This window comes from Triticum urartu, chromosome 6A, assembly GCF_056163025.1.
Source record: "Triticum urartu cultivar PI428250 chromosome 6A, HENAU_Tu73, whole genome shotgun sequence".
In the NCBI taxonomy this organism is placed as follows: domain Eukaryota; kingdom Viridiplantae; phylum Streptophyta; class Magnoliopsida; order Poales; family Poaceae; genus Triticum; species Triticum urartu.
This window is the reverse complement of record NC_141878.1, coordinates 86371691-86442821: the sequence shown is the minus strand read 5'-3', so window position 1 is coordinate 86442821 and position 71131 is coordinate 86371691. Positions and strand designations below refer to the sequence as shown.

The 71131-nt window shown below is 48.4% G+C and overlaps 4 protein-coding genes and 1 long non-coding RNA gene across 5 annotated transcripts; 3 read left to right on the top strand and 2 right to left on the bottom strand.

The window, feature by feature from the left end:
* Window positions 1-16507: 16507 nt before the first annotated feature.
* LOC125513622 (uncharacterized) lies at window positions 16508-18691 on the top strand. Its single transcript, XR_007286056.2, has 2 exons — window positions 16508-17560; window positions 18141-18691. It is a non-coding gene; the product is annotated as an uncharacterized LOC125513622 (long non-coding RNA).
* Window positions 18692-35072: 16381 nt separating this feature from the next.
* Window positions 35073-42328, bottom strand: LOC125515815 (uncharacterized). Its single transcript, XM_048681321.2, has 3 exons — window positions 40910-42328; window positions 40158-40260; window positions 35073-35898 (listed from the first exon to the last, which is right to left on the bottom strand). Exons 1-3 carry the CDS (start codon window positions 41037-41039, stop codon window positions 35808-35810), a joined length of 324 nt encoding a protein of 107 aa, XP_048537278.1. The 5' UTR covers window positions 41040-42328; the 3' UTR covers window positions 35073-35807.
* LOC147964124 (uncharacterized) lies at window positions 37047-40151 on the top strand. The gene has a single exon (XM_087526741.1). The coding sequence runs from the start codon at window positions 37305-37307 to the stop codon at window positions 38976-38978; it is 1674 nt and encodes a 557-aa protein (XP_087382867.1). The 5' UTR covers window positions 37047-37304; the 3' UTR covers window positions 38979-40151.
* A 317-nt stretch (window positions 42329-42645) lies between the features above and the next one.
* LOC125515084 (E3 ubiquitin-protein ligase RSL1-like) lies at window positions 42646-44068 on the bottom strand. The gene is made up of 2 exons (XM_048680505.2): window positions 42961-44068; window positions 42646-42858 (listed from the first exon to the last, which is right to left on the bottom strand). The coding sequence occupies exons 1-2, from the start codon at window positions 43521-43523 to the stop codon at window positions 42789-42791; spliced, it is 633 nt and encodes a 210-aa protein (XP_048536462.1). The 5' UTR covers window positions 43524-44068; the 3' UTR covers window positions 42646-42788.
* On the top strand, window positions 44066-65907 carry LOC125515083 (uncharacterized). The gene is made up of 10 exons (XM_048680504.2): window positions 44066-44240; window positions 44352-44497; window positions 44569-44748; window positions 45037-45198; window positions 45423-45691; window positions 64780-64859; window positions 64965-65154; window positions 65286-65368; window positions 65480-65685; window positions 65761-65907. Exons 1-10 carry the CDS (start codon window positions 44066-44068, stop codon window positions 65899-65901), a joined length of 1632 nt encoding a protein of 543 aa, XP_048536461.2. The 3' UTR covers window positions 65902-65907.
* Window positions 65908-71131: the final 5224 nt, after the last annotated feature.

Genomic DNA, 71131 nt, shown 5'->3' with positions numbered 1-71131 from the left:
GCCAATCCATGCTTTCGCCTCCGCTTTCTTCTCCTTCCTGGTACTGCTCTTGCTCCCCGTTCGGCATTGAGTATGTCTCCATATAAACCTGCGAAGCAAAAGAAGTGACCAAAGGATGATCGACTCAGTAAACAGCTGCAAGTCAAAATGAAAAACACTCGGAGATAAGGACAGACCTTGTCTGGTTGGTTGTTAGTATCGAATGGCAAAACTCTTCGGGGGCCCCTGGGGTTATACCTTGTTCCCAGTCATGCTTTGCACCCACTGTGCCACCGTCTTATCATCAACATCCTCCGGGTGGATCCGAGTGGAATCTTCAATCCCCGAGTACATCCACATGGAGTGACCACGAGCCTGGAGGGGTTGAATACGTCGACTGAGGAATACCTCGAGCAGATCCATACAAATCACACCCTCATGGATCAACTGAACTACTTGCTCCATCAACATGGACACCTCTACCTGCTCTACTGGAGTCACTCTCAAGGAAGTAGGCTTCTGGACTCGCGCTAAGGAAAAGGGGGGAGACCAGTCGAATGACCAGGGGTCGACTTGTCTTTGCAATAAAACCAAGTCGACTGCCACCCTCTAACCGAGTCAGGGAGAGTCATCGCAGGAAAAGCACTCTTCCCCCTCATCTGGATACCTAAGCCCCCGCACATCTGGATCACCTGTGTTTTCTCGTCACTCGAGTTAGCCTTTTTCATAGTCTGCGAGCGGCATGTGAAGATGTGCTTAAACAGACCCAGTGCGGTCGGCAGCCCAGGAAATTCTCACACGAGGAGACATACGCCACAAGGTACATGATTGTGTTGGGAGAGAAATGGTGGAGTTGAGCTCCGAAGAAGTTCAGGAATGCACGGAAAAGGGGATGTGGGGGCAAAGAAAAACCGCGGTCGACGTGAGTGGCGAGCAAGACACACTCACCCTCTTGAGGCTGCGGCTCAGTTTCATCCCCCGGGAGCCTCCAGGAATTATGCTCAATCAGCCCGCTCTCGGCCAGGTGCAAGTCTTCCAGCGTGATTGTGGATCGGATCCAGTCGCCCTAGACCCAACCGCGTGGCAAGCCAGATCTTGACGACGACCCACTCCTATCGGTCTTCTTGCCCTTCCCCTTCGCCGCTCCCTTCTTTGCACGCTCCAGCGCCGCCGTCTTGTCCTTCGCCATCACAGCAAGGGGCGCACGGGCAGGAGGCAGTATCGAGGGCAGAAGCGGTAATGGTGGAGAAGCAAAGGAGGAAGAAGGAGAAATTGAGGCGCACTATGCAAAGTTCCCCAACCCAACGTCTTATATGGAGTCATTTCTGAGTGATTGACGACTGGGCCCGAGCAATCACGTCAAATCCCGTAACTGACGCTCGCTCGGTACGTGGCAAAAAAGGTGGCGCGGTGATCGAGGTGCCCCTGCCTAATCCATCCTGATTACTGTGGCCTCCTCCGTCCCGCGCACTTCCCAAAATTTCGAATCCCGCAAGATCCGGGAATTGCAGAGCAACCTGTCAGGCTGAAGATTGCTTTCATACCAACACTCGAAGCTTATCAGCAAAAGTTCACTCGACTACTTAGAATGGATCAAGGCGACTGAAAATGAAGTCAAAGTTGTCACATAACTCATCGGTCTAAGGAAAATACTTCCGCAGTATGTAACAGAGTCGGGGCCAATTTCCACTCCACTTTCCACTCGAACCCTGAACCATTAGGGGCTAATGATGACGACATGTACCTAGGGTAGGGTCATAGGCCTGACCTAGACACCCTCCCCAAGGACATTGGCCTAAAGTCATAAGCATTCGAGGGATACCATCATTCATTTGACCATAAACACTCCACTCGGAAGATTCAAGTTCACTCGGACAAGGAGTACTCACTCGACTGCGACAAGAATCACTCGACATCTAGAAGATCTAAGGCCACTCTGTACGGCAACGGTCCGGCGTTACCTCATAGACTTAATAGTCATTCATGTATCTTTATTGTTGGCGTTATCAGTAACGCCCATCTTTATGTACCTTAAACGATGTGTAATTGAGGACGGGAGGGGTCCGACGCACTCTATATAAGCCACCTCCCTCCTCTAGCACAAGGGTTCGCACCACCTGTAACTTCACGCATATTACAATCGACCAAGCCTCCGGGCACCGAGACGTAGGGCTGTTATTTCCTCCGCGAAGGGCCTGAACTCGTACATCCTGCGTGCACAATCTCACAGTAGCTAGGATCTTGCCTCTACATTCTTACCTCCCTACTTTACTGTCAGACTTAGAACCATGACAACTTTCTCGATGATCGGCAAGCCATTGAGAATAATTGGATCTTCAAGAGGAAGATAGATGTTGATGATAGTGTTACTATCTACAAAGCTCGACTTGTCACAAAAAATGTTTTTGACAAGTTCATGGTGTTGACTACAATGAGACTTTCTCACTCATAGTGATGCTTAAGTCTGTCTGAATCATGTTAGCAATTGCCGCATTTTATGAACTCTGGCAAATGGATGTCAAAACTGCATTCCTTAATGGATATCTTAAAGAAGAGTTATATATGATGCAACCAGAAGGTTTTGTCGATCCTAAAGGTGCTAACAAAGTGTGCAAGCTCCAGCGATCCATTTATGGACTGGTGCAAGCATCTCGGAGTTGGAATATATGCTTTGATGAGGTGATCAAAGCATATGGTTTTATACAGACTTTCAAGGAAGCCTGTATTTACAAGAAAGTAAGTGGGAGCTTTGTAGCATTTCTAATATTATATGTGGATGACATATTGTTGATCAGCAATGATATATAATTTCTAGGTAGCATAAAAGGATACTTGAATAAGATTTTTTCAATAAAAACCTCAGTGAAGCTCCTTATATATTGAGCATCAAGATCTATAGAGATAGATCAATACGCTTGATAAGACATTCATAAACCACATACCTTGACAAGATTTTGAAGGAGTTCAAAATGGATCAGTCAAAGAAAGGGTTCTTACCTGTGTTACAAGGTGTGAAGTTGAGTAAGACTCAAAACCCGACCATGACAAAATATATAGAGAGAATGAAAGTTATTACCTATGCCTCAGCCATAGGTTCTATAAATTATGCTATGCTATGTACCAGACCTATTGTGTACCTTACAATGAGTTTGGCAAGGGGGTACAATAGTGATCCAGGAGTAGATCACTAGACAGCGGTCAAAATTATCTTTAGGTACCTAAATAGGACTAAGGAAATGTTTCTCGGTTATGGAGGTGACAAAGAGTTCATCGTAAAGGGTTACATCGATGCAAGCTTTGACACTGATTCGGATGACTCTGAGTCTCAATATGGATACATATTGAAAGTGAGAGCAATTAGCTAGAGTAGCTCCATGCAGAGCATTGTAGACATAGAAATTTGCAAAATACATATGGATCTAAATGTGGCAGACCCATATTGACTAAACTTCTCTCACAAGCAAAACATGATCACACTTTAGTACTCTTTGGGTGTTAATCACATAGCGATGTGAACTAGATTATTGACTCTAGTAAACCTTTTTGGGTGTTGGTCACATGGTGATGTGAACTATGGGTGTTAATCACATAAATATGTGAACTATTGGTGTTAAATCACATGGCGATGTGAACTAGATTATTGACTCTAGTGCAAGTGGGAGACTGAAGGAAATATGCCCTAGAGGCAATAATAAAGTTGTTATTTTATATCTATGCCTTATATCATGATAAATGTTTATTATTCATGCTAGAATTGTATTCACTGGAAACCTGATACATGTGTGGATACATAGACAAAACACTGTGTCCCTAGTAAGCCTCTACTAGACTAGATCTTTAATCAAAGATGGTTAAGTTTGCTAACCATATACATGTGTTGTCATTGGATGAACCGGGTCACGTCATTAGGAGAATGATGTGATGGACAAGACCCATCCGTTAGCTTATCATAATGATCGTTAAGTTTTATTGCTATTGCTTTCTTCATCTGATATACATATTCCTTTGACTATGAGATTATGCAACTCCCGGATACCGGAGGAATACCATGTGTGCTATCAAATGTCACAAACATAACTGGATGATTGTAAAGATGCTCTACGGGTATCTCCGAAGGTCTTTGTTGGGTTGGCATAGATCGAGATTAGGATTTGTCACTCCGAGTATCGGAGGGGTATCTCTGGGCCCTCTCGGTAATGCACATCAAAATAAGCCTTGCAAGAAATGTGACTAATGAGTTAGTTGTGGGATGATGCATTATGGAACGAGTAAAGAGACTTGCAAGTAACGAGATTGAACTAGGTATGGAGATACCGACGATCGAATCTCGAGCAAGTAACATACCGATGACAAAGGGAATAACGTATGTTGTCATTACAGTATGACCGATAAAAATCGTCGTAGAATATATGGGAACCAATATGAGCATCCAGGTTCCACTGTTGGTTATTGACTGGAGAGGTGTCTTGGTCATGTCTACATAGTTCTCGAACACGTAGGGTCTGTACGCTTAACGTTCGATGACGATTTTGTATTATATGAGTTATGTGATTTGGTGATCGAATGTTGTTTGGAGTCCCGGATGAGATCACGGACATGAAGAGGAGTCTCGAAATGGTCGAGAGGTAAATATTCATACATTGGACGATGATATTCGGACACCGGAAGTGTTCCGGGGGTACCGGGTGCATATCGAGTCACCGGAAGGGGTTCCGGGCATCCTCCCGGCAACTACATGGGCCTTAATGGGCTAAGAGAGGGACAGACCAGCCCCTAAGGGGCTCGTGCGCCCCTCCCTTATGGTCTAGCCAAATTGGAGTAGAAAAGGGGAAGGAGGAAAGGAAAAAGGGAATAGGATCCCCCTTCCCCCTCTTCCCTTCCTACTCCGAATAGGAATAGGAAAGGGGGGCGAATTGGGAGGACCCCAAGTAGGATTCCTCCTACTTGGGGAGCCCCCTTGGCTGCCTCCCCTCCCCTCCAACCTATATATATGAAGGGGGCACACCGCTAGAACACACACCAACAATTATTTGCCGTGTGGGGCGCCCCCCCTCCACAGTTTACACCTCCAGTCATATCTTCGTAGTGCTTAGGCGAAGTCCTGGGCGGATCACTTTACCATCACCATCACCATGCCATCATGCTGACGGAACTCTCCCTCGACACTTTGCTGGATCAAGAGTTCGATGGACGTCATCGAGTTGAACGTGTGCAGACCTCGGAGGTGCCGTATGTTCGGTGCTTGATCGGTCAGAACGAGAAGAAGTTCGACTACATCAACCGCGTTGTCAAACGCTTCCGCTTTTGGTCTATGAGGGTACGTGGACACACTCTCCCCCTCTCGTTGCTATGCATCTCCAAGATAGATCTTGCGTGAGCGTAGGATTTTTTTTTGAAATTGCACGCTATGTTCCCCAACATGATCATGTCCACGTCTTCGTCCGAATTCGACGAATCGAAGAACTCATCTAGAATCATTTGGTCAAGCTCCGTCGGTCCATATTCCTATTGGGGAACACAGTAATTTCAAAAAAAATCCTACGCACACACAAGATCTATCATGGTGATGCATAGCAACGAGAGGGGAAGAGTGTTGTCCACGTACCCTCGTAGACTGTAAGCGGAAGCGTTATGACAACGCGGTTGATGTAGTCGAACGTATTCACGATCCGACCGATCCTAGCACCAAAGGTACGGCACCTCCGCGATCTGCACACGTTCAGCTCGGAGACGTCCCGCGAACTCTAGATCCAGCTGAGTGTCGAGGGAGAGTTTCGTCAGCACGGCGGCGTGATGACGGTGATGATGAAGCTACCGGAACAGGGCTTCACCTAGGCACTGCAACGATATGACCGAGGTGGATTATGGTGGAGGGGTGCACCGCACACTGCTAAGACAATTGTCAACTTGTGTGTCTATGGGGTGCCCCCTTCCCCCATATATAAAGGAGTGGAGAAGGGGGAGGGGGCGGCCCTCTATGGCGGGCCTAAGGGAGTCCTACTCCCACTGGGAGTAGGATCCCCCCCCCCTAGTTAGAATAGGAGAGGAACGAAGGGAGAGAGGGGGGAAGAAAGGGGGGCCGGCCCCCCACCCAATTCGGATTGGGCTTGGGGGGGCACGCCCCCTCCTAGGCTCCCTTCTCCTCTCTCCCACTAAGGCCCAATAAGGCCCATATACTTCCCAGGGGGTTCCGGTAACCTCCCGGTACTCTGGTATATTGTCGAACTCACCCGGAACCATTCCGGTGTCCAAACATAGGCTTCCAATATATCGATCTTTATGTCTCGACCATTTCGAGACTCCTCATCATGCCCGTGATCACATTCGGGACTCTGAACAACCTTTCGGTACATCTAAACACATAAACTCATAATATTGATCGTCACCGAACGTTAAGCGCGCGGACCCTACGGGTTCGATAACTATGTAGACATGCCCGAGACTCATCTCCGGTCAATAACCAATAGCGGAACCTGGATGCTCATATTGGTTCCTACATATTCTACGAAGATCTTTATCGGTCAAACCGCATAACAACATATGTTGTTCCCTTTGTCATCACTATGTTACTTGCCCGAGATTCGATCGTCGGTATCTCAATACCTAGTTCAATCTCATTACCGGCAAGTCTCTTTACTCCTTCGTAATGCAACATCCCATAACTAACCCATTAGTCACATTGCTTGCAAGGCTTATAGTGATGTGCGTTACCGAGAGGGCCCAAAGATACCTCTCTGATACACGGAGTGGCAAATCCTAATCTCGATCTATGCCAACTCAACAAACACCATCGGAGACACCTGTAGAGCATCTTTATAGTCACCCAGTTACGTTGTGACGTTTGATAGCACACTAAGTGTTCCTCCGGTATTCGGGAGTTGCATAATCTCATAGTCATAGGAACATGTATAAGTTATGGAGAAAGCAATAGCAGTAAACTAAACGATCATCGTGCTAAGCTAACGGATGGGTCAAGTCAATCACATCATTCTCTAATGATGTGACCCCGTTTATCAAATGAAAACTTTTTGTCCATGGCTAGGAAACTTAACCATCTTTGATTAATGAGCTAGTCAAGTAGAGGCATACTAGTGACACTCTGTTTGTCTATGTATTCACACATGTACTAAGTTTCCGGTTAGTACAATTCTAGCATGAATAATAAACATTTATCATGATATAAGGAAATATAAATAACAACTTTATTATGGCCTCTAGGGCATATTTCCTTCAGTCTCCCACTTGCACTAGAGTCAATAATCTAGATTACATTGTGATGATTCTAATACCCATGGAGTCTTGGTGCTGATCATGTTTTGCTCATGAGAGAGGCTTAGTCAATGGGTCCGCAACATTCAGATCCGTATGTATCTTGCAAATCTCTATGTCTCCCTCCTTGACTTGATCGCGGATGGAATTGAAGTGTCTCTCGATGTTCTTGGTTCTCTTGTGAAATCTGGATTCCTTTGCCAAGGCAATTGCACCAGTATTATCAGAAAATATTTTCATTGGACCCAATGCACTAGGTATGACACCTAGATCGGATATGAACTCCTTCATCTAGACTCCTTCATTTTCTGTTTCAGAAACAGTTATGTACTCCGCTTCACATGTAGATCCCGCCACAACGCTCTGCTTCGAACTGCACCAACTAACAACTCCGCCATTTAATAAAAATACGTATCTGGTTTGTGACTTAGAGTCATCCGGATCAGTGTCAAAGCTTGCATCGACGTAACCGTTTACGACGAGCTCTTTGTCACCTCCATAAATGAGAAACATATCCTTAGTCCTTTTCAGGTATTTCAGGATGTTCCTTAACACTGTCCAGTGATTCATTCCTCGATTACTTTGGTACCTCCCTGCCAAACTAACAGCGAGGCACACATCAAGTCTGGTACACAGCATTGCATACATGATAGAACCTATGGTTGAAGCATAGGGAATGACTTTCATTTTCTCTCTATCTTCTGTAGTGGTCGGGCATTGAGTCTGACTCAACTTCACACCTTGTAACACAGGCAAGAACCCTTTCTTTGCTAGATCCATTTTGAACTTCTTCAAAACTTTATCAAGGTATGTGCTTTGTGAAAGTCCAATTAAGCATCTTGATCTATCTCTATAGATCTTGATGCCCAATATATAAGCAGCTTCATCGAGGTCTTTCATTGATAAATTCTTATTCAAGTATCCTTTTATGCTATTTAGAAATTCAGTGTCATTTCCGATTAGCAATATGTCATCCACATATAATATCATAAATGCTACAGAGCTCCCACGTTCTTGTAAATATAGGCTTCTCCAAAAGTCTGTCTAAAACCATATGCTTTGATCACACTATCAAAGCATATATTCCAACTCCGAGAGGCTTGCACCAGTCCATAAATGGATCGCTGGAGCTTGCACACTTTGTTAGCACCTTTTGGATCGACAAAATCTTCTGGTTGCATCATATACAACTCTTCTTTAAGATATCCATTAAGGAATATAGTTTTGACATCCATTTGCCAAATTTCATAATCATAAAATGCGGCAATTGCTAACATGATTCGGACGGACTTAAGCATCGCTACGGGTGAGAAAGTCTCATCATAGTCAACTCCTTGAACTTGTCGAAAACCTTTTGCAACAAGTCGAGCTTTGTAGACAGTAACATTACCGTCAGCGTCAGTCTTCTTCTTGAAGATCCATTTATTCTCTTATCGCTTGCCGATCATCGGTCAAGTCAACCAAAGTCCATACTTTGTTCTCATACATAGATCCCATCTCAGATTTCATGGACTCAAGCCATTTTGCAGAATCTGGGCTCATCATCGCTTCCTCATAGTTTGTAGGTTCGTCATGGTAAAGTAATATGACTTCCAGAATAGGATAACCATGCATACCACTCTGGTGCGGATCTTACTCTGGTTGACCTACGAGGTTCGGTGGTAACTTGATCAGAAGTTTCATGAACATCATCATTAGCTTCCTCACTTACTGGTGTAGGAATCACTAGAACTGATTTTAGTGATGAATTACTTTCCAATAAGGGAGCAGGTACTATTACCTCATCAAGTTCTACTTTCCTCCCACTCACTTCTTTCGAGAGAAACTCCTTCTCTAGAAAGGATCCATTCTTAGCAACGAATATCTTTCCTTCGGATCTGTGATAGAAGGTGTACCCAACAGTTTCCTTTGGGTATCCTATGAAGACACATTTCTCCGATTTGGGTTCGAGCTTATCAGGTTGAAACTTTTTCACATAAGCATCGCATCTCCAAATTTTAAGAAACGACAACTTTGGGTTTCTTGCTAAACCACAGTTCATAAGGTGTCGTCTCAACGGATTTTGATGGTGCCCTATTTAACGTGAATGCAGCTGTCTCTAAAGCATAACCCCAAAATGATAGAGGTAAATTAGTGAGAGACATCATAGGTCGCACCATATCTAGTAAAGTACGATTACGATGTTCGGACACACCATTACGCTGTGGTGTTCCAGGTGGCGTGAGTTGCGAAACTATTCTGCATTGTTTAAAATGAAAACCAAACTCGTAACTCAAATATTCTCCGACACGATCAGATCATAGAAATTTTATTTTCTTGTTACGCTGATTTTCCACTTCACTCTGAAATTCCTTAAACTTTTCAAATGTTTTAGACTTATGTTTCATCAAGTAGATATACCCATATCTGCTCAAATCATCTGTGAAGGTAAGAAAATAATGATACCCGCCGCGAGCATCAATACTCGTTGGACCGCATACATCAGTATGTATTATTTCCAACAAGTCTGTTGCTTGCTCCATTGTTCCAGAGAATGGAGTCTTAGTCATCTTGCCCATGAGGCATGGTTCGCAAGCATCAAGTGATTCCAAAAGCCCATCAGCATGGAGTTTCTTCATGCGCTTTACACCAATATGACCTAAACGGCAGTGTCACAAATAAGTTGCACTATCATTATTAAACTTATATCTTTTGGCTTCAATACTATGAATATGTGTATCACTACTATCAAGATTTAGTAAAAACAGACCACTCGTCAAGGGTGCATGACCATAAAAGATATTATTCATATAAATAGAACAACCATTATTCTCTGATTTAAATGAATAACCGTCTTGCATCAAACAAGATCCAGATATAATGTTCATGCTCAACGCTGGCACCAAATAACAATTCTTTAGGTCTAAAACTAATCCCGAATGTAGATGTAGAGGTAGCGTGCCGGCGGCGATCACATCGACTTTGGAACCATTTCCCACACGCATCGTCACCTCGTCCTTAGCCAATCTTCGCTTAATCTATAGCCCCTGTTTCAAGTTGCAAATATTAGCAATAGAACCAGTATCAAATACCCAGGCGCTACTGCGAGCATTAGTAAGGTACACATCAATAACATGTATATCAAATATACCTTTCACTTTGCCATCCTTCTTCTCCGCCAAATACTTGGGGAAGTTCCGCTTCCAGTGACCAGTCCCTTTGCAGTAGAACACTCAGTCTCAGGCTTAGGTCCAGACTTGGGCTTCTTCACTTGAGTAGCAACTTGCTTGCTATTCTTCTTGAAGTTCCCCTTCTTCCCTTTACCCTTTTTCTTGAAACTGACGGTCTTGTTGACCATCAACACTTGATGCTCCTTCTTGATTTCTACCTCCGCGACCTTTAGCATTGCGAAGAGCTCGGGAATCGTCTTATCCATCCCTTGCATATTATAGTTCATCACGAACCTCTTGTAGCTTGGTGGAAGTGATTGAAGAACTCTGTCAATGACACTATCAGGAAGATTAACTCCCAGTTGAGTCAAGTGGTTGTGGTACCCAGACATTCTGAGTATATGTTCACTGACAGAACTATTCTCCTCCATTTTGTAGTTGTAGAAATTATTGGAGACTTCATATCTCTCAATCTGGGCATTTGCCTGAAATATTAACTTCAACTCCTGGAACATCTCATATGCTCCATGACGTTCAAAACGTCATTGAAGTCCCGGTTCTAAGTCGTAAAGCATGGCACACTGAACTATCGAGTAGTCATCATCTTTGCTCTGCCAGGTGTTCACGAAATCTGGCATTGCTCCTGCAGCGGGTTTGTCACCTAGCGGTACTTCCAGGACGTAATTCTTCTATGTAGCAATGAGGATAATCCTAAAGTTATGGACCCAGTCCGTGTAATTGCAACCATCATCTTTCAACTTAGCTTTCTCCAGGAACGCATTAAAAATTCAACGGAACAACAGCACGGGCCATCTATCTACAATGACATAGACATGCAAAATACTATCAGGTACTAAGTTCATGATAACACTACTAGGAAAAGGGCTACTAATGGCGCACCAGTTTTTCCTACTAATGGCACATCACTGGTGCGCCATTAGTATCACGCCATTAGTATCTGGTATACTAATGGCGCACCACTAGTGCGCCATTAGTATAGGCCACGGTGCGCCATTAGTATAGGCCACGGTGCGCCATTAGTATAGGCCACTGGTGCGCCATTAGTATTTTTGAATTTTGAAGGCGGGAAAATAGTAGTGGCGCACCGTCTAACCCCCACCGTGCGCTATTGCTATTTTTGAATTTTGAATTTGGATCTGGATCGTGATTTTTTTGCCCATTTTTTGCTCGTTTTTTGGCACGATATTATTTCAAATTTTGTTCCTGTTTTTGGATCTTGTATGTTCTTTTGCCGTGTTCTTTTGCCGGAGAGGAGTTCGCCGGAGAGGAGGAGGAGGAGGTCACCAGAGAGGCGCTCGCCTACATCGCCAGAGAGGAGGGGGAGGAGTTCGCCGGAGAGGAGGAGGAGGAGGTCGCCGAAGAGGAGGAGGAGGAGGAGGAGGAGGTCGCCGGAGAGGAGTTCACCGGAGCATCGGAGAGGAGGAAGGAGAAACCATGAGGGGATGGGAGGAGAGGAGGGAGGAGGAGCTCACCGGAGAGGAGGGAGGAGGAGCTCACCGGAGAGGAGGGAGGAGAAACCGTGAGGGGAGGGGAGGGGAGGAGAGGAGGGAGGAGGAGGTGACCGGAGAGGAGGAGGAGGAAGTCGCCGGAGAGGAGGAGGAGGAGGTCGCCGGAGAGGAGGAGGGTAGTATGGTGGAGGAGAGAAGGGAAGATGGAGTCGAGGAGAGGAGGAGATGGAGTGGAGGAGAGGTGGAGTGAAGGAGAAAAATGAAGGAGGAGAGGACCACGCACAGCCATATATATGGCATAGTAATGGCGCACCGCGGGCAGGTGCGCCATTACTAACTTTTTTTTATTTTTTTGATTTATTTTGAATTTTGAAGGCGGGAAGATACTAATGGCGCACCATGGGCAGGTGCGCCATTAGTAACTTTTTTTATTTTTTTGACTTATTTTGTATTTTGAAGGCGGGAAGATAGTAATGGCGCATCATGGGTAGGTGCACCATTAGTAAGTTTGATTTTTTTTTTGAATTTTTTTGCCTCTCCAGATCTTAAAAGCCCTGTATCTTTTTTTCTTTTAGGTTTTTGAGGATTTTGAAAATGTTTAACGGGGTTGCCCCATTAAATTCGGATGTAACTTTTCGAGTAGATGATTTTTCATATAAAAAACTTTTTCATCCGAGTTTGTACGCAAAAGTTATGCCCATTTTACAAATTCTCGAGAGATTTCGCAAATAAAGTCAAAATTCATATTTGTAAATTTTCACAACAACTAGACCACATATCACATGGGAAACTTATTTTCTTTTATTTTTTTGACATTTTCATCATTTTTGTTTATTTTTTTAAAACTGAAAAGGCGGTCCAGGGGGAATGCATTCGGTGGAAGTGGTGGCCAAGTTACTAATGGCGCACCGTGGGGGTGGTGCGCCATTACTAGTTCAACTAGTAATGGCACACCACTCCCGCGGTGCGCCATTAGTAGTTTTGAAAAAAAAATTAAAAAACCTTTTTTACTAATGGCGCACCGTGGGAGTTGTGCGCCATTACTAGCTCAACTAGTAATGGCGTACCACTCCCACGGTGCACCATTAGTAGTTTTGATGAAATTTTTTTAAAAAAAATTACTAATGGCGCACCGTGAATGTGGTGCGCCATTAGTATTTACACACTAATGGCGCACCAACACATGGTGCGCCATTAGTATATAGTAATGGCGCAGACATGTCTGGTACGCCATTAGTGTCAATTCCATCTATAGCCCTTTTCCTAGTAGTGTAAATTAAAGTTTAATTAATCAAATTAATTAAGAACTCCCACTTAGATGGACATCTCTCTAATCATCTAAGTAATCACTTGATCTATATCTATTAAACAATGTCCGATCATCACGTGAGATGGAGTAGTTTTCAATGGTGAACATCACTATGTTGATCATATCTACTATATGATTCATGCACGATCTTTCGGTCTAAGTGTTCCCAGGCCATATCTGCATATACTAGGCTTGTCAAGTTTAACCCGAGTACTCCGCGTGTGCCAAACTGGCTTCCACCCGTTGTATGTGAACATAGAACTTATCACACCCGATCATCACGTGGTGTCTCGGCACGACGAACTGTAGCAACGGCGCATACTCAGGGAGAACACTTATACCTTGAAATTTAGTGAGAGATCATCTTATAATGCTACCGCCGAACTAAGCAAAATAAGATGCATAAAGGATAAACATCACATGCAATCAATATAAGTGATATGATATGGCCATCATCATCTTGTGCCTTTGATCTCCATCTCCAAAGCACCGTCATGATCACCATCGTCACCGGCTTGACACCCTGATATCCATCGAAGCATCGTTGTCGTCTCGCCAACTATTGCTTTTACGACTATCGCTACCGCTTAGTGATAAAGTAAAGCAATTACACGGTGATTGCATTTCATACAATAAAGCGACAACCATATGGCTCCTGCCAGTTGCCGACAACTCTATTACAAAACATGATCATCTCATACAATAAAATTTAGCATCATGTCTTTACCATATCACATAAAATATGCCCTGCAAAAACAAGTTAGACGTCCTCTACTTTGTTGTTGTAAGTTTTACGTGGCTGCTACGGGCAGAGCAAGAACCGTTCTTACCTACGCATCAAAAACCACAATGCGGTATAGTGATTGCTTTTTGATCTTCAGAAAGAACCCTGTTCATTGAATCCGATTCAACTAAAGTTGGAGAAACTGACACCCACCAGCCACCTGTGTGTGAAGCACGTCGGTAGAACCAGTCTCGCGTAAGCGTACGCGTAATATTGGTCTGAGCCGCTTCATCCAACAATATCGCTGAATCAAGAATCAACTAGTGACAGCAAGCAATATGTATATACCCACGCCCACAACTCCTTTGTGTTCTACTCATGCATATAACATCTATGCATAGACCTGGCTCGGATGCCACTGTTGGGGAACGCAGTAATTTCAAAAAAATCTTACGCAAACACAAGATCTATCATGGTGATGTATAGCAACGAGAGGGGAAGAGTGTTGTCCACGTACCCTCATAGAACGTAAGTGGAAGCGTTATGACAACACGGTACACTACTAGGAAAAGGCCTGCTAGTGGCGCACCTGTTTTGGCTACTAATGGCGCACTACAGGTGCGCCACTAGCATCATGCCATTAGAATTTTTTACTAATGGCGCACCGCAGGTGCGCCATTAGTATCTGGTATACTAATGGCGCACTACACAGGGCGCCATTAGTATATCCCACGATGTGCCATTAGTATGCCTCCCAGGGGCCATATTTACCCATGTGCTCTGACTTACTAATGGTGCACTAGTTGATGATGCGCCACTAGTGTGCTTTTTGCAGTGCGCCACTAAAGTGCTGAGTGGTGCGCCACTAGTATGAATATTAGGGATTATTTTTTTCTTTTCTAATATTTGCACAGGTTACAAAATATATTACTGGACATAATATAGACAGCACCACACAGCAACAGTAGATTCATCGAATACAATAGAAGATTAGTCTCCGAATACAATTCATCATATTAGTCTCCGAATTTAAAAGACCGAATAAAGATAGAATATTACAAGTCTCGAGACCGCGAGTAGCAAGTTTGTCTTCACATTACAAGTTGATATCGATCATCTGAACTACCATCACATAGAGAGAGCTGCGGTCATCACGATGAGCATCATCGCGATGAAATTGGTCTTCATCTAGTTCCTCCTCCGCTCCCTCCTCTCTCCCGCTAGATAGCGCGCGTATCTAGATTCCGCCTCCGCCCTAGTGGTGTACCCTTTGTAACTATTACCGCTGAAACGAGGAACCTGTCTCCGACACTCCTCCCAGTCGTCGTAGACTCCAAGAACCTTACCCTTGTACACGACATATGACGGCATCTCTATGCACTAGCCAAACAAAACGTTAGTAGCAATTCACGGACAATACATAAGCAATATATAAGTATGCAACAAAAGGATCGGAAGAGAAAAGCAAGAAATTAGAAGCACGATTCATGGTCCTACTAATAAATAGCATCGATTACATCTAAGTTGAACGGCTGTCCAAACCAAAGAGACATACATGTTCATTAAAATTTACTTACAACATTGTGACGCCTCGTTACGTCCAGAGTCAGGCGTAACGGAAGCCGTCACTTCAGAGTTGCGCCAGGATCAGTTAAGAAGAACAGTGTCATGTACGAGACAGAGCAGCTGCCATGAGTAGGCAAGCTTTTATTACATAGACACCTCAAGTGTCGACTAAGCCTATGCAGCCATGATGATAGATCATCACCCGCTTCTAGTACGAGCCTTTTAGACCAACTATGGAGGGCATCTACTCTTCATAGCCTTGATTGTCGACTTCCTCATAGTCATACTCCACTTCAGAATAACCAAAGTCGTTAAGATGACCAGACTCATCATAAGTACCATTCTCTATCGCCTCGGAGTTCTCATAACTCTCTTGCTCTGAAAAACAACATAAGTGCAGCTGAGTACGTATAAAATACATACTCCGCAAGTCACCGGGAAAAGTGGATGTATGAGTTTTTAAAGAGGAAAAATTTCATCGGCCACGGCTACCACCACCGAGCCATTATCTCAAAATACTATGTAGGTAAAAATATTTTCCCTTACTCCATTTTGTTGAAAACCAAATTTTTTTATTCATAAAAACTACTGGCAACAGAGCAACGTGGGATCTTACATCCTGTGTTAGAGGAAAACCCACACGACGCACTTCCAATCCCGGAAGCTGGGAGTGATATGACATTTACTCTGATCAGAGGTGTACTGCTTTGCCCATAGCATCACTTGGTACAAGTCGTCCATGCGCTACCCGTGCGCACGACTAGACCAAGGAACCAGAACCTTTAACCAGCCCGTACACTACCTCTGCTTTTCCACCTTGCCTTACTAAAGGCCCGCGGGTCGAGACCCCTGACCGGCGGTCCCGCCCTAGGGTGACTGTACCTACCCGGCTACAGCCACCTTCTCACCCATGCAGAGGCAGTTACTTGGCAAGGGTAGTCGGTTCAGCCCGTCCCATTCCAGGTCTATGGTCAGTACGGTTTGCGCCACTTTTGAAGTAAGCGCGAGTTGGTTATGTCCTAATGTGATACCCTATGTTGAGGAGCCCGCCATCCAAGCCGACCCTACCTGGGTAGCTTTCACCAACATGAGCTCCCCTACCCAATAAATATTTATTTATCTAATAACCCTGCCTGGGTCACAACTACTTAATACAAATATTTCACCTGATCTGGTCCAATTGCAAAATCAGTGGATCCACCTGATCCAAATCTCATTTCATTTATGAAAAATATTTATTTTTAATTCTTATGCAAAATTTTAGAAATGACCCATAGCTCGGAAAACATTTATCAAGACATGGTCAAGGAGATGACGACTTGCCGGATAGTGCTTCGATCAACTCGGAACCACCAGACGTGGCTCCTACGGGTCCGAGATCGACTCCTGATAATTATTTCAGGAACATGTTTATATTATTATTTATTTTCCTAATTAAAAATCTAACATCCAGCAACACAGCCATGTTGAGCAGGCCACATGTAATTAACTAAGTGGTGATACGTCCTAGTGTTCTATTGGGAGATAAAATGCATTAAGCCATCCAAAACAGAGTAGCATGCACGTATGTCATCCAGTCCAGAGAGTGGTAAATGAAATGATAAGTAAAAAAGAACAGTAGCCCAGTACTGTACTATTAGTACTTCGCTGGTTAAGGCCCGTGTCTATCCAGAGAGACTACTTAACTTCTCGTTGTCCCACGAACAGAACCAGCCCACTCACCTCTCTCTCCCCCCCAAGAACAGAGCACGGCCGTCGTCGCCTCGATCTGCCCCGTCCGAGCATCTCCGGCGACACGGCAGATACCTACAGATTTTCCTCGTCTCCCTCTACCATATCCCCCTATTTATTTGATCCGCCGCCGCCAAAAGCGTCGCCACCACTCAATCCTAGCGCCGCCTGATCCAGGTCCGGTGGGCTTGCCACCGGCTGCAGCGGCAACGACGTCTCCATGCCTACATCCTCCCCCAGCGCAGCCACACGCACGAGGCGTGCAGCCACGGGTGTCGGGCGCGTGCGGCTTCACCGGCGCAGCTCGGTCGCCATGGCTCTGCTGCTAACGGTGTGGACTAGCCACATCCTACTGCTACTACTGGTAAGTACTAATCCTGATTCCTTCTCCATGAAGTGCTCCAAATTTCACAACAAGTGCCTGCTATCAGTGAACGTGGGTGTGCATATATTGTTCATTTTATCCCAGGCCCTACTATTCCCCACTCAGCCATATTGCCTTCTTTCTCTTTGTTTATCTCAAGGCCAAGAAATTAATCAAGATTTAATCTATGGTGTGGTCATGGTATTGCTACTGATTAGATCTAAATGTTGTTCCTAACTAGTGCTACTCATCCTTGAACACCATATAGAAGTAAACAGTGGCAGTGAAACTCCAAAAATAATTACTTGTGAGTAGATTATAAACATCAATCTCTCAGTGTTTGCTACAGATTGGCAGGGATTAATAATTGGGACAGGTAGTATACACAGGAAGGTTGATCTTTTGGATACATACATGCATGTCTTAGCAAGTTACTAGTACCTAGGATTTGATTCTTGGCATGTTATATCTAGCACAAGCCACAGATGTCATTCACATAAACTTTTACAAGCTTTTGCAATTGATCTAATTAGTTTTGACTAACTTGGGTGTTTACGCAAACATTTTGTTCTTTTTACAGTAAGGTAAAGAGATCAAGGTGAATAGATGCTCATGGACTGATTCAAACCGAGGTGGAGATAGATAAGAAATCAAGCAAGAAGGGCTAACACAACAAGGTACTTGATTAGTACCTGGTGGCGCATGTAACCCAAAGATCTTCACCGCAGTGAAGGACAGCAGTGTGGCAGAAGGTGAAAAGGCAAATGGTGGGGGTACTCCAGCGTATGTGTGTGTGAGGTAGAATGGTCCAGTGAAAGGGATGGCTCCTATTTATAGTGGGGTGAATAGCTATGTCGGTTTGAAGACACGTTACATCTGGCATAATGCTTGGTTAGTCTTGCATGCATGCCTCCACTTGTGTCTCTTGTGGGCTGTACTATGGACAGGTGTAATTTGCTTGGTTGGTCATTAGTTGGCATTTACTTTATATGAAAGAAATGAGACAAGGGTCTATAAAATATATGGAGGTTTGGAGAAGAATTAGTTTTGCATGACTAAATGCTATTTGTTGTAATAATAAATGTAGTTGTTTCTATTATTTTAATTAACGTTTTGGCAACGCCGTTGAAATTATCGTTATCTAATATATATATATATATATATATATATATATTTACGGTTTTTACAAACATGAGCAAATCGATATTTCAGAACTACACATAGTATCACTACTTTTGACTCGACTCAGGGACCGGGGCATGGATGAAGCCGCCGTCTCTCGTCATGGTCATGAAATCGCGGGCGTTGTCAGCCTGCATTTGTAGCGTTGTGTCTATATCACTGTTGGACGGTTGATATCTGAGGTAGAACTGCCCTGAGGTACGAAGGACATTTTGATGGATGATTTCCGCAAACTCCGACTGGATGCGAAAGAATTCTTGTCTAATGTCCACGTCATGGATTACCGACAAGCTTGAGGCCTAATCTTTGAGATTATTTGGTAGCAGAAGGTGATTATGGTCCCGTACGATCGCCCGCGTGTGATGGAGGGCGTAGTACGCATCCTTCTGACCGCCAGGCGGCTGCTTGACGCAGGGGAACGTCGTATTGTGGGCGAACACGTGCTTGTCGTACCTACGAACTGGCCTGGTGAAGGTGCCTCCAGATCTGGCGTAGCCGGGGAGAACATCATCAAGAACTTTCTTAATATTTGTGTAGTGTTTCTTCGACTGACGGTCCGAGTCGAAATACGTGGCCATGGAATATTTTAGGCTCAAGAGGATGAGTGTGCAATGTGTGTCACTGCACAAAACACGGAATGTTAGAAAAAAAAGAATGATCGGAATCTAAGAAATCATATGTTACGGGGCGGTGAGGGGATGACTTACTCGGGAAAGTAAGGCACGAGGAAGTTATCCTTATCTGGGTTTGCCAGAATGACGCCTTCGAGGTATGAACTCGCGACTTGCCGGTCCCCAGCGCTGCCCAAGATCTTGGCACGCATGTAGAAGGGGTCAACTATCATGATGTCCGGGGTCTTGTCTCTAATGATCCGCATCTCCATACTCAGCGAAAATAGCCGAACAAAGGTGTAGTGCAGCGGATGAAGGTTAAACATAGCGAAGATGTCATCAAACCACAGGACGATCGTACCCCCGATGGCGTTATCCACAAAGCCCTTGACCTCTGGCACCTTGGCCACGAAAATCGGGTATGCCACATCATTCTCGGAGAGACGCCTCTTCTCCAAAGAAAGAACACTGTCATGCAGACTCCGCATAGCACCGGTTGCAGCATCGAGCAGATTAGTCGGTAGCATCGGCCTACCCGCCACATGCACCCTCCTCGAGATATCCTTAGGTGAAGGTGGACCGTCCTGAGCACAGATCGTACTCGGTGCCGGCTAGCTCGCACCCTTGTTACTCTTTCTTTTCCGTCCCTTCTTCTTCTGCTGTAATGGGATCGAGTTCTGCTCATAGACCGCCTTCTTGCATGTGTTGGGGCTGATAATATTTCGCACCTCGGCTATCTGAGGCTCGGTGAAGGCGGCAGCTAGATTGCAACTGGAAGTATCTATGTCATCAGCATGCGACAGTCGTGAGACTTCATCCCGCTGAACTTCTGCTTCGCTGAGTCTAGGTATCTGCTTATTTTCCCCGCGTAACCGTAAGGAAGTTTTACTCCTATGAGGCAGGTGAAAAACTGATCGGTCTCCTCCTGACTTAGAGTGAAGCACGCGGGAGGGAAGTCATTTCCGGTCATCTTGGCCTTTTTGCCTTTCCGACGACTTTCTGTGTCCTGCTTCGCCTCATCATCATCATCATTAGCGTGAAGCTCCTCCCTGATGCCCATTGATTTCAAGTATGCCCTTGCTTTCGTCCCATCTTTGGTCCTCTCTGGCATGTTGAGCAGGGTACCAAGCAAACTCTCGGACACATTCTTCGTGATATGCATGACATCAAGGCTGTGAGGCACACGGTGGATCTTCCAGTACGGCAAGTCCCAGAAAGCAGACCTCGTTTTCCATACCTTTAGCAGCGGCTCTGGCGCCCTTCGCTTCTTTCCCGGCTCTGGCGCCTTTTGCTTCTTTCCCGGCAGTGGGCAATCTTTCCAATTTTTCAACAACTCATATATTTCCTCGCCGCTCCTCGTACGCGGGCGTCTTCGGGGTTCGGTTTCACCATCGAACAGATCCTTGCATTTTCTCCACAGGTCATCGTCGCGAAGCCACCTTCGATGTCCCATGAACACGGTTTTCGAAGACTCGGGATCTCTATCTAGCTGGCGATACGTTGTGTCATTCATGCACCTGACGCATCCAGAAAATCCGAGGACCACCTGCCCCGCAACATATCCATAACCGAGATAGTCCTGCACCGTCGTGAGCAGTGCGGCTCTCACAGGGAAATATTATTTCTCTGCGGCGTCCCACGTATTGGCTGGCGTTTTCCACAGCGTGTCTAGCTCCTCTTTCAGCAGCCCCAGATACAAATTGATGTCGTTCCCTGGTTGTTTCGGCCCTTCAATTAGCATACTCATGTGAATGTACTTCCTCTTCATGCACAACCAGGGGGAAGGTTGTACATCCACACAAACACATCCCAGGTGCTATGTGTGCTTCTCTGGCTGCCAAACGGATTGACTCCATCGGTGCTCGCGCCCAGCACGATGTTCCTTGGATCGTTCCCAAATTCTGGATGTTCGAAGTTCAATGCTTGCCACTGGCTCCCATCCTTAGGGTGACTCAGCATCTTGTCTTTTTTATTTATCTCTGGATCATTTGCGTCATCTTCTCACTTCTTCTCCTCCCTATCCGCGTGCCAACGCAGGAGCTTTCCTACCTTAGGGTCCGCGAAATACTGCTGCAGACGAGGAGTGATCGGAAAGTACCACACCACTTTTCGAGGAGTTGTCTTCCTCTTCTTGTATCGGGTGACGCCGCACACTGGACATATGGTAGACTTCGCGTGCTCGTCCCGAAAAATGATGCAATTGTTCATGCACACATGGTATTTCACGTGCGGTAAATCTAGAGGACACACGATTTTCTTCGCCTCCTCGAAACTGGTCGGGCACTTGTTCCCCTTGGGAAGACGTTCGTGCCAGAATGACATGTTCTCATCAAAGCATGCGTCGGTCATTTTGTGTTTCACCTTCATCTCTAGAGCCATGAGCGTTACTTTCAGGCGAGTATCCTCGGGCCTGCATCCTTCATACAATGTAGTAACCGTGTCTATCTCCAGTTGATCCAGCTTGGCTTTCTCTCGGGCGACAGCTCTTGCGTTATCCGTCTGCTTGAGAAGCAACTCTTGAATATGAGGGTCCTGCACCCAGCCCATCGATGTTCCATCGTCGTATGCTCCGGCATCTTCATCTTCATGACCATTCCCTTCATCTTGATCTTCTTCATCATCGTGTCCAGCATCTTCTACATGATGACTGTGTACAGCATCACCATTGTGATCATGTCCTGGAGATTCTTCGTCTTCTCGCCCGCCCTCGCCGCGGTGATTGTCTTGCTGCCCTTCCTCATTTCTTGCCCGGCCCCCATGGATGACTTCATAGTCATCTTCATCACCTTGCCATCGATAGCCATCCATGAAACCACGCAAGAGCAGGTGGTCCCGCACCTGCCCGGAATCCGAGTCCGCAATAAGGCTCTTCAGCTTGCATCTTCGACATGCACATCTTATCTCCGTCTCGTTCTTTTGAAGCACCTCGGCCTTCGCGGAGCTCAAAAACCTATTCACGATGCCTTCGGTCATCGTGCGGACCATGGTCGCCTGCGGGGTAGAGCAAAACGATATTTTAGAACCAAGAAAAAATTTGGCATGACTTTCCCTAAAAATAGGACCAAAAAGAATGCATAGTACCAAAATTCTCGCCGAAACGGAAATGAATCAACATTCCGGCAAAATATTGGCAACTATCGCATTTCAAATACCGGTACCTGCAAACACAAACATATATGCAACACCACAAACATACATAGATCTAGCTAGGCCATAAAAAGTGCATGTGCACGTTGTTGGAGGTGAGGAGGAGGAGGCAGCCGAGACAAGTTTGGAGGAGGAGGTGGAGAAAATGAAGTGAGGAAAGTGAGTGTGTAGGTGGCTGTCCAAAATATCTAGCTGATCCCAGGTTACTAATGGCGCACCACCTACAAATGCGCCATTAGTAACCCTGGTTACTAATGGCGCACCAGCTGGTGGTGCGCCATTAGTATTTTTGGAAAAAAATTGATACTAGTGGCGCATGGATGAGTGGTGCGCCATTACTAGTTAAAACTAGTAATGGCGCATTGTGCCCTGGTGCGCCATTAGTATTTTTGGAAAAAAAAATTATGTTAGTAGTGGTGCACCATGGGTGTGGTGCACCACTGCTATATAGTAGTGGCGGACCACATGTCTGGTGCGCCATTAGTGTCCATATTATCTATAGCCCTTTTCCTAGTAGTGGTTGATGTAGTCAAACATCTTCACGATCCGACCGATCCTAGCACCGAAGGTACGGCACCTCCGTGATCTGCACACGTTCAGCTCGGAGACGTCCCGCGAACTCTAGATCCAGCTGAGTGTCGAGGGAGAGTTTCATCAGCACGACGGCGTGATGATGATGATGATGATGAAGCTACCGAAACAGGGCTTCGCCTAAGCATTGCAACGATATGACCAAGGTGGATTATGGTGGAGGGGGGCACCGCACACGGCTAAGACAATTGTCAACTTGCATGTCTATGGGGTGCCCCCTTCCCCTGTATATAAAGGAGTGGAGGAAGGGGAGGGGCCGGCCCTCTATGGTGCGCCCAAGGGAGTCCTACTCCCACTGGGAGTAGGATTCGCCCCCCCCCCTTCCCTAGTTGGATTAGGGGAGGAAGGAAGTGGGGAGAGGAGGAAAGGAAAGGGGGGGCCGGCCCCCACCCAATTCGGATTGGGCTTGGGGGCGCACCCCCTCCTAGGATCCCTTCTTCTCTCTCCCACTATGGCCCAATAAGGCCCATATACTTCCCAGGGGTAGCGATAACCTCTCGGTACTCCGGTATATTCTCGAACTACTCCGGAACCATTCTAATGTCCAAACATAGGCTTCCAATATATCGATCTTTATGTCTCGACCATTTTGAGACTCCTCGTCATGCCCGTGATCACATCCGGGACTCCGAACAACCTTTGGTACATCAAAACACATAAACTCATACTGCCGATCGTCACCGAACGTTAAGCGTGCGGACCATACGGGTTCGAGAACTATGTAGACATGACCGAGACTCATCTCCGGTCAATAACCAATAGCGGAACCTGGATGCTCATATTGGTTCCTACATATTCTACGAAGATCTTTATCGGTCAAACCGCATAATAACATACGTTGTTCCCTTTGTCATCGGTATGTTACTTGCCCGATATTTGATCGTCGGTATCTCAATACCTAGTTCGATCTCGTTACCGACAAGTCTCTTTACTCGTTCCGTAATGCAACATCCCATAACTAACCCATCAGTCACATTGCTTGCAAGGCTTATAGTGATGTGCATTACCAAGAGGGCCCAGAGGTACCTCTCCGATACACGGAGTGACAAATCCTAATCTCAATCTATGCCAACTCAACAAACACCATCAGAGACACCTGTAGAGCATCTTTATAGTCATCCAGTTACGTTGTGACATTTGATAGCACACTAAGTGTTCCTCCGGTATTCAGGAGTTGCATAATCTCATAGTCATAGGAACATGCATAAGTTGTGGAGAAAGCAATAGCAGTAAACTAAACGATCATCGTGCTAAGCTAACGGATGGGTCAAGTCAATCACATCATTCTCTAATGATGTGATCCCGTTTATCAAATGACAACTTTTTTTCCATGGCTAGGAAACTTAACCATCTTTGATTAACGAGCTAGTCAAGTAGAGGCATAGTAGTGACACTCTGTTTGTCTATGTATTCACACATGTACTAAGTTTCCGCTTAGTACAATTCTAGCATGAATAATAAACATTTATCATGATATAAGGAAATATAAATAAAAACTTTATTATTGCCTCTAGGTCATATTTCCTTCAATTCCTCGTCCGATGAAGGATATGAATCCACCATTTACCTAAGAAAATCATAAAAGTCCCGGTCGGACAATGTGTCGAACACATCAAGCGGAAGGCGGGGCCGGAGAGTTGCCGGACGCGTACCACGGTAGCGTCCGGGCCGGCGATGACATCCTCCACGGCGAGGACGGGGGCGCTCTTCGGAGTTGGCGGTGAAGAGCCTAGGAAAGGCTGCGGAGCGGGCGCGGCGAAGGAGCGCGAGACGGACGGCGCGGAGATGGAAGAAGAGAGGAGATAGCAAATGGACCCAGCTGGTCTTCAGGCTGGATTTGGTGCAATTTAGGGTGGGGTCGGGCTGTTGGGTCCGACATGGCAGGCATGCCCGGGCGCCCCCATATCTGGCCCAAAATATGGGGGGTGCCGGTCAGCTGGGCATTTGAGGGTCATTCGAGGGGCCCGTCTGGGTCAAAAAATTGTGACCAGAGAGTGACCGGGTGGCCCGTCCGGGCGTATAAGGCGGGTTTGAGAGGTCTGGCTGTAGATGCTTTTACTGGAGGAAGTAGAGGAACCGTTAAAAGCTTTTTAGAGTGATGCTCCACTATTTATTTCATATTTTTGATACATTTTGAAGCGTTAAAAAGTTTTTTAGGGTAAAGCATTAAAAGCTTAGGGCATCTCCAACAACGACCCACAAATTTCCTCCTGCATTCGTCTACGGACAGGGGGTATCAGTCCGCGCACACGGATGCGGGAGGAGGCCATCCACCGCTGCTCTCATACATTCCAATAACGTTTTGAATCAAGAGGACAAAATTCGTGCAAACACGGCGGATTTCATACAAACTGGATGAAAATGTTTACATTTTAGACATTTTAACTAAAAAGGCAATACTATGTGCATGTACTGTCACACGGAGCTCCACTCCCGCGACATGGTTACACTACACTAGTCTACGCCCGGCCATGACGAATCCCTTTGTCATCCCCATGTTCGGCAGCCCGCTCATCGGATTGTTGGGAGCCCTGTAGTTATATTCTTCCCGTGTATCTTCCCTATGTCCGGCTGCGCCCCTATCGGAGTGGCAGAGGGGGTGCTTCAGCCGAAGGGGATGGGTGCCTACTCCGCTTCTGTGAATTCGAGGCGAGGATCGATGATGGTCTGCGCTGAACCGGGCAGGTCATGTGCACGCTGGCAACGCGCCGACAGTGGCCTTCCCGGGACCCAAGTGACGGCAACCTCCCATTTTCTACTTCTCAATGATGGCGGTGGCGGCGGCGTGGACGCGTTGGCCACTGACTCGTTGATCACCGCATTTTTCTCCATCGACCAACGCATTCCGACAATGTTGACGGCGGATGGCACTACGTCTGGCCTCATCCATGGTAACCATGATGCCCGTTCCGTCGTGCTCCCCCGCATGCCTGCTTGGAGCTACTCGCCACTCCTCCGCAAGTTGGCTTGGAGTGGTGAGTTGCTGAACCACGCGCCGGCTTGGAGCGGCAGCTTGCTCCGTCGGGCTAGGGAGGGAGGTGGAGCAGCGAGTTGCCTGGCTCGTATCCAACAGGGCTTGGCGGGTCTCCCAATCAGCTTTTATGCCGGAGAACTGCTCTCCCTGCTCGTCGAATGCCATCGAAAGGATGGAGATAATGGTGAAAGGTGGAGATGAGGAGCGGCCGAATGGTGCGATTCTTACCAGGCATCTGGCCTCCTTTAAATAGTCAGTTGATGGAGGAGCTTGCCGAGTTGTGGTTAATGTCAACCCGCTTGTGAACGTTCGTATGGCTGGAGTAGTTTTCTGGGCACACGCACGGGTTTAATAGAGACATTTGAATGCGGCGAGGAGGCATATCCAGCAGGGCGTGCAGGGGGCGGCGCCCTCGGTCGGCACGTCGCTTCAGTAGCGGAGGTAGTGAGAGGCCGCGTCCACTCTAAGCCGGCTTCAATGTGGAGCAGTCATTCTACTACGGCATAAATGTGGGCAGTTGGCGCGGGGCAAAAACGCACATGGGCGAGGGAGGATGTTTGGGGTGGGTCAGGATGGTCAGAGGCAGGCGTGGCTGTTGTCTGGACACCTGTAAAGCCATCATATTTGTCTTCGGTTTGCGGGAAAAGTGTGTTCGAATCGTCCTGCGGACCGATGCATGACCGCGTTGGATAGCACAATAGTCCGGACCGTGCGGTCTAGATGTATGCGCATGGTTTGAGGGTTAGCGTTGAAAATGCCCTTAGCTAGCCTAACAAAAGTTCACCAGTAAGCCATTGAAAGACATTAACATTTTTTTATAAAGCTCGTCAAACTTAAAGAGGTTTGACCCACGTTTAATCTGGATAAACTCATGCTATCATGAAAGCTGGTCCGTCCGATCACCGTTTGAACGGGTGCCAAGCCAAGGGTTCGACGCCACTCTCGGACCTCGGATCACGGACACCAGATCATCCCATGACCTCATCCACGGCCGCCTCTCCCGGTCAGCCGTGTCCCCCCTGCATTTATCCGTCACCTCACGAGCTCATCCACGGCGCCTCTCCCCGTCACCCGCGTCGCCGCAGTCCCCCGCCTCTTCTTTCTTTCTCTCGGTGTCCAGCGCTCCGGCACGTTTCCTTGATAGATTGGAGGACGGGGAGGAGAAGGAAGGAGCCGCGGTAATCGGCGCTATGGTGGATGAGGCAGGCAACAGAGGCGGATGAGTATGAATCAACGTAATGTTCAGCAACTTGTCGAGACATACACCGATGCGCATGGCCCGCATGGTGCAGGTCTAGTCGTTCCTCCTCTACCTCCTTATTTCCTTCTGAAAGGCAATGCACTGTTTGGTGAATTGTTTGCTTGCCAAGAAAGTGGTGTTGGATAGATGAACTGCAAAACAAGAACGTTATTGGCAGGGGAAAAACACGGTTACTGTTTCCCTAACGGACCTAGCAGTAAGTGTGTTACCATGAATTTTGTATCTCTTCCATGAGTATGGTGGGGTGGACCAAGTTTGATACCTCAAAATTTCAGAATTTTTTTATTTTTCTAGTATTTCTTTATTTACTACTCCCTCCGTTCCAAATTACTTGTCGCAGAAATGGATGTATCTAGAACTAAAATACATCTATATACATCAATATCTGCCACAAGTAATTCGGAACGGAGGGAGTACTTACGTGGGTGCGCGGGGAACCACGTTCATCTTAGTATTTTCGTTGTGTATTTTTCATAATTTATTATAGACAGGGTCTGCAAGAGTTGTCTGCCTTTTCTACGAATGCAAACTCCGAGTAACTGAGCCATGCGTTTTTTTCTCACTTTGATATAAAAAGTAAGCCCGTGTTAATTTGCACTAAACAGAATATGTAGGAACCTTGACTCGGTTTCTAGAGGTATTTTCCGTGCTAAAATGACAATAGGTTCTTCTATCACCTATTTTCATAAACCAATATAATGCATGGCATATTTCTTCTCGCTGATGTCCATTTCAGATTCCTTCTATAGTACTGGACATGTTGTCAAACTCATATACGATGCGGCAGCGACGGAACGAGATGATATATTAGTAGCCTTAGCTCTGCACAAAAGGTGATCTATGTGTCAGATGAGAATATGCACATTATGCATTATGAATCTATGCCTGAGCATAAGAAGATTCTCAAATGATTTTGTGGAAAATACTACAACCTGCACATTTATCTACTAGGAATTGGAAATTCTCCATTGTACTAGCTGAAATATTTTGGTGTACGGTTTCAAATTGAAAATGCTTACAAGTCATTGTAGTGGTGATCGGATTCGGATCTGCCAAAAGTTGGAGGTTAGCAATGGACACTCTGTGCTTCTATAATAGTGTCTTCCATTTTCCTTTTCCAAGTTTTGCACATCCCTCTAAATGTAAATATGGGCTGCGGTTACCAAACCTTACATTACATCTTCAAAACTTCTTTGTTATTTTTACAGACTCAACACATGTACTATTATTAGCTAAGATGCACCAAATGCCATTTTATATGGATACCATGGTTTCAAAGAATTGGTGCCATAGTAGTGTGGTATTTTCAATTAACCACTTTCATATTTATTTAGTTCACGACCATCTTGGTGCTAGCAAATGCAATTCGGGCAAAGAGCCTCTATCAAATTACACTAGTCTATCTCTGTAGAGTTTCAACACAATAAGCTCTACATTCATGTAGAGACTCGAGTACTGAGGTACATATGACAGATTGTATGTCTACTACAGTTTAAACCATTGTTTTGGCAGGTGGAAGTCAACATTTGTTAGACATGGCGTTTAATTGTGCACAAGAATGAAGTTCAATAGATCTTCCAGATTTAACAAATCAACAGGTGTTATATCCATGCAAGACGTACATGCCAATGCATTGGAAGTCTTATGTTTGTGGAAGGAGAAAGCAAGGAGGTATGGTGGAATTCTTCAATTCAAATTGTTTTTATTCTAGCATGTTGCAAAATCAGTTGGATGCTTATCTGCATTCGAAAACACATATAGTTTCTCGGCGCTGTCTCACAAATATTGTCAATCCATGGTTTTTGTGGATCATGGAGTTTTAGTATACTTAGGCTTTGATGCTACTTTCTAATTTATAATATGTATAGTGAGCATGGAGGCCGTCTCATCTATCCCAATTCGATTTCATGGATTTCACGTAACCTTGATACCAAATAATATTGGTAAAAAAATATACCAATAGGTGATGTACTTTTGCATTTTTATAGGAAGATAACTCTTAAAAGAGAAGCCCCTCTTAAAAGAGCAGCCCATGTGGATGCACAGCTTGAATGGTAAATTTAATGGAGATTTTTCATCCAATTTGTAGCTTCCTCTTTGTAGCCATCTTCTTTGCTAGAGCTGCAGCTAGTATCCTCTCTGGAGTAGTTGTGCTGGTTTGTGAATAAATACCCCCTGTTAGCAATAAAGCAAGGTAGTCGCACATATATGTTATGGCATTTATATATAAGAAAATTGTTTTTTTACATTGCTAAACGTAGAACTATTCGTTGATTGCCTTCTAGTGCATGGCTTAACTATCCCATAGTATTTGTTCTCTAGTTGGCCTTTGTGGGGTGTTCGGTTCACCTTGCATACCTTATGTATTGTTCCTTTTAGGCATCCTCTTTCTTGAATTAAACAATAAACTTTTGTCATGAGGTGATAATTCAAGCTTTGAATGAAAGAACGCCAATTTTCCTTTTTGGGTTCAATTAAGTGGACACTTGTAACTAGCTTGCCTATGATACTTTTAACCAAATTTCTTGCAAATCACTAGGCATCTAATCATTTTATTCCCCTTGGCATTTGTGGGACCAGTGTTATCATCATTGACACCTTGTGACCTCCTTAACACATCCTTTGAATCCTCCATTTTTTGTCTTCCTTTATTTCTGTTTTGAAGTGGTGGCACCACATCAAATGACAGCTCCACTCATGGACACTGTGATTTGTCTGTCATTGGCGCAATCTCTCTCCCATATAACATCCCTTGGATCTGCCCGCATAGTACACATATGCATAAACTATTCAAGATCTACTCCCTTTTATGATGACACAAAGGCAAGACATGTTGGCATTGCTTGTATGTGTGCTTCCCTTCAAGGCAAAACTACACGTCTTCTAATTGAGCTTCACAATATGCCTTTCAATAAGTTTTGCTATTGTATCAAATCTCTGCACTCCAGTTAACAGATTTCACAACTTTCAAGTGCCCCAAACCTCTAGTATTTTCCCTCTTCCCCCATAAGTAGGATCGGTCCAAATGGCAGTCTTCCTCCAAGCCTTCTCCTTGTCCAGACCCTTGATCATCCCTCTAATCTTGTCGGCTAGTTCAGTAATAAGTCCATTATATCTCCGAACCAGTTGTTGAAAATCCCTCCTATGTTACTAGAGATGAGCTCACACTTAATGTCTGGATTGAAGACACACCTCGCCCACTTGAGAGTATGCACTAACTTAACAAAATCCATACCCCATTTTATTATCAAATAATTGCTTCCATATGTTCTGTGAACACCTCTCCTATATAAGCCCTTGCCACAAGATATACCCTTCCAAACACATGGAACCATTTCACAAAATTCTCCATAATATGGGAAAACATTCCCTTTATTCAGCATCGGGAAATACATTCTTCACCATATTCTCTAAGCCTTTGCAAGTAGAGTTGGATTTTTGTAGCTGAGGCTAATTGATGGCTACAATTGGATGTATCCACTTGCCTATGGTTCATAGCTTCTGATACCGAAGACAATCGAACTTGGTTTATGAATCAACTTTAAAATGCTTGCAAAGTCTTATAGAATGCAATGAAGAATATATTTTATAATGTTGAACAAGGGGAATGTTTTTTCACCTTATGAATAATTTTGCAAAGAGGTCTTGGGGTTTCAGAAGGACGTTTCTACCACAATGGCTTATATGAAAGACCTGTTCACGTAACTTATGGACACAACTATTGGAGAATCAAATGAGGTATGACTCTAATTAAGTCAATATCACTCTCAAATCGATAAGGTATGTCTTCATTCCGGGCATCAAGTGTGACTACATCACTAATAATATAGGAGAGTATTCTACAACTTGAGAAGAGACTTTGAGGACTTACATGTTGCTGAACTAGCTCACAATCTTAGAGAGATGATCAAGGGTTTGTGGAGGAAGAGGAGAAGGATTTGAGAAAGACTACCATCTAGACGGATACTACCAAGTATTATGGTTCAGTTGAGGGCAAATACTAGAGGTTTTACGCACTTGAAAGTTGTGCAATCTATTGATTGGAGTGTAGAGGTTTCAAACAATATAAAGAATTTTAAAATGCATATTGCAAAGATAATCAGAAGACTTGTAATTGTCTTGAATAAAAGCGCGGTGGTAAACAACGTCAATATGCCTTGGCAATTGTGACATTACAAAAATGCCTTGAACGGTTTTGTGCATTAGTACTACTCTGTGGATAATTTCTAGGCTCTTATGGCAGATAGATTGAGCCAGCGATAGAAAAATCATAGTGGTCGCGGGTGGAGCTTCCATTTGTTGTGGTGACAATACTTAAGACAAGAAATGAAAGAAGTTAAAGAAAATTGAGGATTAAAGGATTTCCTTGAAGGTGGCCACATGAAGAAAGGTTCCAAGAATGGTAGCACTACTCCCACAAATGCAAGGTGAAGAAAATGATTAGAGGCCTAGTGACTTGCAAGAAATGTGGCACAAAGGGTCATAAGCAAGCTAGTTACAAGTGCTCACTTAGAACCAAGAGAAGGCAATTGTCATTTTTCGTTCAAAGCTTAAATTATGACCTCATGCCAAAAAATAAACCTTGTTTTCTTTAATTTCAACAATAGGAAGCCTATAAAGAGCAATACAAAAGCTATGATAGGTGAATCTAGCAACCCACAAAAGCTAGATAGAGAACAAATACTACACAACATTTCGGGCGTATTCTCTAGAAGGTAAACAACAAATAGTTACATGTTCGACAGTGTAAAAAAAGAGAAACAAAATACTTATATAAATTTGATAGCATGTATATGTGCATCCTCCTTGATTTCTTTCTCGAAGAAGTATTTCATCACAAACCAGAACTAGTCTAGAGAGGATACCCACTGCAACTTTAGCAAAGAAGACGACTCCAAAGAGGAAGCTACAAATATCACTTATGTGAGATGTGAACTCACATGTACTTTTATCTCGTGAGTTCTGAACTCATTGCAATATTATGATGAATCATGCATCAAGTGTCAACATGTCTCTACCTTGCCATTATACTAATATTTTTGAGGTATACATGCTTGAAGTGTTTCAGTTAATCACAAACCTCACATGAGCTATGCCAAGATTTGACATTATTCTATAATTTATTTGCTATCTCTTGCCACTCACTTCAAGTCTCCAATCATATTACTGCAAGTTTTCAAGGCTTAATCAAGCAAAAGAAGAAGCTACTCAAGCATGTGATGGCAAAATTTATTATCTATTTATTTGGGCAGGGTGACCATAAATGACCTTTGCTACTTGTAGGCGTAATTCCATTTCCTCTATATTGAATAAGCTGCTGCAAGTTCAACAAAACAGATTTCATCAAGCAACAAAAAGATGACCAACTGATCCCTAGAGATCCTCCTCGTCTGCCATGGTTCAAGCGAACTAGGTTCTCGCTCTTATCCACGGTTGTCTCATGCATGATTCCACTGGGTCAATCTCACGGTGTCGGAAACATGATTGATGGTGAGCAAAGAGAAGGGGGGGGGAGGGGGAGCATCACTGACTAGGCAAACAAGAGAATTGAGAGAAAGGTAGAGACCATGATAGATCGATGTTTATGCTACATATTGTGCTTCCTCCAGCGGCGAAGTGTGGAGCAACAGAATACGAAGCGGGAAGAAGCACCGGCAGCCAACCACCAGAGCAAGAGGATGGACAATGTACTACCACTAAAATATCTATACCCCATATATCTCACTTGCTTTAATCTTTTACCAGAAAGTAGGTGCACCGTTTCAAGAAATTAGATTATACCTCGCACATTGACACATGAATTGTTTGCAATATTCAAGGAAATTTTATTGTATGAAACATGAATATTTGGATTAATAACATGAGAAATGATATTGAAAATACATACGGTTTGTTGCATTTAGTTATTGTATACTTGAAAATATTTACTGAATAAAAATAGCATATATAATACAACGCAAAGTCTTTTTCCATGAATGAATATTGAGGTGATACTTTCTTGTGGTTGCATGCATGTTGAGCTAGTATGTTTGCATGCTGAAAGAATTAAGTTAGTATGGCTGACATATTTAGTTATGGACGCTGCTACGTAGCGCCCGCGCGCTATGCGGAAGGGTCTGGTGGCTGGCATTTTAGGAAAGTTTCCTACTCATAGTGCAGACAGTTGTTATCTCGGGGGCGCACCCATTCTGAAAACCGAACCTGTTGTTTATGAAAGATATTGCTTCTGCATCCCACCCGTAGAACACTTCCTCCCCTGAATTGCGAAGACCCAAGGTGTGGTGGATGCTTTTGGCTGTTACGGGGATCTCGCCCCTGCCTGGGACAACGATGAACTCGCTATCTGGGTCGTAGATCTGCCATTACCCACCTGCTGAGGTCTGCGGGCATTGTTGTTGCTTCGATCTTTAATATGCCTCCCAGATGGTAAGTTTCTATCAGATCCTTCTGCCATTGGTCCAAGCTCTTGTTTAACTTTACTAGCCTTGCTGGCGATGCTCTGTTTCGACCTTCCTGAACTGGCTTCTGCCTAGGACGCCTATGGCCTTGTATTACTCTTGCTGCACCCTGTTAGAAGCGGACATGAAAACACAAAGAAAAAGGGTGATTCTCTCCGATCCTCTGCCGAAAGTCATTTTGAAAAAAAAATGTTCGGTGGGTACCTCGCCAGTCTGTTCATCTGTGGAGCCCTCCATTTTTAATAAAACTTCCACACGGGTGTTCGTGAAAAAAGAAAAAAAAAAGAGGTGGCCTTGCCTTGCCTGCATTTGAAAAAATAAAAAATGAGTTAGAAGAAACTATTGTTTAAAAACCATTGCCGACTACTGGAGGCAAAACCTTGCCTACACAAAAAACACTAAAAAGAATATTTGGGATGCATTTGGGATCTGCTTCAGTTTTGGGATCGCGCCCTACGACCGCACAGAATTTTTGTGCAAACAAGTAGTGATTGGTTACTTACAAAATATCTACCTGAGATTTATAAATATTAAAGAAGGGCTACCTGCAGCTTCATCCGTTCATGTTTTCCTCTAGGAGTACAACTTATTAGTTTTCCTTGGAGAAGTTCACTGTATATAATCAATCACATTGTTGCTTATGGATGTACAGTCACACTGATGTGTACAATCAAATTACTGATATACTTTCATGATTTCGTTTCAGTATAAACGACGAAGTGCTTGCTTGAGAAAAATGTAGGCATCATTTTGGCTTACAGAAAAGATAAGATGTGTTGCAGCTATCTGGTAAACCTAACAGTTCATCTGTTCTTGCTAATTGCAGTAATCAGTATCAGTACAAAGATAACCACATAACAGACCAATCTGAGAACACTCCTATCAACTCTCACATGCACAAGTTTCTTCAATTTCAAAAACGTAATGCAGTTGCCGACGAAAATCATGCAAGGCGATAAGCAAATCAAAAAGAATTGTGAACGTTTGCTGGCTGCAATGGAGATGAACATTACTGGCGAAACAACCACATTAATTCCCATCCATGTTCCTGAAAGTGTGTTCTAGGCGATCAAACGAGACCTACAGCGAGCCCGGCGTGAATGGCTAGTTGTTCAAATCAATGTCGAAAAGAAAACCTGGGCGCATCTGAGCCTTTCCTCGCCTGATTCTCCGCCTCGCTTGAGCGGGCAGGCGGCGGCACGAAACCCAAATATTGTCAAAACTAGCTTAATTCTGAAGGAAATAAAATGCTAAAAGTGCCCTCTCTGCATGTGAAAGCAAACTTGCATACTCAAAAATGCCTTCCTATATACTCCCTCCGTCCGGGAAAAGTTGTCCACAGCGTAGTGTAATGTCAATTTTTCAAAAACACCCTTATAACTTCAAATTTGTTACAAACAGGTCACCATACAGGTCGCGTCTTCTTCCTTCTTCCTCCGCCCGTCGCCGGCGCGCGTCGCCAGGGCCAGTCGTCAGCCCAAGATCTCCGGACGTGCTCCTCCGCGACCCAGGACCCGCGCCGCCCTGCTTGCTCCGTTGCCGCACAGGACGTGCTCCTCCGCGGCCCAGGACCCGCGCCGCCCTGCTTGCTCCTCCGCCGCCAAGGACCTGCGCCGCCCTACTTGCTCCGTCACCGCACAAGACGTGCTCCTCCGCCGCCCAGGACCTGCGACGACGATATCCCCTCCTTCCTCGCAGGGCCTGCGCCGCCCTACTTGCTCCGTCACCGCACAAGACGTGCTCCTCCGCCGCCCAGGACCTGCGACGACGATATCCCCTCCTTCCTCGCAGGGCCTGCGCCGCCGCCGGCCAGGACCCGCGCGCGCCTGGGTCTCGAGCGCCTGGACCACGAGCTCCCGCCGCGCCTGGACCACGAGCTCCCTCAAGCTCATCCTCAAGCTCTTTTGCAATCCTGGACCTCAAGCTGGAGCCCCTTCTGCTGCTTCTCCGCAACTTGCTGCTCCTCCCCTGCTCGTGCTGCTGCCCGGAGATCCCCTTCTCATGTGCTGCCGCTTGAGGTCCCCTACTCGTGCTGCTGCTGGTGAGAACAAGTACAGGGTTCTGTAATTTGTTCATCTCCAGTGCCTTGCTTGCTTGCTCTGTACTCCCTCCCTCTGTAAAAAAAGGAGTAATTTAAAACATAACTGATCTGTGTACATTGCTTGCTTGCTTGCTCTGTAATTTGAAAAAATTCAGTTAACATTGATGTTGATTTCTGATGGACCAATCTTTAGTACTGCCAAAAAAATGTTACAGAGGGGCAGAATCATTCATGGCAGTAAAAAATAAGTCATGGGCAGAATCATGAGATGATGAGAAAGGTTATAGAGGTCAGAATCATTGACAAAAGAAGGAAAAAATCATGTACTAAATTACAGCAAATTCAGGCCAGATTTAGCCAAATTGGAAACATTATTTGGAATTCTTCTTCTTCTACTCTTGCTAGCAGTGAGCAGTGAGATGGGAAGACAGATTATCTTCTTAGTTGAAAGCATTTTATTCACATAGTCCTAAAATTTATAAGCTGAAAATACAAGCTTCTTCTACTAATTCTTTGAACTTTGATTAGTCCTAGTCTGAACATGTCACAACATTTCTGTCAAAATCTCAGACTTGACAATAAATCTCAGATTATTTAGGAACACACTATTAACTGAATTTACACTAAGATTTCTTGTTAACCTAATTTACACTAAGATTTCTCACTCCATTACATAATTCTGATTGTTAACTGAATTTACAGAATAATAATTTCATTTGCATAATTACAGTGAAGTTTCAGTAACTATAGTAACTGAATTTATAGTAAGATTTCTCACTCCATTACTCTGCTATTAACTGTATTATTCTGCTGTTAACAATCAGAATTGACACTATATTATTCAGTCAAGTTGATGTTCAGATCCTGTCATTTTGTTCCAAAACCTGTCAATTTCTGTCAGGTTTTGATCTGTCAAGTTGATGTTCAGTCAAGTTGATGTCAAACTTGACACATAAATAAAATTTGACATCAATGAAATTTAGACAGTGAATACAGTTTGGACAGTACTCCACTGTCATATTTTCAGTGAGTAAAATTCAGTTTTGACAAATTGAAGCCTACTCTATTCTACACAAAATGTTGTAGAGGATGTTATTAACTTTTCTGATGTTGTAGAGGGAGTAATAGATATTCATAGTTCTATAACTACTGCCATGGTCTACTAACAGAAGATAATTTCAATATTCAAAATGTGTACCTGCACTAGTTGTCAACAAGAAATACAGTAAAAGTTGAGATGTACTCATGGCCCCTGCTTTTGTTTGCTTTTTAATTCCCGCCCTGGTCCCTGCAAAAAAGAGAGATGTAGTAGGACCTGTAGTTGCTTATGAACAAGGAGTACTTTTAATATCTACTTTTCTCTTTCTTGGTTTCTTTGCTTTTTGTCTAGGATTCTTCATGGTTTTCTTGTTATGATTATATGCTCACCATTCATCTTTTGTATACTCTTGTTATGAGATCAGATAGGAGCACACAACTATGGATTTGAATTTGATGCCGGAAGAGGAGGACGAAGCTCAAGAAGAAGAACAAGCTCAGCAGGGTGATGCTATTGATTTGAACTTGATGCCGGAAGATGAGGATGAAGCTCAACAAGAAGAACAAGCTCAACAGGGTGATGCTATTGATTTGAACTTGATGCCGGAAGATGAGGATGAAGACATTGAATTGAATTGGTTTCCTGAAGAGGAAGAAGCTGAAGAGGCACAAGGAGATGCAGAATTGGAAGAAGCTCAAGAGGCACAAGGAGATGCAGAATTGGAAGAAGCTCAAGAGGCACAAGGAGATGCAGAATTGGAAGAAGCTCAAGAGGCACAAGAAGATGTAGAATTGGAAGAAGCTGATGCACATGGCAATCCAAGAGGCAAGGACTTGACAGACAAGGAGAGACATGGTGTTTACTTTGCTCTGCAAGTAATCGAGCTTAGAGATGGACAAGTTCACGTGTATGACAAGGTGCTCATTGCGACAATGCTGAATGTTCACCTGCGAACAGTTACAAGAATATGGAATCTAGCCAAACGACAACTTGCAGCAGGACAAGAAGTTGATGTTTCAAGCAAGAAGAACAAAAGTGGTAGGAAGAGAAAAGAACTAGATCTGTCGAGAACAGCCACAATCCCCTTGAACAAAAGAAGAACAATCCGGTCTCTAGCAAGGTGTTTAGGTGTGCCCCGATCAACCCTACATGACAGATTTCAATTGCAAGAGCTGAAACGCATCACAAGCACCATCAAACCCACCCTCAAGCCACAGAACAAGATAGCGAGACTAAAGTTCTGCCTATCCATGATGGATGAAAGATGGATATCAAGTCCTTGGCCCAGTTTCAAGCCAATGACAAATATGGTCCACATCGACGAGAAATGGTATGACATGACCCGAGTGAAGAGTAGCTACTACGTACTGCCTGGAGAAGAAGAACCAAACCGAACTGTGCACAATGCTCATAGCATTGGGAAGGTAATGTTTCTAACAGCTGTAGCCAAACCTCGCTACAATGAAGATGGGGAGATGATATTTGATGGGAAACTTGGCATTTGGCCGTTTGTGGTACAGACCGAGGCACAACGAACAAGCCAGAACAGAGATAGGGGGACAATAGAGTTGAAGCCGGTCAAAGTTACTAGACCTGTGTGCAGAGATTACTTGATCAATAAAGTAATCCCTGCCATTCAAGACAAATGGCCGGACGGTGACGAGGACACAACGATCTTTATTCAACAAGATAATGCAACACCGCATGTCCTCCCTAATGATGCTGGTTTTCTAGAAGCCGTGGCACAGACAGATCTGGATATTCGATTATTGCAACAACCACCAAACAGCCCTGAGCTCAATGTTCTGGATCTTTGTTTCCACTGCTCCCTCCAATCCCTAACCGACTACAGAGCGCCTATGAATATACAGGAACTGGTACAGGGTGTAGAGGAGGAGTTTGAGAACTACGATCCCCATAAGCTGTTCAAAAGCTTTATGACGTTGCAAGCAGTCATGGTGGAAGTGATGAAAGATCAAGGAGGAAACAACTATAAGCTGCCGCATCTACACAAGGACCGTCTACAAAATGGGGGAGAAGAAATAACCGGTGTATACTGCAGTCCTGAGCTAATTACTGATACGATGGCCATTATAGAACAAGGAAATGAGTAGATAGAGAAAGCTCAAAAAGAAAGGGAAAGGGAAAAAGAAAAGAAAGGATAGGAGTATTTGATGTGTCATGTGTATGGCTTGTGTCATGTGTATGTATTGTGTCATGTGTTCAATGAGAAAGGATAGGGAAAGAAAGGATAGACGTATTTGGATTTATTTGGATTTATTTGAATTATTTGAATTTATTTGATTTATTTGGATTTATACACCATTTGTCCAATTGCAAACATACCTAAAGTTTCCAAGAGGATTTATACACCATTTATACACCATTTGATTTATTTAATTTACAAGAGTGTCTTGAACTTTAAAAGTGTAGATCGAAGAAAAACCAAGCTTCATCTTGTGAGAAGTGTTCAGAACAGTTTTACTGTAAGATCAAGAGCTTCATCTTGTGAAAAGTGTTCAGAACAGTTTTACTGTAAGATCAAGAGCTTCATCTTGTGAAAAGTGTTCAGAACTGTAAAAGTGTTTGTATAGTCCTAATTTACTGTGATCTTGCTAAAGAAGCTCACAAGCTCAAGCTCCAGATAGACTAAGTTTTACAGCTACTGTACTCAAAAGAAGCATTTTGGATTACCACAGCAAAAGAAGCATATTCATTTTAAACTTGTGTTTAACAATGACAAACTACTCCTAAGTGGGTCTTTGATCAAGAATCCTGACATGATGGGTTTATTTGGATTTATTTGAATTTATTCTCATTAAATTTAATCTCCACAGTAGTTGTTCTCATTGAACATGTCTGAACCTCAGCAACCACATCACTCACTCAATCACCTGATCTTGGACTCATCCTTATTCTTCTTACAAGTTGATGTCACACTTGACACATAAATAAAATTTGACATCAATGAAATATATGCAGTCAATATACAGTCATTGGAGTAATTTTTGGTGTTGTACATTCAGTGAATATACAGTCAATTGGAGTACATTCAGAGTAATTTTCAGTGTTGTACAATCCGTTCTCTAGGGAGTAATAATGCCAAATTAGTTAATTGATCGTGTACTAACAGCAATTCATTTTGAAGATTTACACTGAATCTTGTGTACTGTAGAATTATACTGTCAAATTCAATTGACAGTAACTGAATTTTCAATAGTGTCAAATCACTCAAGCAGTAACTGAATTTTCACTAGTGTCAAATCACTAGTTTCAGAAATATTGGTGCTCACCTTCCATCTTGGCAGTACAAGAAAAACTGAGCAGCCAACTGTTGACGCTTTGCATGCATTGCTGGCAACTCGAGTAGCTTTACCAAAAAATTGAGCATGACATCTACAGGTTACAAACAAATGAGCAAGATTCAGTTAGATAACCACTGATAGAAGCACGTGAGTGCAAAAAAATTGACAACTGAAATTCAGTTAGATAACAACAATCTGAATGGAGTACAACATTGATGTTATTTCAGGATTAATAAAGATGGAGCAGCAGCAATGTGAATGGAGTACTTGATGGACAACTGAAATTGACACAAAGCAAGACTCTCATATTTCATCTCACACAATCTATCCATCCATCCATCTCAGCCTTGTTTTGTTCAGTACAGGTTCAACCTCGAACGCCACCATGCAACTCTGTTATGTTTTCAGTAAAGATTGCTTTGTTTACCTCTGTTCTGTTTCCAGTAGACCAATCGAAGAAGATGAAGAAGCACTAGCTAAGATCTAATCCTTATGTCCAGTTAACCACTAATTTAGGAGCACATCATAGACAAATGTTCAGAGACAAACTTAATGTTAATTTAGCCAATGTTCAGAGACAAATTAGACTTGACAGTAAAGATCAAAATTTCAGACTTGACACATAAATCAGACTTAGCCAATGTTCAGTCTTAAGCAAATCTCAGAAGCAGCAAATTTCAGTAAAAAAATCAGGTTTTACACATAAATAATGGACGGGAATTGAAGGAGGGAGGCTTAACCTGCCAACAAGACGCCACCGCCGTCGTCGAGCTCGCAGTACAGTATGTGCAGGGATGGTGGAGCTCGCAGTACAGAAGACGTCTCCGCCGCCGTCGAGCTCGCCATCGAGCTTGCTGTCGTCGGGCTCATCGGCTACGTCTCCCGCCGTCTGGCCTCGCAGCCACCATATCAGCCTCGCCGACGCCGGATCTGAAGCAGCCGGAGCAGAGTGCGGAGGTCACTAGGAAGGGGGGAAGCTAGGGGAGGAAGGCAAGCTAGAGCTGCGCGAGCAGGAGAGAGCGGCGGAGGAGGCGGCGAGCTTTGGCGGTGGTGGAGCTGCGTCGCAGCGCCGAGGAGGACCTGGAAATGGCCGCCGCCGAGCAGATCGAAAGAAAAAATCAGTCTTCTCCTCGTCGGGGATCACCATGGGGAACGAGGAGGGGAACAAGGAGAGGGAAGCTGCGTCGGAGGCGTGGGGTGGGGGAGGCGTGGTGCGGGAGAGCTCCGGCGATGCGGGGAGCCGCTGCGGGCAAGCTGCGGAGGAGCTGAGCTGCGGGGGAGCGGACCTCCGGCGCGACAGAGGAGCGGGGGAGACGGCGGGAGCTGTGGGTTTGTCGGGAATCTGCTGGGGGGGTTTCAGAAAAACACCTTGGGGACAACTATTCCCGGACGGAGGGAGTACAAACTTGCCTACTGCTTGTACCCCAGGACTAAAAATGTATACCGACAGAACTTGCTTACTGGGCGACTAAAGCAATATTACAGTATTGCCTACTGAAACACAGATGTATTGCCTACTGAACCACGCACGCGCTGCCAAAAATTGCCTACTGGAAAGATTGTTCAGGTTGAGCGCCTTTCCTTCCTCATCTCACCCGCGCCGCCCCCTACCTCTCCTCGCTTGTGCCTCGTCGCCTGGCCCTCGCACGCACTCCGGCGAGCCCCCGCTGCTCCCACCTCCAGCAGGATCCCTCGCCCGGCCCTCGCCTCCTCAAAATCCCTCCCCTCTCTCCCTCCTCCCCGGGAGCCTCTCCGTTTTGATCTACCCTTGATTCCCCTTGCGGTCGTTGATAACGACGAGGCCATCAGCGACGAACCCCCAGCAGCCATGAGATGTGTGAGCGAGGGGGAAACGTGGGATGAACTCACCTAGGTCGTTCGAAGCAAGCGGGATCTCGCTCTCCGGGTGCTCGTCGCCGCCTCCCGCTGAACCACCAGCTCCACCCCCTCCCCCGTCGCCGCTGCCTTCTCCTCCTTGTACGACACACGCCCCGCCCTCGCCTCGTCGAACTGCTATGGGATCCTTCGCCAGGGGGGCGTCGCCGCGCTCGTTGAATTAGACTCGCCGCCGGCTCTCTCATCGCCCGCGCTCGCGGCGAAGCTAGGGATTTCGTGCGGGATTTGGCTCGTCGTCGGGAGAGGGTGTGAGGTGGAGAACGGGGAAACGACAGGATAGATGAAGCAGGGCGTCTCCCAAAAATTTGAAGCGACCCGACAAAAAACAACCGTCCACCAGCCACGTGTCCATGCGGGGGAGCGCGAGATGGACGGTCGTGGTGCGGCCGCTGCATCGCGTCTGATAGCGCGTGCCGGACAGCGATTGGGTTTAGTTATATCATCGAATAAGCTACAACATTATAAGGCATTCAGCAAACAATCACTGCGATACGCAACGACTAACAAACCCCTAAAAAAAGATTAACAAATCCGTAAACTGGCTAAAACATGGATCATTTCATTTCCTCGAGGATGCCCAAATAAGACCACCTCATACGTACTAGCTTGGTGTTATCATCCTCAATCAAAATACCATCCTCAGCCAAATCCGTAAACTGGCTACTAAATATTACGACAACAGCATCTGAGCGTCGATATAATCTCAGGATATATATCGACTCCCTAATTAGTGCACCCGGAACAAGACGTGCCCCACTGCGAGCCACACCCGTAGCAGAACTGGTAGCCACACCTGCCAATTTCACGCCAATACATCGGTCAGTTTTTGATGCAACAACAGTACCGATCTTAATAGAATTTCACAGGAAGATACGTTTCCTAAAGAGAAAATTACCGGCATCTGATGTGCGAGCAGCCTTCGGTCTTCTCCACGAAGAACTGGCACTTTGAGCACCGCCTCCACCTCCTCCCCGCGGCCATCTCCAGCAGCATCGCGTCCCCCCTGACCGTGTCCCGGTGCCTGTAGGCGGCGCAGTCGGCGCCGGCGTGCCACGGCACGCGGCACTGGGCGCAGAACAGCCGCCTGCACACCTGGCACTCGGACTGCGTCACGGTGTCGCCGCCGTCGTCGGACACCATCATCTCGGAGCAGTCCGGGAACGGGCAGTAGGTCCGCCGCGCGCCGGCGAACATGGACTCGCACAGCGCGGCGCACCACCGCTCGAACACGTCGCCCGGGAGCGCGGCGTGGCAGAGCTCCGGGTCGAGCGTGCCGGCGCATGCCGCGTCGAGGCACCCCACGGCGCCGGCGCGGCCCAACTCGAGCTTCACTCGGACGTGGCCCGTCAGGCACGCCCCGCAGAAGGCGTGCGTGCAGGTGATGCTGCCGCGGTGGGCCCCCGAGGGCGCCATGGGCTCCATGCAGATGCTGCATGGCCGCTGCACGGCGTCCGCCATTGCCGCGAGCTGTTGAGGGAAGGAAGGCAGGAAGTTTTCGAATGGTAGGATCTGCTGGTTTGGGGGGTTTAGAGTGGGATTTTAAGGGCCTTTCCGTTGTTTCCCAAGAAGTGTCAATTAACGCTACGGACGGGTGACGATGCCTCGGTACTGTATATCGTGGTGATGATTCAAGAAGATCTTGATACTGATTTTGACGATGCCTCGGTGCTGATTTTGACCAGATTTAGAAGGCTTCGTTTTCCCGTGGCGGGGCGTCCTATGCCCCCCTTCCGTCCACCGCAATTCCCGTGGCTCTGTTTGCCGCCGTTCGTGCTACTCCGATTTCCCCGGCAGGTCCAACAAACTCGACTGCATGCGCCTTTGCATCCCCGCAGACGGGATACTACTAGCCGCCTCTCCATCCTTGGTGATCGACTGCTCTGTCCGCGACGCCGTCGTCTTTGCGCGCGGTAACTCTGGACCCGGCTGGGGCACGATCAGAGCACCCCTTCAGCGGCGCGCGTTTCGGCGACACCGCGACCAAGAAGCTGGCCGATCAGATGGAGGCCAAGCGCAGGCGTTTCGATGACATGGCCAACAAGATGCGGATGGAGGCCACGCGCAGGGAAGAAGAGGCAGAGGACAGGGAGTACTTCACCGGTCTCATCCAAGACATGGAGAGGTCCGGCACAGTCACAAAGGAGATGCCGAACGCACATATCGGCAAGTACCATGGTACGTACAACTCTATCTATCTAGGACCAAACTCCATCATGCTTCTTCCTTTGTTCGTCATTGCTGGAATCTTACTTAATTATGTTGTTTCACTTGTTGGATCGACGGAAGATCTCTTGGAGAAACTATGGGGATGGGACAGACTGCTATCCATGGGGGATTCCGCCTTGTCGTGGTCCGACTACAGCGCCTACCTCGAGGAGTGTCACCGTCGGAATGTCGATGCTGTTAGCAGCATAGCTGCTCTGGCTCAGACCGTAAGCATAATAAACCTCCTGCCACCAATTATACATATCCTGCTCCTTCATTTTTATGGTTTTTCAAGTAGTGTCTCATCAGTGAGGAGCAGTTTGTGTCCGAGTGGAAGACCCAGATGAAATCTCAAAAGGATGTTATCCTGCTGACGAGGAAATCGACCCTTCTGAGTTGCCTGATCCACGAGTGTGCACGTTCAGTCGTCCACGCAGCAGGTCGTGGCTTTTCCGATCTGCACGGTTCGGCTTTGTTGGTACGTTCCCTAAGAAGTAAGAAGACACCAAACGTTTTTCTTGTATCTGATCATTTGGTCATGAAATGTTGTTGTGTAATCCTTTCTCTGCGTCCTAATTATCTAATGTTACAATTAGCTGAAATGGAAAGGGGGAAAACTAGTTAATACTTATAGGAGGAACTTGGCGGCTTTGTTCCTATATAAAGGATAAATTGGCACCCAAATTCGCCTTGGCGAGTTGGATTGGATATGGATTATTTTGATTGACTTTATTTTCATTGTACTATGCAAAACGATGGTTTCAAGTGTATTGCAAAGGAGGCTGACCTGACGCGTGCCTTGTTGAGGTGTGGCAATGATCCAGTTGATGATTACTTAATCGACCAGAGCAGAGAGATACGCACTTGTGCCTTGAGCCTTATGAACTGCACCTCGGACAATTCGGTTGCCGCCTCCGCTGCCATGCTGGTACGTGCCTGCCTGCCGGACTTCAAAAACCGCCTAATATTACCATCCATCCATCTGTCAAATTGATGATCACCTATGTATGAGCCTTACGGGCCATCTGTCGAACATAACATTATCATCCATCCATTCTTGAGCGTTATGAGCTGCACTTTGCACAATTTTGTTTTTACTAGTAGCTTAATTATGGGCACTAACTGCAAACTGATGGGCGGCTTCAATTTAAGGGTATTGCGAAGGAGACCGGAATTATATGTGCGTGGATAAGTGAAAATAACAAGCCTGTTGATTTATGTCATTATTCCGTACCTGATGAGATTGAGGACAGCCGCAGGATCCGGTACCAAACTTTTAATGTCATGATTGACATACTAGAAGAGTCTTCTGCTGCTGCTCGGCACAAGATTGATAAAGAAGAACCTGCTAGTAGAAATGGTCCTGGTGGTGACGGGGACGGCATTGCTGCTGCTGGAACAGCAAACACCACAGGGTATGGGTTTTCTTCTTCTTGATGCAGCTATATGTGGTTTAAGAGAATTTTGTTAAACAAGTCATCCTACCGCACCTGTCACGTTTATTCCAGGAGATAAGTAGCCGGCTTAGGAGATAGACTAGGTAGTTAGCTTTTATCTCTATCTATTGTAACTATCTCTATCTTTTCCTCTCCAAGATTGTAATCTCCTGAAAGATCTCAACTCATTGTATGCGCACCAGGCTTATTGCGCCATGCCTATAAACATGCAGCTGTCTCATCCAATGAGGGTAAGACGTTTCCGCATCTCGCACATGGTAATCAGAGCCTTCCTACTTCCCATCTAGCTTCTCCCGATTTCCAATCATGCCCTACACCATGTCTTCCTCCGGCGCATCTCACCCTAGCCTCAGTGGGCAGCTCTCTGAGAAACTCTCCCGCACAAACTACGTGCTATGGCGCACATAGATCACGCCGCGCTTGCATGGCGCTAGTGTCTACAACTACGTTGACGGCACCTCGCCGGAGCCGGCCAAGCTTCTCGCCGCCAAGGACAAGGACGGCAAGGAGAATTTCGAGCCCAACCCTCTCCACCCCATCTGGGTCAAGGAGGACCAGCAGGTGCTCGGTTATCTGCTGAGCAACCTCTCCAAGGAGGTGCTCGTCACGGTGACCACGGTCACCACGGCGCAGGCGCTCTGGACGACGCTGGCGGGCATGTACTCGTCGTAGTCGCTAAGCTGCGTCAACAACATTCGCACCTCCCTCATCAATGCGCAAAAGTGCAACCAGACCGCCGCCGCCTACTTTGCCACCATGCGCGGCCTTGCGGACGAGCTCGCCGCCGCCGGCAAACCGATCCAGGATGTGTCGGAGTAAATAGCCATGGGTAGCCTAGCCGGCCTCCCCTGGCACTTCTGAAAAAGTTACGAGCCCGCCCGGCTCTCAAGAATCCAAGACATGGGGCCGCCTTCTCCTAGCTGGCTGCGATCAAGGCCGGCTTTCGGAAGGCGGTCCGGCTTTAGCCCTCATGAGAAGGCCGACTCCAAGAAGCCGGCTATGAGAAGGCCGACTCCAAGAAGCCGGCTATGAGAAGGCCGACTCCCAGAAGCCGGCTCCCCGCAAAGTAGTCAAGACCGTACCCACAAAGTTTGCACCCACCTAACGGCGGTGCGACGGGGCGTGGCTACAGAAGAGCCTGCCACCCCCGAATCCCGGGGCACGCCTGGCACAGTGCGCCATACGGGGTAGGCATGACCCGTCCGGCGCAGCACTGTTGCCATGTTGACCCTGGCCTCACCCACGACGGGCCGCCAGCGCGGCCCACAGGCGGTGGGCCCCTTTGAGAAGAGAGACGGCCGAAGGCGGCCACGCTTCCAACCAGTCGGCCCAAGACAGAGCCGGCTCCCCGCAGCCGGCTTGCCGCCTCCCTCGAAGAAGACGCCCCATTAAGGAGACAAGACGCGGTAAGGCTACAGCGATCGCCCGACAGGCGGCGGTACTGTAGCCGCGCTTACCACGATGAAGCTCTCGTCAACTAGATGGAGCCACAGTAACCAGCCGCCGACCAGGCCCTGGACAATGGGGCCTGCCTGTCGACCGAGGTGCCGGCAGCCGGCGGGACCCACTAGTCGGCGGGCCCCAGCAGCCGGCGCAGAAGCCGGCGAGCGCAGTCACCGACGGCTGGGCCCCGCGCCCAGTCGGATTACCATTGTACCCCCGGGGGGTGGGCCTATATAAACCCCCCGGGGCACCCATGCAAAGGGTTTGACCCCCTGCTAGTTCTAGACACCACACAAGGAGAAGAAGCAGGCTAGCCGTGCCCTTTCTTCCTCCTCCCCCCAAAAACAGCTCAAGGAGCGTTGTGTAGCAACTTGATTCATCGAGTGAGCATGCGGAGACCCCGCAGAGCAGCAGTAGGGGTGTTATCTCCTCGGAGAGCCCCGAAGCTGGGTAAGATCCGCCGGCGTGCATGTCTTCGCCTCATCCCGCTTCCAGGCACCGGCGATGTCTTACTGGCTCCCACAATGATAAGCCATCCGTTGGCATATGTCGCACCCACCACCCGACATTTGGCGCCCACCGTGGGGCCAGGCGCACCGTCGTCCGGAGACCTGTTCTGGACGGGAACCCTCTTCCTCCCCAGCGAGCGTAGCCAGCCCGGCACGCCCGATGGCGCTTGCCACGACGCGCTGCAAGGCGTCACCAGCATCTGCGCGGCAAGCGGCCTCGCCGATCTCCCTGACGAGACCTTCATCTCCGACGAGCTCGCCTCCGATGCGGGCACTGACCGCCTTGCCAACCTTCTCGGCCAGCTCCATGTCTCCAGCGAGCCCGCTGCGGACCTGGAGTCGGTTGGCTCCACCGACCCGATGCCTGTCGACTCCGACACGGCCTCCTACGACACCTTCCCCACCAACGTCGCGATCTACAACGACCCGCTTGCTCGAGCCGACGGCCGCGATGCTGTCACCGCCGAAGTGATGGTTGTCGGCCACGGCGGCCTGGCCGACGAGAGCGCCCACGACGCCTCGCGCGCGGCGGCCCACGACTTGTCCGCTCCTCTCCCGGCCGACGCCGACGACGAAGCACTGGAAGCACGCCGCCTCGCCCTCCTCGCAGAGGGCCGGAGGCTGGCCTCCGTAAGACGCCTCACTGAGGCCTACCAGCGCGAAGCTGACCGCGCCGCCTTCGGCACGCCGGCCCCGGGCGGGCCAAGCCGGGCCGGCCTTGTCAAGCAACGCGGCACCGTCATCGCCGACACGCTGGGATTCGACCGCCCGGTCTATGCCACTCCGCTCGAGAACTTGCGTGCCGCCCAGGCGGCCGTAGACGAGCTGGACGGCCTGGAGGCCGAAGACCTTCCCCACATGACCCGGCGCATCCAGCAATTGATTGACGCCGCCGCGCAGTGGCACGAAGCCGACGCTCGCGTGGAAAGCCTTCCCCCGCGCCGAGAACACGACGCGACGTCCCGGACGCCGACTACGAGCAATACCCGCGCGCGACGCGAGAAGGAGCCGGCTACCAGCCGCAGCCGGACCCGGATCTCCATCGAGCGGGACGCGGACGGTCATCCCCGAGCCATGGAATGGCGGGGCGACCCGCCTCCGCCTCCACCCCGTGGAGAGAGATATCCCGCCTCGCCGCCAGTGGCGCACCCGACTCTCAGCGGCCGGCTGGGCCGCCGCGAGGGAATCGGCGAGAACGACGCCCGTCATCGGATCGACCGCCTGGCGCGATACCTGGCATTGGAAGAAGAAGACGATGTCGGCCCGCCTTGTTTTGGCCCCCGCATCCGCGACGAGCCCTTTCCCAAAGGGTTCTCGCTCCCAAGAGACACGCCCAAGTACAACGGCTCCGCGAAGCCGGAAGATTGGTCGATCGACTACTCCACCGCGGTTAGCATAGCCAACGGCAACCGGCGCGTCGCCGTGAAGTACGTGCCCCTCATGCTGCAGGGCACGGCGCGGACCTGGCTCAACAACCTCAAGCCGCGTAGCATCAACAGTTGGCTAGATTTCACAGAAGCCTTCATCCGCAACTTCACCAGCACCTACAAGCGGGCTCCCAAGCCCAGACAGCTTTCCTTGTGCGTACAAGGCCCCGCCGAGTCCAATCGCGATTACCTCACGCGTTGGGCCGAGCTCCGCAACTCCTGTGAAGGGGTGCACGAGGTACAAGCCATAGAATACTTCACAGCCGGATGCCGAGAAGGCACCCTCCTCAAGCACAAGCTCCTCTACGACGAGCCGGCTACCCTCGACGAGCTTCTGGACATAGCAGACAAGTACGCCACCGCCGACTCCTCAATGAAGACCGAGCTTCGGGTAGACGCGTTCGGAAAGGTACTCAACCCGGCGCCCAAGACGTCGGCTGAGGATTCCGGCCGACACCCCAACTCGAACGACAACAAGCGCAAGGGCCCCGCGCCGCCTCCCGCTAGCCGACAGGTGGCCACGGTCGAAGATGCGCCGCCCGAAGAACGACCGGCGCCCAAGAAGCCCAAGGGCGGCAGGCCGGTTTGGCAGCCCACCTTCTCCTACGAGCACACCGTCGACGCCCCTTGCAAGTTCCACAGCGGCGCGAAGCCGTCCAACCACACGACCCGGAAGTGCAACTGGCTCACCCGAATCTCTAAGGGCGAGGGGCTCTTGCCACCTCCGCCTGCCGGCCCGCCGCCTCCGGCCCCGCCGCCTCCGGTCGCTCGGCCCGCAGTCGGAGCCGTGCATGACGAGTTCCCTGATGAGCAAGCAACCTACATCGTCTTTACAAGCCAGCCCGAAGACCGGCGCGGCAAACGCCGAGAGCGCCAGGAAGTTGGCGTGGTCGCTGCCAACCCCGCTGGACACATGCATTGGTCAGAAAAGCCCATCAGCTGGAGCCGGGCCGACCATCCGGACGTGATGCCGTCTCCCGGCTCTTATGCTCTGGTCCTGGAAGCCACCCTTGCGACGGACAGACGCGTCGCCCGCTTCTCCTGTGTGTTGATAGACGGCGGGAGCAGCATCAACATCCTGTATCGTGACACCCTGGAGAAGCTGAACGTCAGGACAAAACAGCTCACGCCCACTCGGACAGTTTTCCACGGCATCGTACCCGGCCTGTCCTGCGCCCCCATTGGCAAAATCAAGATTGATGTACTTTTTGGGGACAAGGAGCATTTCCGCCGGGAAGCGATCTGGTTTGAAGTGGTGGACCTGGAGAGCCTTTACCATGCATTGCTGGGCCGACCTGCTTTGGCCAAATTCATGGCAGTTCCCCACTATGCATACCTCAAGATGAAGATACCAAGCACCAAAGGCGTCATCACCGTAGCCGGTGATTACAAGAAGTCCTCCGAGTGCGCAGCGGCCAGCAGCCGGCTGGCCGAGTCCCTCGTGATCGCCAAAGAGAAGAAGATGCTGGACCGAGTCATGGCCATAGCCGGCAAGCAGTCGGCCGTGTCCCCCGACCCCAAGGAGCATGATACTCAAGGGTCTTTCCAGCCGGCCAAGGAGACGAAGAAGATACCTCTTGACCCCGAGCATCCAGAGAGGTTTGCCGTCATCGGGGCAAACCTGAACAGCAAATAGGAAGGCGAGCTCGCCGATTTCCTCCGTGAGAATCGGGACATCTTTGCGTGGTCCCCCAAGGACATGCCGGGTGTTCCGAGGAAATTCGCCGAGCACAAACTACATGTTTGAGAAGACGCAAAGCCAGTCAGACAACCCCTTCGCCGACTGTCGGAGGAGAAACGCAGGATTGTAGAGGAGGAGATAGCCCGGCTCTTGGCGGCCGGCTTTATCATGGAAGTTTTCTTTCCAGAGTGGCTCGCCAACCCGGTCCTTGTGCTAAAGAAGAATAACAAGTGGCGCATGTGTATAGACTACACAAGTCTCAACAAGGCTTGCCCCAAAGATCCTTTTTCCCTGCCAAGGATTGACCAAGTGATAGACTCCACGGCCGGATGCGAGCTATTGAGTTTTTTGGATGCTTACTCCGGATATCACCAGATAAAGCTAGACCCGGACGACCGCCTGAAGACCGCCTTCATCACGCCGTTCGGAGCCTTCTGCTACCTGACTGTGACATTAGGCTTGAGAAATGCCGGTGCCACCTTTCAGCATTGCATGCAGAAGTGCCTCCTCAAGCAGCTCAGCAGGAATGCTCACGTTTACGTGGACGACATCGTGGTGAAGACGGAGAAGCGTGGCACCTTGCTGGAAGACCTCAAGGAAACATTTGAGAACCTGCGCCGGTTCCAAATCAAGCTTAACCCCGAGAAATGCGTGTTCGGGGTGCCAGCCGGCCAGCTCCTAGGCTTCCTGGTCTCCGAACGCGGCATCGAATGCAACCTGGTGAAAATCAAGGCCATCGAGAGAATGGCGATCCCTACCAAGCTTCGAGACATTCAGAAGTTCACCGGGTGCTTGACCTCCTTCAACCGCTTCATGAGCCGGCTCGGAGAGAAAGCTCTCCCCCTCTACCGCCTCATGAAGAAGAGCACTCACTTCGAGTGGAACGACCAGGCCGACCAAGCTTTTCACGAGATGAAGAAGATGCTGGCCACGCCGCCTGTCCTCGCGGCGCCGACTGAGAAAGAGCCCATGCTCCTTTACATCGCTGCAACCAGCCGGGTGGTCAGCACCGTCATCGTAGTCCAGCGCCCGGAAGAAGGCCGAGCCCAGCCGGTCCAGAGGCGGGTGTATTATTTGAGCGAGGTGCTGTCCGCCTCAAAGCAGAACTACCCGCACTACCAAAAGATGTGTTACGGCGTGTACTTCACCGCCAAGAAGCTAAAGCCCTACTTTCAAGAGCATCCCGTCACGGTCGTATGCACTGCCCCGCTAGCCGAGATCATAGGCAGCCGGGATGCATCCGGCCGGGTGGCGAAATGGGCCATCGAGCTGGCCCCGTACACGATCTTCTACCAGCCTCGCACTGCCATCAAGTCCCAAGCACTGGCCGACTTCCTCGTCGACTGGGCCGAGACCCAGTACCTGCCGCCGGCTCCCGACTCCACCCATTGGCGCATGCACTTCGACGGGTCCAAGATGCGCACCGGCTTGGGAGCCAGCATCGTCCTTACCTTTCCCAAAGGCGACAAGCTCAGATACACGCTACAGATCCACTTTGCCGCCTCCAACAATGTGGCCGAGTACGAGGCGCTCATACATGGGCTCCGGCTTGCCAAAGAACTTGGCATTCACCGGATCCTATGTTATGGCGACTCGGACCTGGTAGTCCAGCAATCATCCGGCGACTGGGACGCCAAGGACGCGAATATGGCGAGCTACCGTTTCCTGGTCCAACAACTCAGCGGATACTTTGAAGGATGCGAGTTCCTCCACGTACCACGAGCCGACAACGAGCCAGCCGATGCCCTGGCTCGAATAGGCTCCACTCGGCAAGCAATTCCAACCGGCGTCGCTCTACAACGCCTCCTCAAGCCGTCTATCAAGCCGTCTCCGGAATCCGATTCCATCTTCGTGCCGCCTGACCCCGATGCGGCCAGGTCCGGCTCGAAGAATCAAGTAGCCGACCCCAAGACCCCCGTAGCCGACCCGGCGACTTCGGCAGCCGGCTCAGGGACTTCGGCAGCCGGCTCGGGGACTTCGGCAACCGGCTCGGGGACTGCGGTAGCCGGCCCGGGGACTGCACCAGCACTACAGCCGGCGGCTGACTCCAGCACCTCACCGCCCAGCCCGCCCACCCTGGTGGCAGTAGCCACTTTGGCAGTAGAAGAAGTCATGGCTCCATCATGGGCTCAGTCCATCCTCAACTTCCTAGTAAACCAAGACCTGCCGGCTGACGAAACAGAAGCAAGACAAGTCCAGCGTCGAGCCGGAGCGTACACAATCGTCAACAGAGAACTACTCAAGCGCAGCGTCACTGGAATCCTCCAACGGTGCGTCGAGCAAGAGAAGGGCATTGCAATCCTCACAGACATTCACCAAGGAGAATGCGGCCACCATGCGGCCTCAAGATCACTTGTCGCCAAAGCCTTCCGCCATGGTTTCTTCTGGCCGACTGCTTTGGATGACGCCAAAGAATTAGTCAAGCATTGCAAGGGATGCCAGCTCTTCAGCTCCAAGCAACACATGCCGGCTTCGGCACTCAAGACCATTCCCCTCACTTGGCCCATTGCCGTTTGGGGACTGGACATGGTGGGCCCATTCAAGACGGCGCGCGGCGGCATGACGCATTTGCTTGTCGCCGTGGACAAATTCACCAAGTGGGTTGAGGCAAAGCCGATCAAGAAGCTGAATGGGCCGACTGCCGTGACGTTCATCGCGGACATAACAACTCGGTACGGCGTGCCGCACAGCATCATCACCGACAATGGCACAAATTTCGTCAAAGGAGCCTTGGCACGTTTCTGCGCAGCCCAAGGTGTCTGGCTGGACTTAGCATCCGTCGCCCACCCGCAGTCAAACGGCCAGGTCGAGCGAGCCAACGGCCTCATCCTCTCCGGCATCAAGCCCCGACTGGTTGTACCTCTGGAGCGCTCAGCCGGCTGTTGGCTCGATGAGCTGCCGGCTGTCCTCTGGAGTCTGCACACTACACCAAACAAAGTCAACCGGCTTCACCCCTTTCTTCCTTGTGTATGGTGCCGAGGCGGTCATCCCAACTGACATCGAATTCGACTCGCCTCGAGTAACCATGTACACGGAAGCGGAGGCCAAGGAAGCACGAGAAGACGGCGTCGACCTGCTGGAAGGAAGCCGGCTGTTAGCCCTCAGCCGGTCTGCAATTTACCAGCAGGGTTTGCGCCGCTACCACAGCCGGAAGGTCAGGCCAAGATCTTTCCAAGAGGGCGACCTTGTGCTCCGGCTGATCCAGCGAACAGCCGGCCAGCACAAGCTCTCAGCCCCTTGGGAAGGCCCTTTCGTCATCAGCAGAGCTCTAGGCAACGACTCTTACTACCTGATCAACCCACAGAAGCCGAAGGCACGCAAGAGAGACGACTCCGGCAAGGAGTCGGAACGGCCATGGAACGCCAACCTCCTTCGAAGATTTTACAGTTGAAAGGCAGTATGTATCACGCTAACTTTTGTATTAAGTACAAGACAATAGGCTCCCCGAGGAGGGCTCGGGGACTGCCATCCCTTATTTATGAATGAAAAGTATCATGCTTATGACCTTGTCGTATCATTTACTTATTCCGTCCGGCACCGAGTTCGACTAGTCGGCTCGGGGACTGGCCGACTGAAGTTATGTTAGAAGTCCTACCCGCAGTCAGACAAGTAGTGTGCCGGCTCTCAAGCCATCTCTTGCCAAAAGTCGCAGTTCGAAGAACCGGCTGTCCGGCTGGCAAGAGTTAAAGGTAGGAACGACCGCCCACACGAAAAACGGCTAGGGACTAACGGACTAATATAACAAAAGGCCGGTTTTTCTCACACCGCCGACTGGCTACCAGAGTAGCCGGCCGGCCGGTTTCCATTCACCTTACTTTAAATCCAAGAAAGCTCAAGTACTTGCCTCCCCAAAGAGGGAAGGCGGCAAAGGAAAAAGCCTAAGGATAAACAAGCATACGCGAATGGAAACCAAACATGCACATGATAATATTTACATAAAAAGACCTCCAAGAGGCCAGCATTCAAAATAGTTTGGATACACCCCCAGTGGGTGGAACTGCGAAAACTTAACAAAAGATTGTTCAAAGACAACAAAGCAGGAAAGATAAAGACGGCAGGTCAAGCTGGCGGAGCGGCCGACAAGCCAGACTGGTTGGCGGAGACGGTCGTGCCGGCTGAAGGAGTGGCCGGCTGACGAACTTTGGCTTGGTCGCCGCCTCCCGCAGAGGGCGCGCTTCCACGCGCCTCGTTGCTGGAGGCACGGTCGGCCTGAGGTCGGCTGGTTGTTCCACCAGCCGGCTCGACGTCTCCGCCGTCCTCGTCTTCGTCTTCTTCGCCCTCGTCGCTGGAGGCAATCTCCTCCGCCGAGTCCTCGCCCACCGCCGGGTTCAGCCCGAACCACTCCTCCGGCTGAGCGACACCGTCATCATCGATTTCGGGTGTGAAAACGCTGATGTCGGTGCACTCGGCGATCGTCGAAGCCCGCTGGGCGATAGCCGGCCTCACCGCCTCCAGCTCCGCGTCGGCCTCCATCTGCCAAGTGCGCAGCTGGTCCAGGCTCAGCCCTGGGTACCAAGCCTGAACGAATTCCAACGCCCGCCCGGCTTCGAGGCGGGCCGCTGACGCTTTCCAAGCCTCGAAGCAACCAACTACGACTTCCAGCCAGTGGCAGTTCGGTTTGGAGTGCGGGGGATCGTCTCGCCGGGCCAGAGGGCGGCCAGCACTTGCGCCCCGGCACGTTGGAGTCGGCGAAGCATCCGATGAGCCGGCTACAACCGTGCCTGGACAGCCAGGAGCTGCTCCTCAAGGGTCCGGTTTGCATCTGGCGCGATGTCGGCCCCCGCTTGCCGGCGCGCCTCGCGATGGGCCTCAATGCTTTGGGCGGCGAAGGCGGAGTAGCCCGGGAAGTAATCTGCAAGAAACAACAAGCAACAGCTCAAGATAAGTCAAAAGACCCAGGCGGCAAGGGGCAGGAGAAGGGCCGAGGAAGGCAACTTACCGTCGATCAAGTCCTCGATCCAGCCGAAGCCTTCGTCCAGGGCTCGCCGGGTCTCAGACCAGCTCGCCGCCTCCATCTCATACTCCGCCAGCAAGGTGGCTTCACTTTCCCGCGCCGCCTGCAGGGCCGCTTTGTGGCTTTCCTCTTGGTCGACCAGCTTCTTGGCCAGGCGATCCCGTTCCTGGACCAAGGCAGCGCACTTGGCCTCTTTGGTGTAAAGGGCGGCCTTCGCTTCGCCAAGCTCCTTCCTCAAGTCGGCGTTGGCCCCTGAAGACAAAGAAAAAGAAAAATCAATAAGAAAAGAGTCATCAAGAAAGATCCGACCCGACTGCGCAGCAGTCGGCCCGAATCTCGGGGACTACACCCAGTGGGTGCGCTAACGCGCCCCCACAGGAGACAGACAAAACCAAGTACTTACTTCGGCTGTCGGCCAGGTCGTCGGTCCGCCGGCTCAACTCTCGAGCCTGGGAGTCGAAGGCGGCAGCACGAAGGTTGTGGTATTCCTGAAAATTCAGAAAAAAGCAAAGTAAGATAGCCGTCGAGAAAGATCCGACCCAACTGCGCAGCAGTCGGCCCGAATCTCGGGGACTACACCCAGTGGGTGCGCTGACGCGCCCCCACGGAAGAAATCAAGAAAGCAAAGCAGCCAAGAGCGACGGACTCACCCGGATAGTGGTTCACGTTGACAAGAACTCTTGGTTGAGCTGTTGCAGCAGGGCGGCTTGAGCTTGTAGCCGGCTCCGGACCCCTTGAGCCGCCGCATCCAGCTCGCCAGTCCCCCCGCTGGGAGTCCACTCGGACACGGCGGTGCTGGCCGCCTCCAGATCTCCCGCCGGCTGGCCTGCGCCCGCGGCTCGGCGCAACTCCGGCGGAGCGGCGCCTCCCCCAGCACGCCGGCCCGTCGCCAGCTGCACCTCGAGGCCGGCTCTGCTCTCCGGCTCACCTCCGGCCGGCTCCTTTGGCGCCGCTGACGATTGACCGCCTTGGCCCGCTCCGGTTGGCGCCGCAGGCGGCGCTCTCCCCGCCAAGGCCACGGGGTCCTCCTCCCTCTCCAACAGCGGCGGGTCTTGGATGATTTCCTCCGCCAAGGGCAACGGGGTGTCGGGGGCTACGGCTCGGAGAGGAACGGCGAGCAGCGGAGGCTGGCTGCACGAGCTTTCCGCCTCCGTCTCCGCGGTAGCCGCCTCCCTCTGGGCCTTGGCTACCGCTTCGGCCTGCTCCTTCGCCGCCTGGGCGGCCGCCTTCTCCGCCGCCTCGCGCTCCTCCCGCGCTTCGCGGGCGTTCCGCTCTGTGGCCTCCCTAAGATCGGCGCGGGGGTCCACGCGGCGGGAGCTCGAAGACCCTCCAGCCGGCCCCACGACGGAGCCGCCCGGGCCCCGCTCAAGGGAAAGCGGCGCCCTGTCCAGCAAGCGAGGAAAAGTTAAGAAGAAAATTCGAAGAAAAAGAGAACAATGACGAGAATGCGGCAAGGCAATTGAAGACTTACGCCGAGACCGCCTGGGGCTGTTTCACAGCCTTGCGGAAGCGGGCCGCCTTCGCGGCCGCCTCATCTCGCTTTGTCGCCGCGGCGGAAGGCTTGGACTTCTTCGGCCGACTGCCGAAGAGGCCTAGAGCGGCCCGGCACTTCTGCGCGCCACCGGCAGCCGGCGCGACAGACGAGCCCGCGCCCTGTTGGTCGGCCGCCGGCTGGCGACGCGGAGCGACTTCGGCTTCGAAGTCGTCCGGCCAGTCCTTGAAGCTCGCGGTGAACCTTGAGCCTCCGGGCTCGGCATTGTCCCCCACGATGGCGTCTTCCATGGCGGCCGCCCCCAAGTCCGGGTCGTCAACGTCATCCACCGTGCGGTCGGGGGCGTACTGGCGTTCAATCCCTGCCACCCCGGCCGGCGGCGCAAGAAGAGGGTTCTGCTCAAAGAACCGACTGGTCAGAAGCCGGCCGTCACGAAGCCGGCTGACGACAAAAAAGAAGATAAAGAGAGAAACTTACCACGGGTGGAGGATCGGCGCGAGAATACGGCGCCTTGCCGTATTGCCAGTCCCCGCCGAGCTTGCAGTTGGCAATGTAATTGACCATGAGCGCCACCTCCGCGTGGGGCATCTCCCATGTGCTCAGCCGGCTTGGGTCGAAGCGGCCGCTCATCTGACACATCATATGGGGCCGGCTTTAGAGAGGAAGGATCCGGCGCTCCACGAAGGCGGCCACCAAGTCGGCCCCGCGCAAGCCTTCCGACTGAATCAGCACCCGAAGCCGGGAGATGGCGGCGTTCCCGGCCGGAGACAACGACCGGGACCGGAAGCTCCACGAGGGCTGCCTCCTAGCCGGCGGGCCGGCTACGTAAGCCGGCAGGTTGATGTAGTCTTCTTGCTCGGCGATGTTCTTCACATAGAAATAAGATCTCTGCCAGACCTTTACCGACTGGATCAGGGGGATGGGCGGGAACGGATTGTTCTCGCTCTCCCTCCTCATGGCGATGAAGACTCCGCAGGGGGCGGGCACGCCAGCGATGACTGTGCCGAGCTTGCTCTGGAAGAACTCTCCCCAGAGCTCCAGCGTGGGGAGTAGCCCCAAGAAGCCTTCGCAGAGGGAGACGAAGGCCGACAGCAGCATCACCGCATTGGGCGTGAGGTGATGCGGCTGGAGGTTGTAGAAGTCGAGGAAGGAGCGCAGAAACCCGCTCGCCGGGAGGCCGAAGCCGCACAGGCAGTGCGAGCGGAAGACGACCCGCTCGCCCTCCTCCGGCGCCGGCGAGATCTCCCTCGCGAGCGCCAGGCGGACCTGTACACGGTCGGCGCCGGGTCTGGCGAAGGAACTCCACGTGGTCTTCATGGACGTTGGAGCCGTCCCAGGAGCTTGACAACGCCATGGGAGCGAGGTGGCGTGGAGACGCGACGGCGCTGAGACGGGAAGCTGCGGCGGCAGCGAAAGGAAGAAGACGAGGGTTAGGAGGGACGGAGCGGGAGGGAGCGCGCGAACCTCTGTCGCTCTCCCTCCTCCCCCTACTTATAGGCTCACGTGGAGGAGCCGAGAAGGCGCGGCGTGGGGAAGCGTGGGGATCGATCATGCCCACTCCCCACGTCCCGCGATTATCGAGCCTTAACGGCGAGACAAAACTACCTTGAGAAGGCGAGCGGCCCCTGTGGGCCACGGAAGATCCGCGCCCGGACCAAGGCTCGCGAGTGGCGGGCCCGGGCCTGCGGCGGCGTCCCGTCGCGCGCGTGCGCTCGCAGGATCCTGCCGCCACGTGGCCGCGAGAGGGCCCGTGGTCAGCACGTAGGTCCCCTCTCCTCCCGCCTACGCGGGGCTCTCTGAAGTCGGCGTACGCCCGCAAAGCCGGCTCTTTAGGATAGGAAGCTGACCAAGCTTCTCGTCCCCCTGCTCACCTCGGAGCTCGATCAGCTTCGGGGACTACTGTCAGAGTAAATAGCCATGGGTAGCCTAGCCGGCCTCCCCTGGCACTTCTGAAAAAGTTACGAGCCCGCCCGGCTCTCAAGAATCCAAGACATGGGGCCGCCTTCCCTAGCTGGCTGCGATCAAGGCCGGCTTTCGGAAGGCGGTCCGGCTTTAGCCCTCATGAGAAGGCCGACTCCAAGAAGCCGGCTATGAGAAGGCCGACTCCCAGAAGCCGGCTCCCCGCAAAGCAGTCAAAACCGTACCCACAAAGTTTGCACCCACCTAACGGCGGTGCGACGGGGCGTGGCTACAGAAGAGCCTGCCACCCCCGAATCCCGGGGCACGCCTGGTACAGTGCGCCGTACGGGGTAGGCATGACCCGTCCGGCGCAGCACTATTGCCATGTTGACCCTGGCCTCACCCACGACGTGCCGCCAGCGCGGCCCACAAGCGGTGGGCCCCTTTGAGCAGAGAGACGGCCGAAGGCGGCCATGCTTCCAACCAGTCGGCCCAAGACAGAGCCGGCTCCCCGCAGCCGGCTTGCCGCCTCCCTCGAAGAAGACGCCCCATTAAGGAGACAAGACGCGGTAAGGCTACAGCGATCGCCCGACAGGCGGCGGTACTATAGCCGCGCTTACCACGATGAAGCTCTCGTCAACTAGATGGAGCCACAGTAACCAGCCGCCGACCAGGCCCTGGACAGTGGGGCCTGCCTGTCGACCGAGGTGCCGGCAGCCGGCGGGACCCACCAGTCGGCGGGCCCCAGCAGCTGGCGCAGAAGCCGGCGAGCGCAGTCACCGACGGCTGGGCCCCGCGCCTAGTCGGATTACCATTGTACCCCCGGGGGGTGGGCCTATATAAACCCCCCGGGGCACCCATGCAAAGGGTTCGACCCCCTGCTAGTTCTAGACACCACACAAGGAGAAGAAGCAGGCTAGCCGTGCCCTTTCTTCCTCCTCCCCCCAAAAACAGCTCAAGGAGCGTTGTGTAGCAACTTGATTCATCGAGTGAGCATGCGGAGACCCCGCAGAGCAGCAGTAGGGGTGTTATCTCCTCGGAGAGCCCCGAAGCTGGAAGATCCGTCGGCGTGCATGTCTTCGCCTCATCCCGCTTCCAGGCACCGGCGATGTCTTACTGGCTCCCACAATGATAAGCCACCCGTTGGCATATGTCGCACCCACCACCCGACAGGATGCCAAGCTCATCTCGTATATCCTTCATGGGTTGGATATGGAGTACCAGCCCCTCATCTCGGCCCTCGACGCCCGTGTCACCCCCGCCTCCCTCGACAAAATCTTCTCCATGCTAAGCAACTTCGAGCAGCGCATGGCGCAGTTCCATGGATCGGGTGGCGGTGGCTTCAAGTCCTCCGCGAACGTTGCCACCCGTGGGCGCGGTGGTGGCTCTCGCTACCGTGCTCCTTCCCGTGGCAAGGGGAGGTCAGGCGGTGGCGGTGCGCGCACCAGTGGTGGCGGCAGAGGCGGGCGATCTGGCAACAGGGGACGCCACGGTGGCGGCTCCGGTAGGGCTCGTCCTGATGCTCCGCGGTGTCAGATTTGCGGCAAACCTGGCCATACTGCCAGGGACTGCTGGTACCGCTACGACGAGGACGAAGAAGATTCTCAAGACAATGAAAAGGTTGCTGCTGCGCAGATGGCTCCTATGGCGTCGACACCAACTAGTACCTCGACAGCGGCGCCACCAACCATCTCACTGGAGAGCTCGAAAAGGTGACTCTTTGCGAGAAGTACCACGGCAAGGATCAGATTCACACTGCCGACGACGCAGGTATGAGGATCAGTCACGTTGGTCATTCAGTTATAAATACCCCTCATCGTAAAATCCATCTTAGGAAAATCTTGCATGTCCCTAGTGCTCATAAGAATCTTCTTTCCGTTCATAGAATTGCCATTGATAATCATGTCTTCCTTGAGTTTCATCCTTTCTTCTTTTTGATCAAGGATCAGGTCACGAAGAAAGTACTTTATCGAGGTAGATGCGTTCGAGGGCTTTACCCATTGCTTCCGGAGTTTACAAGATTCAATAACGAGCCTATGGTTCCATCGAATTATCTTCCACACGATGGCATGATCACTTAGGACATGCTTCTTTTTCCTTGGTTGAACGCTTGCTTAGAAAGAATAAGCCCCGTTTGTTGGAGAGCGTAATGCTGAAACTATTTGTGATTCTTGCCAAAGAGAAAAATGTCATCAGTTGGCGTACCCTATTTCTACTAGTGTTTCTACTCAATCCTTGCAATTAATATTCTCGGATGTTTGGGGCCCTGCCCCTAGTTCTGTTGGTAGACACACATATTACGTCAGTTTCATCGATGACTATAGTAAATTTTCTTGGATCTATCTTCTCAAGAAAAGATCTGACGTTTTCAAGTGTTTCAGAACTTCCAAGCATTAGTAGAACGCAAGTTTGATCGTAAAATTCTTGCTGTCCAATCAGACTGGGGAGGGGAATATGAAAAACTAAATTCCTTCTTCCAAACCCTTGGCGTTTCACACCATGTATCATGCCCACACACTCACCAACAAAACGGTTCAGCCGAGCGCAAGCATTGCCATATCGTCGAAGTTGGCCTTGCTCTTCTAGCCGGCGCTTCTATGCCCCTTAAGTTTTGGGATGAAGCCTTCTTGACAGCCGTGCACATCATTAACATGCTTCCTAGCCGTGTCATACACAACGAAACTCCCATGGAACGGCTTCTCAAAATCAAACCAGACTATAAGTCTCTTCGCGTTTTTGGCTGCGCTTGCTGGCCAAATCCACGCCCCTATAACAATAGGAAGCTCATGTTTAGGTCAAAGCAATGCATTTTTCTTGGGTATAGTGCCCAACACAAGGGAGTTAAATGTCTTGATGTTCCCACCGGCCGAGTCTATATATCACGTGATGTGGTCTTCGACGGAACAAAGTTTCCTTTTTCTGATCTCCATCCCAATGCCGGAGCACTTCTTCGCAAAGAAATCCTCCTCTTGTCTCCTCATCTCACTGGTATTGATCAAGGGGGAAATAACTGTGATGATCAATTGTTGACTAATCCCATGTATGAGTCCTGTGATGATGCAGGAGAACATTCAGAAAAAACAGATGTTAAAATGCTGAAGAAATAGCCTCAACAGAGGCATATCGCATGTGTCCTGGCGTAGGGCGCAAATCCTCCCTGGGATCCGCGCTGTCAGGCACACCAGGCGCATCGTCCTCGGGATCGCCGCCCGCAGACGCGTCAGACGGACCAGAGCGATCCGCCTCCAAGTCCGAGCCGGCATCTTCGTCTCATGCGGTCGGGCGCCCGGCTGGAAGAGGCTCCCACATCGACACGCGGCAGCACACAACCAGGGGCAGCAGCTCTCCCGCGCCGCACCAACCCGATGATGCCACCTGGCGGCTCGCTGCTGGCTCCACAGGGATGAGGTTCGCGGCCCAGCCGCTTTGCTACAAGCGGCATGATGCGGCTCGCCCGACAGGCGTGGGGGCAGGCGCGGAACCCCGCGTGGATGCACCACCATCATTCGGCAATGATGAGGCCCGCAGGGCCGGATCGTCTGTGGCCACTGCACCTTGCAGAACGTCGCCGGCTGCCATAGAAAATCCGGCTTCTGCTGCTGTCGCCTCAGGATCTGCCTCGGGATCAGCTGCAACAGCAGATTCTGTACATGCTACGGGATCCTCCGTGGCGCAAGTTTCAGCAGCATCGTCTCAACATCGTACACGACTACAAAAAGGGGTAATTCAACCTGTTAATTACAAGCATGTAACAAAGTATGGGATGATTTGTTCTACAAGTGAACCCGGTGAACCACACACGCTTGAAGAGGCACTTGGTGATGAAAGATGGAAAAAGGCCATGGATGAAGAATACATGGCACTGCAGAAAAATAAAACTTGGCATCTGGTTCCCCCACAGCAAGGTAAAAACCTCATTGACTGCAAGTGGGTATTCAGAATTAAAAGAAAATCTGATGGACCTATTGATCATTATAAGGCAAGACTTGTTGCAAAAGGCTTTAAGCAGCGTTATGGAATAGACTACGAGGACACCTTTAGTCCCATTGTAAAAGCTGCCACCATCCGCCTAGTTTTGTCTATTGCTGTCTCCAGGGGCTGGAGTCTCAGACAGCTAGATGTACAGAACGTGTTTCTCCATGGTGTTCTGGAAGAGGAAGTGTACATGAAGCAACCTCCTGGGTTTTTGAATAAGAATGCACCTTCTCATGTGTGCAAGCTTGACAAGTCATTATATGGACTGTAGCAAGCTCCGAGGGCATGGTACTCTTGTCTCATTCACAAAATGCAAACTCTTGGCTTTGTTCCTTCTAAGTCTGACACCTCATTGTTCATTTACAACAAATGCAATACACATATATTTGTTCTTATATATGTTGATGATATTATTGTCACAAGTTCTTCTGATGAGGCCATCACAGGACTTCTGAAGGATCTTGGATCAGAATTTGCACTCAAGGATCTTGGAAACTTGCACTATTTCCTAGGAATTGAGGTGAAGAAACATGATGATGGACTTCATCTCTCTCAAGAAAAGTATGCAACAGATCTGGTTAAAAAGGCTAGCTTGCAAGGTTGTAAACCCTCACCTACTCCATTGTCAAGTTCAGAAAAATTGTCTCTTACAGAGGGACAACTTTTAAACCAAGAAGACAGCACAAAGTATAGAAGTCTAGTAGGAGCACTCCAATATCTAACACCCACTAGACCTGATATATCTTTTGCTGTTAACAAAGTTTGCCAGTTTCTTCATGCACCTACTACAGTTTACTAGACTGCTGCTAAATGTATAGTCTGATATGTCAAGAATACTCTCAATGTTGGTCTCAACTTTAGTAAGTCATCATCAACACTTATTAGTGCTTTCTCAGATTCTGATTGGGCAGGATGTCTAGATGATAGACGCTCAACTGGTGGCTTTGCAGTATTCCTTGGCCCTAACTTGATTTCGTGGTGTGCAAGAAAACAAGCTATTGTTTCCAGGTCTAGTACAGAGGCAGAATACAAAGCACTAGCTAATGCTACAGCTGAGATTATATGGGTGCAGTCCATATTAAAGGAACTTGGTGTCAGAAGTACTCAAGCTCCATGTTTATGGTGTGATAACCTTGGTGCCACGTACCTTTCTGCTAATCCTGTTTTTCATGCCAGAACCAAGCATATTGAGATAGACTTTCACTTTGTAAGAGAAAGAATTGCCAAGAAGCAACTTGACATTCGTTTTGTGCACTCTAGAGATCAGATTGCAGATGGGTTCACAAAACCGTTGCCTACAAGAAGCTTTGAAGACTTCAAACATAATCTCAACTTAATGAAGTTGTGATTAAGGGAGGGTGTTAAACAAGTCATCCTACCGCACCTGTCACGTTTATTCCAGAAGATAAGTAGCCGTCTTAGGAGATAGACTAGGTAGTTAGCTTTCATATCTATCCATTGTAACTATCTCTATCTCTTCCTCTCCAAGATTGTAATCTCCTGAAAGATCTCAACTCATTGTATGCGCACCAGGGTTATTGCGCCACTGCCTATAAACATGCAGCCGTCTCCTCCAACGAGGGTAAGACGTTTCCGCATCTCGCACAAATTTATTTGTTACTTGATAATAAGCACTGTGATACTCTATACCATTTCACTGTATGGTCACCAGGGGCGACATTTCAGATGTATTGAATTCTCAGCATAAGAAAAGTATTAAAGGTGGTGAAAAGAGTGAGAAGAGGATAGAAGGTAACAAAGAAGCTAATCACCAAGATTACGGTCACTCTGGACTCTTCATATTTCCCTTGCAATACGCTTCATATGTAATGTTTTTTGGGTAATGTTTTGTTTCAGAAGATCTTTTTGGGAAACTATGGGGGTGGGAAAGGCTGCTACCATTGTGCGTTTCTGTTAAGTGGTCGGACTATAGCAGCTATCTTGAGGAATACTACAAACGCAATGCTTACGGGTTCATTGCCGATGCTGCTGCTGCTGCCAACCAAACTCCCCAGGATTTGCAAATCGCAGCTGCTGCTGACATCTGGTATGGATGTTCCATTTGTTTTTTGCTTCTTGATGCAGTTATATGTGGTTGAAGAGAATTAGTTTGTTACTTCTTGATGGTAAAGAGCATTGTGATACTATACCATTTCACTGTATAATCTTGGTCACCAGGGGCGGTGGCATTTCAGATGTATTGAATTCTCAGTATAAAAAATATATTGAAGCAGGTGAAAACAGTGAGGAGAGGAAAGAAGGTAACAGAGAAACTAATCGCTGCAATCATGGTTACTAATGGCTCTTCATATTTCCCTTGCAATACGCTTCATATGTAAAATAAAATAAAATTGGGTAATGTTTTGTTTCAGAAGGTCTTTTTGAGAAACTATGGGGGTGGGAAAGGCTGCTACCACTGCTCGATTCCGTGAAGTGGTCATACTATAGCAGCTACCTTGAGGAGTACTACAAACGCAATGCTTATGAGTTGGTCGCCGATGCTGCTGCTGCCAACCAAACTCCCGAGGATTCGCAAATCACCGCTGCTGCTGACATGGGTGCTGTTGTTGCCAAATTGGTAAGTAACCATCAGTTATCTAACTGAAACCTTTTGCGCCAACATATTTCAAATTGGCGATTTTTTTTCAAGTAGTGTATCAAGATGGAGGAGGAACTCCTGTCCGAGTGGAAGACTCGAGTGGAACGTAGCTTGGATGCCACTTTACCAATCAGCACTATTCTTCAGAGTAGCCTTATCAAGCAGTTTGCACTTTCAATCTACGGCGCAAGGTGAATTGTGTGTTCCTACTGCCGTTGCTCTTGTGGTATGTGCCTTCCTTGCCTGAACAAAGCAAATTATTTATTTTTGTATGGTATCACTGGAATGCCATCCCTCTCAATCATAGCGTATTTCGTTCGATTCTTTCTTTGGTCTTTTGACTGATGCAAAAAAACATTGGTTTCAAGTTTATCACCAGGGAGGCTGACCTGATGTGTGAGGTGCTGAAGCATGGCGCGAAGCCTTTTGACGACATGATCCAGCATAGCAGCGTGATCCGCACGTGCGCCTTGGGCCTTGCGAACAACCTCAAAGGACAACAGTCTATTGCCCCCGCCGCTGCAATGGTGGTACGTGCCTGCCTTCCAAAATGCGCTGAATTTTAACAAGTACTAACTCTGTAAACTAATATAAGAGCGTTTACATCACCACTTTAGTATTCTAAACGCTCTTATATTAGTTTACGGAGGGAGTATTTGTCTATCCATTTCTTTTCTGTAAATTGCCGAACTACTCATAGTGGCACGTGATAGACCTTGCAGATCGAGTAGGCCAGATAATCGGTGGTCCTACCTTCTGCTTGTGGCTCGAGGAGCTCCCGGTGCCGGCCATGGTGCCGGTGATGGCAGAGAGTAGTGGTGGCGGTGCTTCCCGTCAGCACTACACTAACCCTAGATCGGTAGGGGATTAGATGGGGTGTACGGCGTTGCGACGAACCTCGTGATGCAAGCCGCCGACCCTCACCTCTTTATATAGTGCAGGTGACAGGGGCCCGTCACCCATAATGGGTTGAGCACCCCCGATCAGGGCGCGGATCTAAGGGCCCGGTGGGCCGTTGGGCCCACACGGTGGAGATCATCCTAACATTCTCCCCCTTGATCTCAACTTTTACTTTTGATCTTATACTTTTACTTTACTCGTTTCATAACAGATCAATACATAGAACATGTTTCATCGTCGCAGCTCAATTGCCGATAGAATCAGACAGCCACAACGTACCTCTCTGTTTTGAAACAAATTCTTTAACCTTGGGCCCTTTTATTGTCCGGAAATGTTAGACTACCATAAAACCCATGTCGACTGTGTGTTCTTCGAACACACTGGGCGGTAAGCCTTTAATAAGCAGATCTGCAAACACTTGTCTGTTGCTTTTATGCTTCAAGCATTCCTACATAATTCCGAACTTTCTCCTTTACAATGCATAACTCTGTGTCAGTGTGTTTGGCATCAACACTTGACTCGTTGTCATAGGAGCGAAAGACTTAAAATAGTTATCGCTGTTGTCAACCATTATCAACTCCGGGTACAGGTCTTCATAACCATTTTGCCTGTCCCTCAGCCTCATGTCAAGCTATAACATATCTTTGCATCACATTGATGATAATTGTTTCATTCTTTGGAGCTTTTCCACACAAAAACCTCCAAGTATGAAAGTTAGCGACAACTGTGGATTTCGCTATACATTTCACAAGTCATGTCTTTGTACTCACAATCTTTTGAGAGCACTTATTTCTTTCAGCTTGAGGCCGATATCTTTGACTCCATTTCAGTGATCTATATATGGACTGGACATTGCCAAAACAACCTGGATATGTGAATTGTATCAGGGTAATGTATTGAGCTTTCAACAACTGAAGCATATGGTACCATATCCGTTTTCAATCTTTTCTCATCAACTTTTGGAACACCATAGTTTCCAGTTCTATTACCCTTGACTATAAAGAGTAGGCGTAGGTTTTCTCGCATGCATACTTTAGGGACCTTTCTTAGCATGTCCATGCGACATTCCTAATACCCCATTTTATTCTTTTCTTTGTGAATCTCGATATTTATAATGAGAGACACTCTACTGAGAACATTCTTTTGAGGACAAGAACTTCTTTTTCTCCTCCTGCAATAGGTTGACATCACCACTAGCAAGTAGGATGTCATCCACATGCACATGATTAGAAAATGAATTTCCCATTCTTTAACTTTGTACGAATACAGTCCTCTCATTTTCTTTAACCCAAAACAATATCTGATTGCTTTAGTCCATAAAAGACTTCTTCAGGCAGTATCCCCTGTGTTCTTTACTTTCATCTGATGTAACTTAGATCATAATATCTTTCATCTTATGCAACTCAGATCATGATGTGCTACCAACACTCATTGTAATCTATTCAGTGCAAAACGCGCAAAAACCTTTCGATTTATGTCGTGTTTTACACCTTTACATATTTCCTTTGGAGCCACATTGTCCTTGTAGACTCTTTACAGCCTACTGTTTTGGCTCCATAGGAAATTACTCATCAGTCCCAAACATCGTCGGGATTCACCAATTTCATTTCATCTCACATAGTCTCTTATCATTTAGATAAGCAGACACTTCTCAAAGCTCGAATGAGCGCTTTAAATGAGGTGGGATCAACCTCCATTTGAATTTCACTAACATAGACTTTATAGTAATCAGAAGTATTTGATTTTCTCATTCCTTGAGACCATCAGTGTCTTAGGTACTGACACTTCTTTCATATGGGAATGTTGTTGCTCTGTCATTGCAAGAGGCAAACTAATTCTATAGTCTTTCATTTCCAAGAGGCAATAGGTTTTATAGGGACCTGCATCACAAGATCCATGTTTACTCATTCATCCTTTATAGAGCTAACAACATGTGTTGTATAGGTCATACAACATGCTCCCCCAGATTACTCCATCTTCACTAAAAATGGCGTATCTTTAAAATTTATAATTTGGGTTTATTCTGTTAAAACTTTTTTCTTTATGGCACTTTAAGCACCATCTTAGTATTCCTTACCCTGCTTTCGGAACTGTAAAAGATCCAGAAATACAACTATTTCTTTCTCCCCCTCGAAATGTGGCAAGAACTTTTCTGTCACAATTTCGAAAAACCATTCATAACTCTTGTGAATTGAGGAAACTTTGATTATATACTTCATTTATCTGATTACTTCATACATAATGAAGTTATCTGTTAACTGGTATGGGAGTACTTTTTCCTCATTCTATTTCAGAAACTCAACAGAGTTCTTTATCATTAGTACTTTTGCAAGTCACACTTGCATATCATTCTTATCTTTAGTTTCGTCTGTAACTTTTATTCTCTTCGGATTTATTGAGTGCTTAATGACCGTTACACATAAGATGTATGGTTGATACTAGGAAAGCATAATAGCTACTCCATACTTTTCTCCCAGATTGGGACACATTAAAAGCACATGAGTCATCATGTCTTTCTCTTGTCATACAAGATAAGTCTAAGAAAATTTCTGCCGCTATACGGGTTACGCAGGGATTTTCCCAGACTTTTCCTACCATGCGGGTTTTATCATAATCATTTTTTCCCGCCATGCGGGTAATTCCCTGTAAGGAACATAAATGCCAGAATTGGCTCTTTTGACTGCATATTCAATCATCAAATTTATAAATAAATCCGAATGCTCTTTGACACACATGCTTGATCCGACGTTGGTCAAATTAAACACACATGTTGCTTCTTTTATCTCAAATCATAGAGAGTACATGAAATACATTCGTCAACCAAGACTCTCAATGATCTATCTCTTTTCTTTTGAAACCATTCTTTAGAGAGAACATACTCCCTCACGTTATGACCTTTCTTGGTCATCTTTCGGGTCACAAGTACCCAGCCATTCGCTTTCGCGAATGAAAGCATGGAAAACTTTTAGTCTGAGAAAACTTAGCCAATAATCAACAATAATGAGCATAAAAAAATAACCCCATGCTGGTCTGGTTAAAAAAATATGCACATTAAACTTTGTAAAACTTCCTTTTATATTCTAGATCACCGTTGGGCAGAATGAGAATAAAACATCATCCTTCTACATTAATTCCATATCACCGCTGGGCGGAAATGGAAATAATGCATATAACTCGTAAATAATGTGATGATAAAATTTCTATTAAGCGACTTTGCTAAGAAAATAATCATCATTATCAACTTTATTGCAGCGGAAAACTTTTAATATACATTTCTCAATCTTCATCAAATGCTCTGAAAATTGGTCACTTTGATACAAAAATTATCAGAGATTTGAACTTTTAACTATAAGACTCAGTGAATTATAATATTGTCATCATCAACGTTGGTCAGAAAATAACAATACCATAATTAAACTTCAATCAAATATCTTTCTACTGTCATAGCAGAAGCTATCTGAATCTGATTTCACTCACAAGTGAAAAAACTTCTCTCAAAAAACTGTTCATCCAATTAAATTTTCCCGTTGGTTCCAATTTAATTGGAGGATAATACTTTTTCTTTGTAGCGGAAACTTTCTGAATCTATTCAGAAACAATTCTATACTCTTTTACTCTCTAAGCAATTTCAACCGATTGGTTCAAAAATGCATTGGAGAAACAATAATTTCATCTTTTACTTTAGTTCTATTCACTTTTTAAAAAAGCACTTTTATTTTTATTTGCAGCAGAAAAACATGAATAAAACATTCATGAACTTTTTTTTCTTTACAGAAACTTTTCTTTGACCAAATAATGTTCATGAACTTTATTATTTTCTTTGTAAAATTCATGAACATTTGTTTTTCTGAAAAGTTTCTATTTTCATTTTCAAAAACTTTTTCTGTTTACTTTTCTATTTTCTAAGCAAAAAAATTCGTTGGAAAAAATTGCAGAGAAAAAAGGAATCAAGACTACATATTGTTTTTTTGCCTAAAAACGGAACAAAAAACAAAAAAAATGCTGGAGTTCTCTGGGCCGAAAGACGGCCTTTTCCTTCGCAGCTCCTAGCCTGGGGCGCCGGTCCAGCCGGCCCACCCCCTCTTGGCCCAGCCACGGCCTGTGAGGAGCCAGAGCTCACTCCAGCCGCCCGATGCGGGCAGGCCGGATCCGACGCCCGAGCGGGCTTCTCGCATGGTCAAAACAGACCAGTTCGCAGCGGGGGGAAACCCTAAATCATTTCCTTCCCCCGCGCGCCGCTCGCCTCATTCTCTCCGCTCCCGCCGGCGCGGTTGCTTCTAGCGGTCCGACACGCCGCTGGCAAGCCGGCGATGGCGTCCGACGCCCCCCGCGCCGCGCGGAGCTGCTCCAGCCCCCTTTCCCCTCGGCCGATCTCCTCTGTTCCTCTCCTCCGCCGCTCTCCTCTGTTCCTCTCCTCCGCCGCTCTCCTCTGTTCCTCTCCTCCGCCTCCTGCGACAGAGAAAGAGAGAGGAGCGCGGCGACTCTCCCGATGCGGCGGGTTAGGGCTACGCCGGCCGCCGGCGAC

Excerpts from the sequence above, each read along its gene's own strand:
- LOC125515815 (XM_048681321.2), bottom strand. The coding sequence starts at position 41,039 with ATGAGCCCGACGACAGCAAGCTCGATGGCGAGCTCGACGGCGGCGGAG. Across the intron at positions 40,261-40,909 it reads CGGTGGCGTCTTGTTGGCAG|ATGTCATGCTCAATTTTTTG; the intron begins GTTAAGCCTCCC and ends TGTAACCTGTAG. Across the intron at positions 35,899-40,157 it reads TTGTACTGCCAAGATGGAAG|AGGGAGGGAGTACAGAGCAA; the intron begins GTGAGCACCAAT and ends CTTTTTTTACAG.
- LOC125515084 (XM_048680505.2), bottom strand. The coding sequence starts at position 43,523 with ATGGCGGACGCCGTGCAGCGGCCATGCAGCATCTGCATGGAGCCCATG. Across the intron at positions 42,859-42,960 it reads TGCTCGCACATCAGATGCCG|GTGTGGCTACCAGTTCTGCT; the intron begins GTAATTTTCTCT and ends TGAAATTGGCAG.
- LOC147964124 (XM_087526741.1), top strand. The coding sequence starts at position 37,305 with ATGGATTTGAATTTGATGCCGGAAGAGGAGGACGAAGCTCAAGAAGAA.
- LOC125515083 (XM_048680504.2), top strand. The coding sequence starts at position 44,066 with ATGGAGGCCAAGCGCAGGCGTTTCGATGACATGGCCAACAAGATGCGG. Across the intron at positions 64,860-64,964 it reads GAGTGAGAAGAGGATAGAAG|AAGATCTTTTTGGGAAACTA; the intron begins GTAACAAAGAAG and ends GTTTTGTTTCAG. Across the intron at positions 65,686-65,760 it reads GTGCTGTTGTTGCCAAATTG|TGTATCAAGATGGAGGAGGA; the intron begins GTAAGTAACCAT and ends TTTTTCAAGTAG.